General features: G+C 39.4%; 2 protein-coding genes and 1 long non-coding RNA gene across 3 annotated transcripts; 1 reads left to right on the top strand and 2 right to left on the bottom strand.

Moving 5' to 3' along the window:
- Positions 1-13,392: 13,392 nt before the first annotated feature.
- On the bottom strand, positions 13,393-32,771 carry dctn6 (dynactin subunit 6). Its single transcript, XM_073858757.1, has 6 exons — positions 32,642-32,771; positions 27,515-27,579; positions 19,641-19,746; positions 19,475-19,562; positions 19,338-19,386; positions 13,393-13,780 (listed from the first exon to the last, which is right to left on the bottom strand). The coding sequence occupies exons 1-6, from the start codon at positions 32,677-32,679 to the stop codon at positions 13,539-13,541; spliced, it is 588 nt and encodes a 195-aa protein (XP_073714858.1). The 5' UTR covers positions 32,680-32,771; the 3' UTR covers positions 13,393-13,538.
- A 1,835-nt stretch (positions 32,772-34,606) lies between these two features.
- On the bottom strand, positions 34,607-49,872 carry cldnd1a (claudin domain containing 1a). Its single transcript, XM_055214265.2, has 4 exons — positions 49,317-49,872; positions 36,244-36,351; positions 35,968-36,105; positions 34,607-35,796 (listed from the first exon to the last, which is right to left on the bottom strand). The coding sequence occupies exons 1-4, from the start codon at positions 49,606-49,608 to the stop codon at positions 35,576-35,578; spliced, it is 759 nt and encodes a 252-aa protein (XP_055070240.1). The 5' UTR covers positions 49,609-49,872; the 3' UTR covers positions 34,607-35,575.
- Positions 49,873-62,233: 12,361 nt separating this feature from the next.
- On the top strand, positions 62,234-63,819 carry LOC141353048 (uncharacterized). The gene is made up of 2 exons (XR_012360094.1): positions 62,234-63,039; positions 63,119-63,819. It is a non-coding gene; the product is annotated as an uncharacterized lncRNA (long non-coding RNA).
- The last annotated feature ends 8,270 nt before the right edge of the window (positions 63,820-72,089 follow it).

Raw genomic sequence — 72,089 nt, 5'->3', positions numbered from 1 at the left:
AAAAGGTAATATCTTATTTTTTTGTAATTATGAATCAAATAGAATATGGATTGTAGAATTTGGATGGACCTTTGATCATTCTATTTAACTCATGTTTATATTGACTTAATTCATTCGGTTACCAATGTTGTATCGGCCCATTTGGGCCGTTGTGTGGGTTCCGAACACATACTTGATCATACCAGAGGTTTTTGGCTAAAGCAATTTAACAATGCCACCTCCGCGATCTCCTGTTAAAAGGTTCCCATGTAGTCCATATAACTCTCTATATCAACTTAGTACAAAATTCAAACTATAACCAGAGGTTCAGGCATAGCACTGTTTAATTATAGCAGAAATAATGACCAGCGGTTATATCTTATCACTCTGATAGCCCACATACAGTACAACTACGTAACAACTTAGTTAAGGTTAAATAATCTATCATGCAATAACCAGATGTTCATGACTAAAGCAAATTAAAATGACCGCTCCATGCTTATGGACTCTTGTTAAAAGGTCCATGTTGTTTTACACATGAATTCAATAAAATTTTATTTTATTTATATAGCGCTTTTCACAATTTAATTGTTTCAAAGCAGCTTTACATTAATAGATGCAGTAAAAAACACAGAAAAATCTGAAAACATAAGCAGCAGAATACAGCGGTTAAGATTAACCATACTAGAGAGTGTAGTAAAAATGTAACATATGTAAGAGGGTGCTAAGTTAAGCCAATGTCAGCAGACTCCCCAGGAGTTGAAAAAAAACCCTAGGAGAAAAACCTTGTGAGAGAAAAATCCTAGGAGGGAAAAACCGTTGGGAGAGAGCCAGACATAACTAATATATATATATATATATATACACGGATAAGTAGATTAAATGGGAGCAGCTGGTGGTCGTTGGTCTGACATCGGCTGGGCATCACGTTCATGGAAGACCAGTAGATCAGTGGTGTGCTGGAACTATCTGTTAGTCCCATTTTCCTGGGGAATAAGGACAAAACAGGAAAAGAGGAACAAAATCCTATTAGCGTATAGGGCTGTTCACATGTAATGCAAGTGTCACACGTAATACAGAGCTCCACGATGATCAGAGGTTCAGGCATAGCACCTTCTAGTCGAATATAGATTTCAAATGTTAATTCAAGAGGACTTAAATGTTTTAAGAAAATGGTTTTCTCTGGATTCAGTCATTTGGTGGCTGTATACAGCTAACTTTTGTCAGGATTTGGAACCACCCTACACAGAAAAAACCCTAACCCTAACAAGAAAGCAAAAAAAAAAAAACGAACTCTTGGAGTCACGAACAAGCAACACACTATACATTATCCCACTATCTCTGGATAACTTATTATTCACTGCATGTTTGTGTTGTTTACATTATATGCACTTAAGCGATGATTACCAAACAAAACAGAAACAGTTTTAGGCCTCTCATTCCACTGTCTCTGTGTTTATTTACCCTCTTTGTAAGTCTTGCAATAGCACTCTGGAGTGAAGAGAGGCTATTTATTTCACTCGGAGTATGGTCTGTTATTTAACATGTACATGAACGAAGGCCTACAGTGGAATGTACCGCCTTGCAAAGTACAGTTTGACTTGTCCGTGTACACAGATGTTCGATGCATGCACATTGCCACAAAATGCAATGCATCTCCTGGGTTACATCCTACATTCTCATGTAGAGGCATGCACAACCTACGCATACAATGTATGTGGGGTTTTCAAAAGCGCGCTTCAAAAGGCAAAATGTCAATTGATTGGCCACTCCACTTCATCTGTCTTTATCAGGCCCGGATTGGCCATAGGGAGAACCGGGAGAATTCCTGGTGGGCCGGGCAGTTTTTCTGGCCACGAGGGCCGATGTTGTCATGTCACTGCGGGTTGAAGGTTGCTGTGCGTAGACTGCCAGCATGTATCCAGCCCCAGTCTGTAATTTGCGGGTGGGAGATGTCCCCGCCGCTTTATGCCCAAGTTGATTGTGTCCTGACCACTTATTGGAAGAATTCTTGCATTAGGGTTCATTACATCTAAAACGTGTGGAAAAGCGCTCACCTGTAAACACAAGTTTTGTTTCAGACACATCTATATTTGATTGCACTTGCCCTGCGTTTAAAAAAAAAAAACTAGAGCGCGACTTGATACAAACGGCCTCTAAAAGGAAAAGGATCTACAAATCGTATTAAAAAAATTTTAAGTCATAGATGTAACAATGAATTGTCTATAAATAGAGTAAAAAATCTATTTGATGCAAAAATCATTTTTATTTAAATCATTTATTTTTATCACGTTTATTGGAAAAAAGGGAGATTCATATGATGTTTTCTTAAGTAAAATGGTTTACCTCATTTTTTTTCATCTGTTTCCCTGCATAGGCTAATTGGTAAATCTTGCTTGTGTATTGTATATCAGGGGTCTACAAACTTTTTCAACCCAACAGATAATCTCAAGACCCACCATTGTTTTAAAATAGAAATATAGAGGGAAACACAAACACATTTGTAGTCGTTCAGTAGTCTTTAAATAAGTTTACTTGAATAATATTAAAATACTTTATAGTAAGGCTGCACGATTATAGTAAAAGTCATAATTGTTTAGGCTACTGTATTTGCATTGAATTGAAAATTATATACTTGAAAAATGCAATTAATTGCAAGGCTGCAGACAACAGTGCACTACTGCAGACTTACAGTGAGGAAAATAAGTATTTGAACACCTTGCTATTTTGCAAGTTCTCCCACTTAGAAATCATGGAGGGGTCTGAAATTGTCATCGTAGGTGCATGTCCACTGTGAGAGACATAATCTAAAAAAAAAAGCAGAAATCACAATGTATGATTTTTTTAACTATTTATTTGTATGATACAGCTGAGAACTTGCAAAATAGCAGGGTGTTCAAATACTTATTTTCCTCAGTGTATGTAAGCTACTGGGGATAAAATTATATTATTTTAGTAAGTCATGAACTAAAGTGGGCCGATCTAAGGCATGAAACTCCAGGGCTGAAAATGAGTCCCACTCTGCCCCTGGCCTTTATAGAAACCTTCTGATGTGCGCAGCAGGGTTATGTGAATGTTTGAGCGGCATAAAAACCGAGACCAACTAAGCAACATGATGTGAAAAGGCTGTGTGTCATCGTGCCCCAAATGACATAAAGCATAAAAACACAAACTTAACATTACAATGGGCGCCAGTGTTAATAGAGTGCTTTACTTCCTGTTTTCTTCAAAACAATTGCATCCTAATAAAGAAAACTTGGATCCATAAAAGTAAAGTATGAGTGCGTGCTGCTAGTAGGGAGTAATGAGGGGGGACAATCGCGCTCGGGCACAGTTCAAGGTAGCCTGTAATATTAGTGTGTTCTTAGGGGTGGTTTCCCAGACAGAGGATAATAATAATAGTAATAATAATAATAATAATAATAATAGTTTTATTTATAAGTACAAGGAAAACATATTAAAGGACATTATAAAACAACTTAAGCCAGGACTAGGTCTTAGGTTAATTAGGACACATTACTTTTGTGCATTTTGAGGCAAAACAAAGGGCACTGATATATTTTAAGATATGTCAGTGCAAGTTGTTTTCAGTTTGAACACATCTTACATTTATTTTAGTCTAGGACTAGTCTAAATTTGGTTGTGTAAAGTAAAACACAATCACTCATTTAAAAATCAACAGTCAGTTTCTAAAATTAATCTCAAATGTCGTATTTTTATGTGTTTTTAGAACAAAAGAGCATATTGTGGAATTTGCAAGAGACAACTTCTCACTTTGAGCACACGAATGCGTGTGTCATTTATTTTCAAAGGTAAACAACAGAAGGAACTCCAACAAGCGCTCATCAGCGTCATGCGTCATCACGCATTCTAAACATTTAAAGGGAACGCGATCCCTGAACAGTTATACAGAACTACTGTTAATAACAAAGGTGAATTATGACTTTCACATTCACTACACACGTCCCCCCAGAATTCACCATAACAGTCAACGGGGAGGTGGGCGTATCAACCGACCACAACGACTGCGCTGTAACGGAGGTCGAGGAGACCCCAATGCAGCCGGTATAACGTCATTACATGGAGGAGGGGCACAGAGTGTGGGAAACTTGGTTGGGACAGGAGCACGAGGCGGGGGCAGAGCCGGAGGCCGTCCACGTCGTGGGGGCTGGGCCAGGCCAATGGGCCTGTCCACATCCAAATGGGCTGGTTTAAGGCGGTCAATGGAGAGTCGCTCTGGTTTGCCACCCCTGTCCACCATAAAATGTTTGTCCCCTGTCTCCAGAACTCGGAATGGGCCCTCGTAGGGCGGGCGTAGTGGTCCCCTGTGGGCATCGTGGCGAATGAAAACATAGTCGGCTGTTTGAAGTCCTGCGGGGACGTGCGACCGTGGAAAACCGTGACGGGAAGTAGGGACAGGTGCAAAAAGCCTCGCATTATCCAGTAGATTAGACCGCTGGAGAGTAGCAAACCAGGGAACGGTGGTACTAGGGACGAAATCCCCTGGCACTCGCAGCGGCTGTCCGTAAACAACTTCCGCGGATGAGGACTGAAGGTCCTCCTTTGGTGCAGTCCTGATGCCCAGCAGCACCCAAGGGAGCTTGTCGACCCAGTTGCTGTCTTTGAGGCTGGCACGCAGGGCAGCCTTCATTGACCTATGAAAACGTTCACAGAGCCTGTTAGCCTGCGGGTGATATGCAGTCGTGCGGTGGAGTTTCACTCCAAGGTTCTGTGCGACAGCGTCCCAAAGCTCAGACGTGAACTGCGCACCTCTGTCAGAAGAAATGTCTGAAGGGACACCGAAACGAGCAATCCAGGTGCCAATAAAGGCCCGTGTCATCTCGACGGACGCCGCTGATGTCAGCGGCACAGCCTCAGGCCAGCGGGTGGTCCTGTCCACCATGGTTAACAGATACGTGAAACCTTGAGAGGAGGGTAAAGGACCAACCAGGTCCACGTTTACGTGGTCAAAACGCCTCTCAGGCACCGGGAACAATTCTAACGGGGCTTTAGTGTGGCGGTGTACTTTGGCCCGTTGGCACTCAACACAGGTGTTAGCCCAGTCCCTAACGTCCTTCTTGAGGCCGCGCCAAACAAATTTTGCTGCAACAAGTCTCTGTGAAGCTTTCGCACCTGGGTGGGAGAGACCATGGATGGCATCGAACACTTGTCGTCTCCAGCCCGAGGGAACGATTGGCCGAGGACTACCTGTGGAGTTGTGCCGGCATCGCCAAAAACCATGTCCACAATCTGCAACCCAGTAGCCGAGGTTTTCAGATGTTGCACGTATGGGTCTGTGGTCTGAGTAGTGGCCATGCGGTTGTAATCCAATCCAAGATGGACTGCCCCTGCCACGGCTCGTGATAGGCAGTCCGCCACGTGATTGCTCTTACCGGCAACGTGCCGCAAGTCTGTAGTAAACTCGGAAATGTAAGACAGGTGCCGTTGCTGGCGGGCGGACCACGGCTCGGCCACCTTAGCCATGGCAAAAGTCAGCGGCTTGTGGTCCACAAAAGCAGTGAAGTGTCGGCCTTCTAGCAGGGAACGAAAGTGTCTAATGGCGAGGTAGAGACCCAACAGCTCCCGGTCGAAAGTGCTGTACTTCCGCTCACAAGGGCGCAGGTGACGGCTGAAGAAAGCCAACGGCTGCCAGGCCCCATCCACCCACTGCTCGTAGACAGCACCGACAGCATAATCTGAGGCATCCGAGGTGATAGCAATGGGGGCTGTAGGAGAGGGATGCGCCAGCATAGTGGCGTTCGCTAGTGCTGTTTTAGTGGCATCGAAAGCCATGACTCTGCTCTCAGTCCAGTCCACAGCGTGTTTGGGTTTACCTTTCAGGGCCTCATGTAAGGGCCCCATAATCTGAGCGGCACGAGGGATGAAACGATGATAAAAATTCACCATGCCGAGGAACTCCTGCAGGGATTTGACAGTAAGTGGGCGCGGGAACTGTACGATTGCCTCCACCTTTGATGGGAGAGGAACAGCTCCGTCCTTAGTGACTCTGTGTCCGAGGAAGTCAATGGTGGAGAGACCGAACTGGCACTTGGTAGGGTTGACAATTAGTCCATGGTGGCTAAGTCGCTCAAAAAGGGTTTGGAGGTGTACCAGGTGCTGAGACTTGGACGTGCTCGCTACCAGGATGTCATCCAAGTACACAAAAAGGAAAGGAAGGTCCCGCAAAACAGAGTCCATGAGGCGCTGGAAAGATTGGGCAGCATTTTTAAGGCCGAACGGCATGCGCAGAAATTCAAATAGTCCAAACGGCGTAATCACAGCTGTTTTGGGAATGTCCAGTGGGTGTACCGGCACCTGGTGATATCCCCGGACGAGGTCCACCTTGGAAAAGATCACCTTGCCAGCCAGGTGTGCTGAAAAATCTTGTATGTTCGGGACTGGGTATCGATCAGGTGCCGTTGCCTCGTTAAGCCGTCGGTAGTCGCCACACGGGCGCCAGCCGCCGCCAGGTTTGGGGACGATGTGGAGGGGTGATGCCCATGGGCTGTCGGATCTGCGTATTATGCCGAGGCGTTCCATGTTTGCAAACTCAGCCTTTGCAACAGCAAGCTTGGTCGGGTCAAGGCACCGAGCGCGGGCATAAACAGGTGGACCTGTAGTGGCGAGATGGTGCTCCACACCATGCTTCACAGTAGATGCAGAGAAAGTAGGCCGAGTGAGGGCTGGGAAACTGGCCAGTAGACGGTGGAAATCATCGGAAACTGAGAGCATGCTAGACAGTCGCATGGGGTCTGCCTCACTGAGCGTGCATGTATAAGAACAAAACGTGGCGGCATCAATCAGACGGCGGTTCTTAACATCCACCAACAGTCCATGTGCACACAAAAAATCAGCGCCGAGGAGGGGAAAAGCAACCTTTGCGGTAACAAAGTCCCAACCAAACTGCTGTTCCCCGAAACACAATTCGACATACCTTGTTCCATATGTGCGGATGGGGCTGCCATTGGCAGCTGCCATAGGGGGACCGTGGCTGTCGGTCACCATGTCCAAACGGGATGCGGGCAGAACGCTCCTTTGTGCTCCCGTGTCGCACAGAAAACGGCGTCCGGAGATGCTATCGCGGATGAAAAGCAGCCTGCCTACTCGGCCGACACTCATGGCCACTACTGAGCGCCGGCCCTGGCATTTCCCGAAACACTGAAACTGCATGGTGGACGGCATTTGTTGGCCTTGGCTCCAAACTTTGCATGATAGAAACACAATCCTGATGGCTGCTGGGTGCCAGAAAACTGCTGCCGACGAGAAGTGGACGCAGCAATGAATGTGGAGTTGTCCCGTGTCACCGAAGAGATATGCGCGGGAAAAAACGCGGACGCACAATGTCCCTGACTCGCCAGAAAAAATTTATCAGCCTCGTCAGCTAGTTTACGACAGTCAGTGATTGTGGTGTTGGCTAAAGCAGCTCTTACTTGGGAAGGCAGCTGGCGCAGGAAAAGCTGGATGAAAAGAAAATCAGGTTTGTGTTCGCCCAAAAGATCCAGCATACGGTCCATGAGCTCGGACGGTTTGCTGTCACCCAGTCCTTGAAGTGAGAAAAGCCTGCTGGCTCTCTCAGCGTCTGACAGTTCAAACGTTTTCAACAGGTGGGTTTTAAGTGCTGTAAACTTCTCATTTTCGGGAGGATTTGTAAGAAGGCTCACCACCCTGGATGCTGTTGAATTTCCGAGAGCTGACACAACGTAGTAATATTTTGTTGTATCCGCGGTGATCTCACGCAGCGCGAACTGCGCTTCAGTCTAAGCGAACCATGCCGATGCTGACGATTCCCAGAATTCGGGGAGTTTGAGGGCGACAGCGTTCGTGGTCATGATCGCGTCGTGTCTCTGGATACATCCAGCAGACTAATATCGGGGTCACCAGTGTGGAATTTGCAAGAGACAACTTCTCACTTTGAGCACACGAATGCGTGTGTCATTTATTTTCAAAGGTAAACAACAGAAGGAACTCCAACAAGCGCTCATCAGCGTCATGCGTCATCACGTCATGAACACACAAACGTGGAGACGTGGACAGCTATCACTGCAGTGCCTTCGAAGCAATTGAGGGTAAGGTGTTCTGCTCCGGGGCACCACGCAGTGATTTCCTGCAGGCCTCCAGAATCAAACTCTCTAACCATTAGGCCACAAATGTCTCCTTGTTGACAAATGTTAACACACTTCTAAAAGTTACCTGCAAATAGTTAATTCAGCATTTGTGCTCAGGTGTCTTATCAGCAATGATCTTGGCAGAAGGTGAATATTATGTGCCTGTAGTATCTCACTATCTTCTCTCAACATCTCTTTACATTTCAAGCTATTACAGATAAAGCAAAGGGTTTTTAGTGTGACTGGAACCTTGTTCACTTCACACCATGACTGCAGGTCCAAGCCCTCATATGCAGATCTAATCTTATACTAAAAAACTCTGGGAGCTCCAAGCTGAACATCTGCACAGTGTTATGTGTGTATGTGTAGTTTATTACTTTAATGATTTAATGACGAAACAGGACTTTACTCAGTGTAACCTAATATAGTTGTCACATATAGTCGCATATTTATCACAAATAAACAAAAAAAAATGTAATTTCACAATCGCTTAAATTTCACAATCAAATAAACCGTAACACCCCAGAGACGGACATAATAGTAATAATATAAGAACCTAGACAAGACTTGACAGTAAAGGAAACTGCACTCAACTAGATTTGACTTGAGCTAACGTCAACTCACATAAAGACAATGAACCAGGACATACCAGCAAACAGTAGGGATGTGCCTGAAGCCGTATACATGGCTTCTAAACAAATAACAAATTCATCTGAATAACAGGAAAATATTCGGCAGACACAATCACGTGTGCTGCATTATAAACCTCTAGAATAATAGGTTATGTGTGTGAAGTGAATGAGTGTAACGTACATGAATGAAGCAACATGTATGAAATTCATCTCTTATTAAGAAATACAAGCTATTTCTGGAGTTATCAATTCATTTAAAAATCCAAAAAATGCTGATAACATTAGACTGTTACAGTAAAAAAATATTTACCCTTTTCGTTATTTTTTTTATTTTGTGTTCAAATTGAGGAAAGCTTTATTTTCATTTTGCCAGGGTTCTGCCCTATAGGTAAATATAAAAAATAAGTAAGTAAATACATACACACACACACAAACACACACATATATATATACACATACATACATACATACATACATACATACATACATATATATACACACATATATATACATATATATATATATATACAGTCTTGTTCAAAATAATAGCAGTACAATGTGACTAACCAGAATAATCAAGGTTTTTAGTATATTTTTTATTGCTACGTGGCAAACAAGTTACCAGTAGGTTCAGTAGATTCTCAGAAAACAAACAAGACCCAGCATTCATGATATGCACGCTCTTAAGGCTGTGCAATTGGGCAATTAGTTGAAAGGGGTGTGTTCAAAAAATAGCAGTGTCTACCTTTGACTGTACAAAATCAAAACTATTTTGTACAAACATTTTTTTTTCTGGGATTTAGCAATCCTGTGAATCACTAAACTAATATTTAGTTGTATGACCACAGTTTTTTAAAACTGCTTGACATCTGTGTGGCATGGAGTCAACCAACTTGTGGCACCTCTCAGCTGTTATTCCACTCCATGATTCTTTAACAACATTCCACAATTCATTCACATTTCTTGGTTTTGCTTCAGAAACAGCATTTTTGATATCACCCCACAAGTTCTCAATTGGATTAAGGTCTGGAGATTGGGCTGGCCACTCCATAACATTAATTTTGTTGGTTTGTTGCCCGTTTACTAGTGTGTTTTGGGTCATTGTCTTGTTGAAACAACCATTTCAAGGGCATGTCCTCTTTTTGGCATAGGGCAACATGACCTCTTCAAGTATTTTAACATATGCAAACTGATCCATGATCCCTGGTATGCGATAAATAGGCCCAACACCATAGTAGGAGAAACATGCCCATATCATGATGCTTGCACCTCCATGCTTCACTGTCTTCACTGTGTACTGTGGCTTGAATTCAGAGTTTGGGGGTCGACTCACAAACTGCCTGTGGCCCTTGGACCCAAAAAGAACAATTTTACTCTCATCAGTCCACAAAGTGTTCCTCCATTTCTCTTTAGGCCAGTTGATGTGTTCTTTGGCAAATTGTAACCTCTTCTGCACATGCCTTTTTTTAACAGAGGGACTTTGCGGGGGATTCTTGAAAATAGATTAGCTTCACACAGACGTCTTCTAACTGTCACAGTACTTACAGGTAACTCCAGACTGTCTTTGATCATCCTGGAGGTGATCATTGATTGAGCCTTTGCCATTCTGGTTATTCTTCTATACATTTTGATGGTTGTCTTCCGTTTTCTTCCACGTCTCTCTGGTTTTGCTCTCCATTTTAAGGCATTGGAGATCATTTTAGATGAACAGCCTATCATTTTTTGCACCTCTTTATAGGTTTTCCCCTCTCCAATCAACTTTTTAATCAAAGTACGCTGTTCTTCTGAACAATGTCTTGAACGACCCATTTTCCTCAGCTTTCAAATGCATGTTCAACAAGTGTTGGCTTCATCCTTAAATAGGGGCCACCTGATTCACACCTGTTTCTTCACAAAATTGATGACCTCAGTGATTGAATGCCACACTGCTATTTTTTTGAACACACCCCCCTCAACTAATTCAACCAATTGCCCAACTGCACAGCCTTAAGAGCGTGCATATCATCAATGCTGGGTCTCATTTGTTTTCAGAGAATCTACTGAACCTACTGGTAACTTGTTTGCCACGTAGCAATAAAAATATACTAAAAACCTTGATTATTCTGGTTAGTCACATTGTACTGCTATTATTTTGAACAAGACTGTATATACATGTATATATATATATATATATATATATATATATATATATATATATATATATATATATGCCTGTTGTGACAAGATCTGCTGATTCTGAGACATCTGTAAGAATCAGCTTTTTCTTTTCTGCCAACACCTGACTCATACGGAGTTAAATATCTTTTCCTATTCTTCATTTATTTGATCTAAAAAAGACATAATTGCGATTTATAATTCAGTTAAGTGGATATTGGCTGCAGGTCCTTTTTTAAACAAACATTCAAACAAAGTTTTAAACTAAATCCTTAGTAAGAATTCTGTTCAAAGTCAGCAGCCGTTTCCAGTTAATATACAAGATCTTTTTATTTGAAATCACACAGTTGAGATAGTAAGGTGCATTTTGACAGTATACGCTGTATGCATACGTGACAACAATGTGGGATTCTTGTTAGTATAACATCCATGAGGTCAGGCCTGATGGGTCATAGTTTGTTTTTGATGAGGCCAGTTGCAGTTAGGAAAAAAAAGTTTTCTTGTGGTGTGAGGTTCTGGTCCTGATGGACCGCAGCAGTTTCAAAGCAGCAGGAGAGTGACGGCGGTGATTTAATGTACAGGTTCATGACAGGGAAACAAGTTCACAAAACTCTCTCTCAAAGTTTTATTTCTTTGTTTAATATCGTTCGAGAATGTCACTGGACTTTTATTGGTTCTTGAAAGCTTTTTTACACTCGTCCTCACTCCATAAAGCAAAGTGTGTGTTATCTTTGTTTGTTTGCCTCTTTGCCGGCTAACTTCCAGGTGACGTGCTTACCTTTTGGGAAGAGTTATGCACTGACACGTGGTTTCACCAACCAGATGTATTTACACTCGTTCAATTTCGTCTGAAATGCGCCCAGACCACCTCCTGAAATGGTTTGAGCAATCGGATAAATCTGTCTCGAAAACGTTTCAGAGGGCATTTACACCTGGTGGTTTTACGATTGGATAGCTATCCGATCAGAGAACACACATATACTGACCAGGGACCTCATTTATAAAGCATTTTTGACGTGGAAAGTACTTACCTCCACGTCAGGTTGCGACTTGACGTACGCACGTTTCCTTGTGGCAATATTGCAGGTAGGCATATTCGAAACTTTTACAGCGTCAACATCAAATGTATTAGAGCTTAGATCGGGACCAAAAAACCAAGCCCGACCCTACCAAAGCCCCTGCATGTTGTGTCAGAGCCCGGCCGACACATTAACTGTAATTATGAGCCTGAGACCAATTTAAACCGGACAATGCTTTAATAGTGCACCATGACGTTCTCAACTGCAATTCAGAGTTGTTTGAACTACAGAAATCTGTTCAGAATTATCTTAATGAACTAATCCAACAAGGACGAAGAATGTAAACTGCACTGTTTGTTTATTTAGAATGTGCATCATTGTTGCATGTTTTTGTTTCCAAAGAAAATGAACAAGAGACTAGGCCTAAAGAATGCCCTACTCTAAAATAATTTAACAAGGTTTTTGATAATATATTAAACACTTTTTAAATAATAATATTAGATATTTTAAAATGTAGGCCTATTCCGATGCAAAAAGGTGGCGCCCAAGCTATAGGTTCAGGAAACGATTTTCTAGTTCGTCATTTTTTTCAAAAATACCTAAAAATCTAGCAAAATTGTTTTGCGGTGTTTAATGCACATATAAATGTTACAGAACATATGCTTTATTGAATGAAAGTAAAAACTATCAAATTAAATAATTAAAACGACATGAAAGGAACTAAATTTTAAAGCCTCGGTGTACAATAAGGGACATGCGACATTTAAGAGTGGTGGGTATTTCAAAAATTAATACAAATTATTCCCATGCATCGATTTTAATGTTCAACATCTGTAAATCCAAATGAATCCATATGGAATATAATCCGACAGTTTAAGATACGATCTTTGATTTTTAAAGTTGAAAATATCTCATTTTTACACCGCCGCGCAGGAGGCATGGCAAATTGAAACAAAACGTACAGGACACATATTACGTTTACGTGTAAAACTATGTTTAAATGAAACCCGTGAATTGAAAGGTCCACTAATAATCGTCGAGTGATGTCAATAAAGTTTCCATGTTAGAATTTAGAAATATTAAAAACTTAAGCAAACGACAACAAATATGTTTTCTTACCACTCTCCATTGTAGCAGGGAAATAATTTGACCTTTGATAATTTCATATTTATATGCTGATGAATTAAACTAGGGGCGTTTACAAGGCGGAGTTCTAAGAACATTCAGCTGCGCACAATTTCAAGATCATTTGTGATTTATAAACTGCACATCTGGAAAAGAGGCGTACGCTCCTTTTCTATGAATTACACGTACGATCATTTCAGAAATGGTCTTAGATTAAATGTAGGATAGTTCTTATGTCCACTTTTATAAATGAAGCCCCAGGTGTAAAAAGCCCCTAAGTTACTTACATCACACATTTTCACATTTAGCTGAAAAGTTGTTTTTGTTTAATTTAACATTTTATTTGTCATAATGCCAAAAACAACAAAAACATGTCGATAAGATGTTTTAAAATATTTATGATTTGTTATCAATAAGTTACAGGTCAACCTACAAAGCAAAAACAAACTTAAATGCAATAGAGAATAAGCTACAAGCAAAATTATTACATTAGTGCGTTTTAGATTTCCTTGCATGTCATTTTCTCAGCTTCTGGACGGAGTGGAATTTCCTTTTACAGTTTTCTTGAGATGATGATAATTGGGTAAAATCTTCATCAGGAAATCCAGCTGTAGCGTCTGCGGCTGCGGTCTCTCGGTCTGCACCCGTCTCAGACACTCCGTGCCGTAGATCACAGTGTTTTCAGGTATAACCTCACATGTGTTCACCTGACAGCATGAGCCCACAATACAGCCACTGGTGAGCATCACGTTCCTGCCAACTTCAGCTGAACACACAACAGAGTCAATATCACACACTATTTTATATTGAAATGCTGTCATTATATCGATTTTATTTATGTTTTTGTTTGAAATGTAATATTTTTATTAGAGGTTTTCATATTCCAATAGTGTTGATGGTTTACCACCACAGCGTTTTGGTTGCATGTGTGTTTAATGACAATTGGTTGGAGGACGAAAAATATCTGAAGAAAAACAGGCAGTAATTATGAAGCGAGGTGTGCGTTATGTAAAAAGACGATACAGCTGGGGACCATGGGCCACATAACGCTCAATTCAAACATGAAAGCAGAGAAGCACAAGAAGTATGTTTCGTCGCAGGCAAGTAGTTTGCGCATTAGTATCTTCTCATCTTCTTCTTTTGAACCTAGCAATTTGACCTCTTAGACTCCCACAAGGCCATCCACTTCATCAAGCAATGCCTTCAGCAGCTTTGCGACTGTAGCTACCCCTAATGCAGAAATACTGGTGGTATTTCAAACTGTAAGCCACCACAACTCATACAACTCAAATGAGGACATCCTCCTAGTTTTTCAAGAAATGTTCCCTGACTCAGAGTATGCGAGTACAGTCACATCCACAAAACCTCATACTTAGCACGATTTGGTGTTGCCCCGTACCTGAAGAAGGAACTAATTAATGTTCAATGAGTCCATGAACACAACAACAAAAACTAAACAGATGGACTTGCACGTCAGACATTGGTCAACTGACATGACCGGCACCCCGGTGATTTTAAAAATTCAAGTGATTTTAAAAATTTAACCGCAAAAGCAGCTAAGGTGAGTCGTTTTCTGTACCCACAGATGCATGTGCGGTTGAATGTGTCCGGTCCAATTCCAATCAGACGTCATGATCCCTATGCCCTTTAAAGATCACTTTCAAACTTTAGAGAGAGTTATGCTACTGTGTCTCATATATTAGTCCATTAACATACATTTGGTGTATAAAGCAATGAAAACAATGTGATGTTTTCATGTGGAGGGACTGTTTATGCTACGCCATTTGGAATTCGCCCCTGTCTGAGTGATCTCCACAGTCTTCATTATCAATTAAAACATTTGTTTATGTTTGTGTGTGTGCACCTGGTAATTATCACATTGTGGGGAACATTGTGACCAGTATTTTTGTCACCTTGTGGGGACATTTTGAGGTCCCAATAAGGAAACAAGCTTATAAATCAGAATAATGTTTATTGAAAATCTAAGGTAGCAGAAAGTTTTCTGTGATGGTTGGGGTTTGGGGAAGGGAATGGCAGTTTGTACGATATAAAATGCATTAAGTCTATGGAATGTTCCCACAAAACATGGAAACCAGAATGTGTGCGTGCGTGTGCTTGTAGAGAGAGGCAAGTTCTGAGAAGGGCTTAAGACTATGTGAGGGACAGAAATGTTGTAGATTTGACAAACTATGAATTTGTTTTTTCTGTCAGGGGCCAAGGGCTAAGCGAGCTTGGTGTGCTGCAGTTTAAAAAAAGAGTGCCAGGGTGCGCTTTCAAAAATATGCAAGGCGGCACTGGACAAGTGCCCTCTAAAATATGCCACTATCCATAACATAACGTGTGTGTGGTGGACCCAAGGAAAGTGTATTCCAGCCCTGACGAATGCATGCAAAAACTGAAGCGCCTCATTGAGAAGTTTGTGCTGGACAAATAAGTGACAGGGATATCTTCTGGTAAAGTATAGAAATAAGAATAGAATGGCACTCACTGTTTTTCACACTTCCTACCATTTGTATCAGTCAAGACCAAAACGTATAACCCGTAACATAAAAGCTTAGAACTTATATCCCACAACATGTATTCCCATTTCTGTGTACATATTTGATACTATTCAAATGATGAGATAGAGGTAATGTTATGTCGTCTACAATTTAAACAGGCCGTTCCACAAAAAAAACCTACACTTGTTTTTTTTTTTTAATAGGACAGGTTGGCATGACTTGAGCTGCAGAACCCAGGCATTTTTCTTAGTAAAAAATATTAGTCATGAAAAGGAATTAACAGAAAATCAAATGTATCAGTGTGGATTGGGCTCTTTAAAAGAACACGACTTTGCATTTTATGTTATGTTGTTCATTTTTTTATTGATACTGGCTCTCCTTTGTGTATTTTACAGGTGATGTGATTTCTCAACAGTTTGAGAAGGCCTTTTCCAATGAGGCCAAATCGCTGGAATTTGCAAACTTCCAGCCCTCGGTGTCCAGGGTTGACACATTCCTGTCTCAGCATCTCAGTTCCTACTCTGATTTGTGGAACTTCTGCAAGAAGTTACTATTCCTCTCACATGGACAAGCTGAAGTGGAGCGGGGCTTCTCCATAAACAAAGAAGAGGAGACATGCAACATGTCTGAGTAGACTGATGTTATTCAAAGGATCATCTGTGATCAAGTTAACGTTTGTGGGGGATGACACAAGTGGGCACACTTGGAAGAGGAAAAAAGGAAGAGAGAGACAGAAGAAAACTCCTCAAAGAATTGGATTCTGTGATCAATGTGGTCATTTTACTACCACTTGAACTTTCAGCTTGCTCTGCCATTCTATCTGCATCATTCTCCAAAGATGTGCAAAATTTTTTAATTGATTTTTTTCTTTTGCTTTAGCTCTTTTAGATCCTATTCAAAATACATTCTTTTCTTTGAGACGAGCTAAAGAACTAATTGAGTTGGATGCAAAAATTGAAAATAAGATTGTAAAATTGACACAACTGTCACAAGGGCTTTGAGATGGAGAACTTAAGTTGGTTAACGTACCTTTGGTGATTTATTTGAAATTTGAATTATTTTCTGAATGTCACTGTCCTAAAAAATCGGGGCTAGAAAATCAGTTTCGTTTTTGTTTGATCAGCCCTGTGACTTTATATAAGTTCAAATGCAAAGACATTTCCCTATTATTTATCATCCTATGTAAGCATGATTGTTTTCATGCTTTTCTGTTTGGATACTGTTATACAGGGGTGTACGATATAATGATATTTGATCGTGAACGATTAAAATGTTTTGTCGATCCACTTTTTCGGAAACATTGTTATATCGTGATTCGTGCCTACATCAAGTATGCAACAAAGTGCAAGTACGGGACACCGAGGAGCATGCTACACGAAGTTACAGGCTCATATACTTCGCTTGTGAGTTCAGTAGGATTTAGCGAGTTACCAGCAGGCTTGTATACTTTGCTCGCGAGTAAGATTTAGCAAGCAATGCAGTGATAATGGATGAAAACACGAAGGAGTTAATAATCGTTAATATGGAAATGGTTTGGATTTTCCCCAATAGACACGAGGAAACAACAGTTATTTGCGAATTCTGCAATTATAAGATTCACACCTCAGATGCTAACACACCCGAAAGAATATGCCTTCAGTCAAATTGTGAAGGGACACCACACGAGTGCTTCAGGTAGGCCAACAACTACACAGCCAGAAGCTACAAGCTTAAAAAAACAACATTAAGGAAGGAAGCATTTGATAAAGGAACTCCATATGACAGGACAAGTAAGCCCTGGAAAGATGTGACAGGCGCAGTGACATTTTACCTTGCCAAGGATATAGTTCCCATAAAATGTGTGTAAAATAAGGGCTTCAAAAGGCTGCTCAAATCATAGATCCACGTTACGAGATACGCAGGCAGAAATATTTTTCAGGCACTGCTATTTCATGTCTGTATTCTGAATGCCGCAGCAAGATGGAAAGCAAAATTTAAAATGTTAGGTTTATTGCTACAACAGCTGATTTGTGGTCTAGCCGCACTTCAGAACCTTATTTAAGTTTGAGCATTCACTATATTCATGACTGGAAGTTGTGCAGTGTATGTCTAGAAACAACATACTTCCCACAAGATCACACGGGTGAGCTTATATAGCACAAGGCCTCAGGGAAGCGCTCGAATGTTGAGGACTGAAAGAAGTGAACATGACCTGTATGACTACAGACAGTGGAAGTAACATGGTGAGGGCTTTGGAGCTCAACAGTTGTACTTGTCTGCAGTGTTTTGGCCACAAACTTCACCTAGTGCATTATTAAATCCATGCATTTTTTTATAGGAAAAAGTGCCAAAGACCCCCGTGTTGAACACATGACATCTGTCTGCAAGAAAGTCGTCAGTACTGTAGCTTTTCTTTCACTTAGCTGAAACTACCTCAACAGAAACTCATCATTAAGTCTCCAACACAATGGGTTTCCAGACTCAACATAATTGAGAGAGTTCTTGAACAGGAAAAAGCCATTTCTCAGGTCCTGAAGGCAGACAGGAAGACGATACATTTGGTGCCCTCATGGCAAGACATTGACGTGATGGAGTCTGTGAAAAAGACATTGAATCCTCTGAAAGGCTTTACTGGTGAGGACTGTGTGAGTGTATCTTATGTAAAACCAGTGCTTGAACTATTGAAAGTCAACATCTTGAGTCTGAATGATGATGACCTGCTGGATATGGCTTCGCTTGTCGATCCCAGGTTTAAAACCCAGTACACTGACAGAGACAAGATGGAGAGAATACAAGTCAGAGCGGTTTCTGAGCTTTGCTGACCAAACAGAATCCAGCTGCTGCAGCATCTACTACTTGCCTAACCCATTATCTCTGCTCCTTCAACTTTATATTGTGCCTATATTTTGGATTCTATTTATTAAAAGCATTTTATTTGTGTATTGTTTTTGATAGTTTCACTCTCATCTGAATATTGGAGTAAACATCAGGAGTTTTGAAAACTAGACCCTGCCTCCAGTCTTTATTTGGATGGAGTTTGGTTTGCTGCTAAATTCTGTTCACACATATTGAAACACACAAGGAGAGCAGTACGAACACTTTTTAGGGATATTTCTTTTGAGGAAAAGTAGTGAAAGTCAAAGGTGAAGCAACATCTCAAAATGTGATACATAAATTAGAACTTTCAGCAATAACGCGTTAACATCTCAGATTAATTCATTAGTCATTAGTGTGTTAAAATTATTTAGGGATGCATCGAAAAGAAAAATATTGGCCGAAGCCAAATAAAATGAAAAACTCAGCCAAATGCCGAACAATTTTTAATTACATTTTTTATTTTCCTAATTATTTTGCCATTTTCCTCACCACAAGTTACATTCAGAATGTTATTTTTACTCTATTTCACATTATTTAACAATGAACATTTTTCAATAAACATTCAAACAGTCATTATAGGGCCTTACACCTGTTAATTTCTCTGATCAGATAGACTTGTTTAAACTGTTCCAGTTACATTAAACCACACAAATGAGGTGTAACGATTAATCGATTCGTATCGATGCATCGATTATACAGGCGCCGATTCGATGCATCGATACGTCTGTCAGTCGTAAAATGCAAGTGGAGGGTAACAAAATCTAATAGAGGAAAAAAACATTAACCAATTAATATGCATTGTGTGTATTTATGTGCTCAGTGAAAGCTTTTGATGCAGTCTCCTCCATCTTTTCACACTGCTCTACCCTTCCAGATTATCACCGTTTAATACGCCTCTTTTTGGAACCCCTGGTGTGAAAAGCACTGCCGAAACAGTTTATAAAACTTTTAGGAACCAGTTCTCACCTTTTGATTCAATTACGTTGTTGTCCCCAATTTTCAATGCCTGAGACACTGAATAAAAAAAAGAAATGACAAATGTAAGTTGCATTTGGCAGAAATAAGCTTCATGTTGTTCTAGGGGTCTGATAAAATGGAGACACAGAGCCAACTTCAAAGACATTATTGATACCAATGGTCATGGGTTTGGGTTCCACAGTATCGCTGTCGGGCAGGATGTTCTCAGGATAGCTGCACATAAGCGTTTGTTTATTTCATATACACATGAAACAGAGACACAATAGACTTAACTTGAATAAGATGCCTTACCTATTAATGATCAATGCCTGCTCCTCGATTAGATTTCCCTCTCCAATCACAATGGGTCCAGCCTCCGCAATGATGCGAGCTTTCGGGTGAACGACCGTTCTTGCTCCTGAAATGTTAAAATAATATGGGGTTGTGGTTCTGTCAGGCTACTGATGAAAATACTTAAATATTGTGTTATTTTGTGAACAGTCATACACTGTAAGCCTTAATGTTGGTACTTAATCAAGTAATGATGACTAAACATTACTTAAAATTCTACTTTTTGGAACCAGAACTTAATCTTACTTTGTTTAACTTAGAATCTTACAAAACCAATAAACTTAAATTGCAATTATCAAAATTATAAAAAATAATTAAAGCTGCAAGCAGCGATGGAAGGGCCCTTGCACGCATGTGCACCACCACTCTATGGCCTTAGTAAAGCAGTGAACCAGGGGGATTTAAATTTAAGTGGGTAAATATAGGTTGATATTCAAAGGAAGTTTGATGTGCCACACCTCCTGTGTGCAGCAGGTGGCGCTATGATTGTAACTGATTGTTGTTAAATTGATGTGTTCAGGCCAGGACTCTTGTCAAACTTATGAAGTCTGTGACAGGTCAGACATTGTATGTCTGAGTTACAACAGCTTTCTCATGGTGAAACATCAAACTTTGCCAGGCCGCCACGGACACGCCCCTTTAATGAAGTGTTAAGATCTTCACAATTTAGCATTCTGAAGTCCTTAAGTTCAGATTGACCAAATATGATGATGATCTGAATAAATTTTTATGAGCAGTAAATCACAGTGTAAAACATGCCATTTCCTGCTGCCAGCAGGTGGCACTATAACTTTTACTGAATATTTTCATGTTGATGTGTTCAGGTAAGGACACGTATCAAACGTGTGAAGCGTGGGTCAGATTGGACATTTAAAGCCTGAGTTAGAACCACTTCCTGTTTCATTGCGAAACACAGAAATTTGGCAGGCCGCCATGGTATCACCCTCCATTGAAATGTCAAGATTAGCATTGCAAATGCCTTTAGATGACACAGACCAAATATGATGATGATCTGATTAAATGTCTATGAGGAGTTCGTTAAAGTTTGAAGCCCAGAAATTGCAAAAATTGCACTCAAACTACAGAGAAAATTAAAAATGCCGACTTCCTGTGGGGTTTAGAGCTTGGCTCCAATAGACTTTGTAGGTCCTGGGGTGATACATGATCCTAACGCATTTCGTATCTGTACGTTTACCGTAGCGAGGGGGCTGCTCTTTTGAATTTTTGTAGGTGGCGCTATAGAGCCATTTTTACACCCTCAGTTCTGAAGCCTATTTCAAATGGAAATTTTTGAAACATATGACAGGTGTGCAACATTTCATGACTTTTTGAGCTTGGTGAGGCTGTCAAAAATGCTATTCATTTAACGATAATTGGCAAGGCCGCCACGGACACATAAACAAAAACATTTGTTTATGTCTCAAGTGTGTGTATAGATTACAGTCAGAAACCAGTCTGTGCTTATTTGTTCTTAAAGAGACAGTAACCTCAATTAACCTACTTAAGTCTGTGTCATTAATGTTAATCAAACAACCCAAGAAGAGAAAATAATTTCTGTAGCTAAAAAAATATAATAATATTTAATTTATACAATAAAGACAGTGTTATGATTTACTTAATTTGATTTCTGTACCTAATGCTAATTTCAGACCTTACTTAAATGTGCCACTTTGTTCTCTTTTATAAATGTTTGAAATTTCTTTATGTTATTACATTTTTCCCACCCCTTTTTGCTGATCCGAAAAATAATCCAATCCGTGTCTCATACATTTTAATGTGATCCAAACCATGAGTTTTGTGATCCGTCACACCCCTAGTAAATTATTACTAAGGGTGTCACGATTTCGATTTTAAATCGAAATCGATCGAAATTAAGTCACAGCTCCGAACTTCGAAATAAAAAATGGGATCGTCGATGCTGCCACGCCCCCATTTCACGTCTGGTCGGCTTGGCAAGCGAGGAAAAAAAACTCTCAGAGATGCCTTTAAAAACATCTGAAAGCGATCATATTTTAAACACGAGGGATGTAAGTTATTGCTACAACTCCTTGAAATGCATATCATAAAAAGGATTACGTGATCTGACTTTGGACAGAGCGCAGCTCTCTGCACGTGCGCGATAGTGAGGGAGGCGCAAAGATGCAGCGGGTTATATTTTAAACAAAAGGATAGTTTGCCTCAGCTTGCATGAAACGCATAAAACTGAACAAATACATAAGGATTACTACTTTAGTTTATGTTCAGACTTCGGACAGATGCGAGAGCGCATGCACACGTGAGACAGAGAGAAGCGCAGCTGCTTATGATGCTGGATTTATTTCAGATGCTATGAGTCCAAGACACGCGCATTAAGTCCATGTGCATTAAGTCCATGTTAGAGATGCGCGGATGGACTATTATTTCATCCGCAACCGCATAACAAAACTCATCATCCGTCCACCATCCATCCGCACCGTTTCTGACCAGTTTTCAAAACCGCACCCGCCCGCCATCCGCTGACTGGGCGATGCAAGACGCTGCTGATGACAGCCGCGAGACTAGAAAGCTCTAGAATATCAGCAGTGAACTCCGTCTTCGATCGGCGCACATGGGACAAAAACAAATAAATAAATAGCCTAAATTAAATGCACAAATTACATAGCCTGCACTGGTGTCATCCTGATTTACCACTTTGTAAAACGTATTCCAGGCAACCCTTTTCTGACATTCTATTTCCTTTGTTTTTAATTCTCATTTTTGAGTTTGCCACGTTCCTCCTTCGCTGGCGTTGATAAGAGCTGTGTCAAAATGCATCCTCAACGAATGGATCCTTAACAGCCGAGGATATCCCAAACAATTAAAAGCTTTATTAAATAAAAGTGTGTATTTATTAGAAAACTTTTTCTTGTCACTGTTTTAGTATTATAAGTTATGTTTTGTGTTAATATTATTCTGTTTATGTTGCGTATATTTCTAGGTTGATTATTTGATATGCTGTTGAATAGATTAATCTACATCAATGTGTCATATGTTCTAAAATAAATTAATATTTTCTGATTACATATTTATTTTAATAAGTCAGAAATGTCTCCGCTGTTTTCTGCTGACAGGCGCGGTGGGCGCTACTGGGGGCGTGTGCAGCAGGTGACGCAAATTGTGGGTCCTCAGAAGGCTAGACCGTCTCATTTCAGTTCTCTTCTTGAACTTCTGTGGCTGCCACTATGAAAGGCAGAGAGGTCGCATGCTTAGAAGGACACAGCTAATAACAAGCAGTCGACCGAATTTAATAAAAAAAAAAATTTGTCACGTCATCCGCCCGATCTGTGTGTGCAAGAAGCAATCCTCTCTCTACAAGCTCTCGCGTTAAGTGAAGCCCACAAACCCCCATGCGAGTTGTGCAATGTGCATGTTAATGTTAAAGTATTATAATAATAATAATAATAATAAATAATGGCATACAATTTTTGTCTAAATTATATGCCATATAAAAAATATGTAAAAATCGAGAATCGGATCGAATCGTGTCCTTAGAATCGAAAATGTAATCGAATCGAGGATTTGGAGAATCGTGACACCCCTAATTATTACACATTGATAGTCGTTTTCGGCCTTGGTTTCCTCTTTTTTCCGTATTTGGCCAAGAATTTTCATTTCGGTTCATCCGTAATATTAATGAAAAAAAATCAGGAAAATATACCGCACACCTACCATGACATGGCGACATACATACCTACACACGCACTATATATATTTATATTATTATTATTTATATAAAATGAAATATACTTGAAATACAAAATTTATCGAACTGAGTGGCCAATCGTCAATCTGCGTGGGCAAGTGCCACCCTGACCGTTATGCAGCCTAGCCGCAGCATCAGACCGAACAAAATCAGTCACTTTGTGCATTTAAAGGTAAATATATCAATGTGGTGCATTTTGAGAGTAAAAATAAGTGACTAGATCTATGAGGAATTGTATGTTCTTGTAAAGGTGTCAGTTCAGGCGGCCCGCCTAAGCTTGGAAACCCTACAGCCTTAACCAGGTAGTCAAAAAAAAAAAAAAATTCACTGCACAAAAGGCCGTCAAGTGCATCTTGGAGAATAGCACGTACGCGCTTCACATCGCGAGCAGGGCCGCGCGCCACACGATTGAATTGAAAAAAGACGTGGTCCGGACCGACACTGTCTGGAGGATAACTAACCAGTTTATAAGGATAAAAAAAATGTTGGTTCCGACCCTGTCAATTTATGTGCGACCCAAATTTATTTTATGAGCTTGGGGAATAAATACACATTAAATAAATACACAAATAAAAAACTTTGAGGCGAATAATTTACGTTTTAGTACAGCACCGTTTTTGTAAAGCACGCGATGCAACGTCCTCCAGCAATAACAAACAAGGCAGCTACACGCTCGTTAACACAATCGTTCACACATCATTGTCGTTACTTACAAAGTCACTCGTAACTTTTGGTGTGCATTCGAGATGCTGTTTCGTGCACAGAAACGTAATCTTTTGCCCCCGCCGAAAGTTGTAGAGACCAAAAAAGACGAGCTGAACAATGGCATGGGCTTTTCTCTTCCAGAGAGCACAAACCAAGGCTAATTTTTGCTGACAGTAAGTGAATTATAATATTTGAATGTATGGTATTATGACATTTGTTAAAGAGTTCCACTTTTATACTTTAGCCACAGGCTCACGCAAGATATTTTTCATATCATACAGTGTTTCCCACACATCAGTTAGACTAAGGGCCAATCCCATTTCTCTGTCTTACCCCTTCCCCTTCACCTACCACTTCGTCTTACCCCTAGCCCTTGTCCCTCAAAACCAAGTGTTAAGCGCTAGGGGTGAAAACATACCCCTATGAAATGAGACACCTTAATATTTACGGTTACGTCATCAGTGAATCAGCCGCCGAGTTTCTTCTGGCGTCCCTGTGTGATACAAGACGGTATACGTAAAGCACGTACCGATGTCTCCAAAGCAAGTAGTGTTATGCACTGATATCAAACGAAATTCGCTGCTAAAGTTAATGGAATTTAGTTAAAACTGTAAACAAGAATGCAGTACATTCATGGCTAGTTAGAGAAATACGGGAATGTTGTGCAAATCAGCAAATACGGGAATGTTGTGCAAATCAGCAACGTAACGTTAGCGTAGCAAACTAGCGAAATTTTAAAACATTTAAATTAAGAACATAATTCAAATATATATGAACAGGACTGTGCAGAGCACAAAACAAGACGTTAGTAATTTTTAAATTAATTATTAAGCCGAAAATACTTACATTTATGGGACTCTCTGGACGCTCTGGCCGTTATTTTTGCCGGTTGCGCAGTGTATTCTGGGTACCCCTTGGTTTCAAGTAAGCTTGCGGAAATTCTTGGTTTTAAGGGTTATCTACCACTTGCCCTTAGCCCTACCCCTTGATCAAAACGAGAATTGGGATAGCCCTTACTCTCACGTGAACGTGCAAAACTAAGGGGTAGGGGTAAGGGGAAGGGGTAAGACAGAAAAATGGGATTGGCCCTAATTCTAGTTAGACAGATTCAACACCGGCCCTTTCTCCCTCTCTCTCTCTCACACACACACACCCGAAGGGAATGATGTGTTTCCATTCATTAAGGGGCATACTCACCAAATGCAAGTTCAACGATTTGCGCAAGTAGATTACATACAAAGTTAATACAAAAACACAATCAGACGTGTCCTCGCAAATGACGTGAATTGGGCTGTGCAATTGCCGCGAAAACATGTGCTTTCCCTTTAAACGAGAGAGAGAGAGAGAGAGAGAGAGAGAGAGAGAGAGAGAGAGAGAGAGAGAGAGAGAGACAGAGAGAGAGAGAGAGAGAGAGAGAGAAGAATGGTACCCACGTCGAGAAACCTTTATAGAAGACTAGAAACGTGTTAAGGACTAAAGTATGTATGTCAATCGTCTAATTACAGTATGTTAACTGGATAACACTGGATATAACTCATTTTATTTTAGTTACACAAATCAAACGTTGATCGATTGATACTCATCTTTGATAGATGAATACTATTCCACCATCTCATCTTTAAATTATTTGCAGAATAACTATACTCCAAGTAGTATTAGAAGCAAAGGGAAAACTGTTGACCATTAGATTCAGGCATAATACTTTTTTTATTGTGCCACCCTAAGATTTGTACTGGCCCCTTTGTGCCCCCCCCCCCATGAAAACAATCCTGGGGGCACCACTGACACACACACTCCATTAAAAAGAGATAATCCGTGGAGACGTGGCTCTGCGCTGCATGAGACAAAGACGCAATATAGCCAAAGTCACCTCAAATATATCCGCTATTCAATTTAGATATTTAACTATTTCCTACCTATCCCTTGCTGCCACTGGAAATAAAATGTAAAAAATAAAATAAATTCCCTACCGACAACCAACCAGAACCAAACTTTTATTTTTATGCCTAAAACATCTCAAAGAATAGCGTGGATGCGCTTCACACGTCGAGCGTGCACGCGCACCACACGGCCGAAATGAGATAAAGACGTGGTCCGTCATGTCTGGAGAATAGCCAGTTGAAAAAACATGTGTTCGTGAGAACTGTAAGAGGACTTATGTTTTGGGTTTATTTAAGACTGTTATTGTATTAGTCTATAGTTCTTGCAAATTTAAAGTAAGTTAGCTGGTGATTTTGTTGTTTGAGCAACCTGCTAGCTAGGTTTCATGTGCATGTTGATTCAATATAATTGTTGAGCGCTCTTGCTCACTTTATTTATGTGCATTATTTACATGCTACAGTAGTTACACTGCTTTAAGATAATGTCATTAATAGTGGGAAATAATCAGTTTGTTTTTTACAATTTTTGCGCCATCTATCATCGTTCACCTGACGTTCTACAATCTGCTTTAGTTTGTGTTTATTAACCCTTTAGTTTCACTTCATCATGCAGCTATTCCCGTTAGGGGCAAAAACATTTAATTTATTAATAATCTAGTATGTGTTCATTTTCTGTCATAGTTTCTTCAAAATTAAGTTTTATTTGAGTGTTTTAAATAAAAATATTTTAACTTTCATCATGACGCCTACGCCCTGTCTCTTTGATTGCCACGCCCCCTTCCCAGCCCACTTTCCCAACTCTACCACCTTAACTAACACATTTTCTGCAGAAAACCCTGAATATGTATGATAATAATAATAATAATAATAATATTATTATTATTATTATTAAGGCACACAAGCCACATACACAACTTGATAAATGAGATTTAGGGTTACCTCCCGATCAGGATTCGGATACATATGCAGGGCTTAAATTGGGCCATCTCACTTTGCTTCGCGCCAGTGTACGCGCTGCGCTGGTGCGTGTGAACTGACCAGAAGCGAATAATGAAGTGTTTTCATTAATAGGCTTCACACTCGTGCATGCGATGCACCCATGACAAAACCAGGTTTTTACAGCTCATTTAAACAATACATTGATCGCTTTTGTCACCATGTGCTCAGTTAATCTACATCAGTACGCAGCTCCGCGTCTCACTCACAACCTCAAGAACGCGCATTCGCGCAGGATCATGACATTACACATTAGAGAGAGAGAGAGAGAGAGAGAGAGAGAGAGAGAGAGAGAGAGAGAGAGAGAGAGAGAGAGAGAGAGAGAGAGAGAGAGAGAGAGAGAGAGAGAGAGAGAGAGAGAGAGACTGACTGCTGACCAGCTTAGGGAATCTCTATGGGGTATCTTATGCATAGAATTAGTCAAGGAGGTTGAGTCTTATAAGTTCCTTCAAAGTTTGATGTTCAACAATTACATATAGTGTGTCAGAGTAGAAAGTGAAGTAAGTTCAAGAAGGATGTGAAGCCCCATTTACCGATTGTGACGTCTCCTCTGATTTCACTCTCCACACACACCACAGCACCTGCTGCAATCTTCACACTGAAAGAAAAAGAAAACAACACACATCAACAATAAACAAATACACGTCTTTATATTAAAGCCAAAGGGTGGGTTGCACCAACAAGTATTAAATTAAGTAGAGTTTAGAGCTAATCTAGAGTTTGTTGATCTCAGTTTAAATTTAATTTGAGTTGTGTTGCACCACTTAAATTTAAACACAGATTAACAAGTTATAAATTAAAACTTTAACCTGTATTACAACCTTCACCTGCAATTTATTTTGTCCGCAATGATGAATTTTTCAGTGTAATTAACCATCATAAGCCCCTTTTTTCCTGTATACGTTAGAGTTCGTTGGGGGTAAAAATGACCCCAGAAATTAAAAGAGTGATTACAAAAAATATATACATTTTTAATGATAAAAATAATTTCATATTTTTTTTGTTTACTTCCCATCTATACAATAATGTGGTGTTATGAAGATATGAAGAAACTTTTGTTCCTGTTAACCACTCAATTCATCAACTACAACATTAGCTTGCCTGTAAAATATCTATTTTTTATGAAAAATACACATAAATTATGATCTAAATTTGATTTAAATTGTTTTTAGATATTGATCTAGATGTTATGTGTTGAATTTGACCATTTAGTGTTTAGAAAAAAAAAAGAACTACAGTTTAGGAAATAAATAATTTTGACCATCAGATGCCCATAGAGACCCATTCATTTTACTGGATGTTTTTATTTATTTATTTTTAACAGGGACCATACAAGCAAACATAGTTACAATACAAAGCCTGTAACTGATGCGCAGCATATAGAGTTTATAGCTAGAGCTAATTTTCATCTCCTGTCCCTGGTTGGGCATTTCTAAGAACATTTAAAACAGATAACATTTCTTCAACACACATACACAAACACACACACACACACAAAACACAATAAATGAAAAATTAGCACAAATTTGGTTTGCCTTTAGCCACAACTTAACCCCTGAAGTAAACTGTTTCAAGTCAGAAATTGCCTTAATATCAGATGGTAATGCATTCCATAGTTTACAGCCCTTAACTGAAAAGGCAGACTGTGCAAAGCCTGTCCTACAGTATTGCACAGTTATGATTTGAGCTGCTTCTGGTAACTCTTTGGCTATTCTGTATTTGAATAAATGTACTAAGTGACTCAGGTGCTAAATTATTAATACACTTAAAATTAATTTAAGGAAACATAAATTACCAAAACTTTCAAAGCTTAACAAGTTATATTTCTCGAGTATGTAACAGTGGTGGTGGCGAATTGGCTTTTTATCCATAATTTTTACTGCTCGATTGTAAAGTGAACTCATGCGTTTTATTGCAGATGGAGCTGCTTGCGCCCAAACTGTCATGCAGTATGAAATATGAGAGAAGACCATAGCATGCATGTGGCCAACTGCTCGACATCATTACATTTGTGAATTTATGTCTTCGTCTTTTTGTGTGTGTAAGTTTTACTGTGTCTGTTTGTGTGTGTGTGTGTGTGTGTGTGATTGAGCATGTCTTTTCTATATTGCATTTGTGCTCTAGTACCAGGCCTACCTTTCTGAGTCAAAATTTTTAGATTTATTCTGGATGCATTGATTTTTTTGATGAACAACAAGAAAAAAAATGATTTTTTTTGCATTTCCCATTCATTTCAATTGGGGTAATTTTTACCCCCAAAGGGCCTCTTTTGGTAATTTTTTACACCTTAAAAACAGCGTTATTTAAAAAAAGAACACACACACACACACACACACACGTTAACACCTTACTGTTATTGTTACTAAACAAGCTGCGCGCGCATGAAACCTGATCGCCGAACACAGAGGGGCGGGACGGCACATTTTCTGCCTTTTCGGCAGCTGCAACTGGAATGTTTCTTCAGGCTCCGGCGTGAATATAAATGACAGGGACTTCAGCCGCGTTTTCATCACTGCGTGTCAAAAAAGCCAATTTAAGTCCGTATTTTTTCTCTTCTTAAGTTCGGTAAAAACACATGATGGGCTTAAAATTTTGTTTAAGAATCTGTTTTATAATAATAATAATCTCTCTTTCAGCGCGCCTATGTGTGTGTGCGCTGCGCAACAGCCGATTTGAATCTGACAGAGTTCTACACTGTATATTGAAAAATCCCACACAAACATTACAGCGTAAATACTAGGTTTAAGATTGATTTTATATATAACAGATACTCTAGATACATTTAGATGGTAATGTTTTAATGTTTTGCTTTAGTGTTTTAATGTCAGAAAATCATTGAAATGTGGGCAAAATGAAGAGAAAGGCAGCAGATAGCATCCTTATTCAGAAAGAGTAGCAAGAAGCAGCCAAATGAATCTTAGTAAAATGCATTTCAGCGGCCTACAAAATTCACATGATTTTCTGGTCTCTATTGTTTTTTCAGCAATAGGAGATATGAATTCTGGTTTCAAAGTAAATTTCAAAAGTTTTATTGATTAAATAGTTTAAAAAAACATGAGGTTGAATTATGACTATAAATTGTATGTTAATCTCAATTCATTTGAATTAAAATTAAAGTATTGTAGCAATTGTATGTTATACATCATTGTAATTAACACACCTATAATACTTAATAGTATTTTAAGGTTGGATGATAGAGATTTTATGTGCCACCCCAGAGTAACTGCTGGCCCCTGCCTGGCCACCCCTATGAAAAATCCCTTGCTCCGCCACTGATTAGCAAAACACAAAGAAATAAATTATACTATAAATCTTTAACCGGACAAGTGACTTTAGTTTATGGACAAGTGAAACATAAATGTACTTGTCCGAAGGACAAGTTCCTCAAAAAGTTAATGTCAAGCCCTGCTATTGTATTGATTAATGGAGCAATGTGGCAGGAAATATTGTTGAAAAGGGATAGAAAATAATTTTTTTGTCCACCGGCCACTGTGACTGATGGATTACAAAATCTACCAGCCACTCAATGTTTTTACCAGCCACTTTCTTGTTTTTAACCGACAATGTGTAACTGCATGTGAAAATTAATACATATTCCCATCCTCTGATGGCTGCTTCCAGCAGGATAATGCACCATTTCACAAAGCTCGAATCATTTCAAATTGGTTTCTTGAACATGACAATGAGTTCACTGTACTAAAATGGCCTCCACAGTCGCCAGATCTCAACCCAATATGGCATCTTTGGGATGTGGTGGAACAGGAGCTTTGTGCCCTCGATGTGCATCCCACAAATCTCCATCAACTGCAAGATGCTATCCTATCAATATGGGCCAACATTTCTAAAGAATGCTTTCAGCACCTTGTTGAATCAATGTCACATAGAATTAAGGCAGTTCTGAAGGCGAAAGGGGGTCACACACAGTATTAGTATGGTGTTCCTAAAAATCCTTTAGGTGAGTGTATTTAAACATATATCAGTGACATTAACCGCCTGGTAACCGGCCCATGTATATTTAACACACCAGTTTATCAATTTTAACAGTTATTAACCCTAACAGAAAAGAGAAACACATTTTAACTCAACATTCAACAAAGAACATCCAGCATAAATAAACAGTCAACATTCAGCAACCGATCTTAAAAAACAAATATTACATTAACATAACATTGAATATAAACACCCTGCAGCTATCATCAGGGGCATATTTTTCGTATGTTGCTTAAAACATCCAAGATAAAACGAGACATCCAAGATAATATCATCATGCTCATCATCATGATTAGTATAGCTGGATTCAATTGTTTGAGATTATTGTGCATTTGTGCATTGCATGAAAAGGCAATACACATTTATAGTAGAAACACTGAAACGCTGTGATTGGCCGGCTGTTACAATAGCCAAGACACGCCCATTTTTAACCCCTGTGGTGCACGAGCTATTGATGTAAGGTTATTGTGAACTTTTTATAATGCTGAATTTGTAAGCAGCTAAAGCTATTTGTACATTAAATCACCCTACATTATGTTACATATTCTGTGAAAAATATAAATATATTTATATCTTTAATATTCATAATCATGATTGCAATCAAACTTTGATGCTCCTTAAGTACTTTAAGTCTTTTTTAAAAACAGTTAAATTGCTGTTTTCTCTGTTTATAACAGCAACCTAAAAAGCCGAATAAAAAACTTCATGTGATGTCTCTAAACTGATTGATTGTAAAGATCATCTCTGGATTCAGCAGCTCTTTCTTAAAACCACAGCCAATGCAACACTTTCATTGTTGATAAATGAACTTGAAATTAATTCTCATTTTTGTTTGTAATTTATTATAAGATTGTGTTTTCCCCTCTTTGGTGCAGTTGTAGATAATACACCAACACTTTCAGCAGTTCCCAATGTGGTAAATGAGGTATGTGCAGTGAATGAATGTAAATGTTATTATTATATTATAAAGTCCAACTGTTTCTGATTATTTATTATATTGTTTTTTTTATTGTAGATCACATCTAGTAGTGCTGGTTAAAGATAAATAAGTGCTGTTTTTATAAAGGAAAGTTAAAATAAATGTAAAATTGAATGTGGTCATAAGCATGTTTGTCTTAATTGTCATTCGTTTAAGAATAATAAATCAAAATAATGTTGCAGGTCCTCAAAAATAAGTTGCAGAAGTAAGCTACAGAAAAAATATATATTTTTATATTATATATAGTTTAAATAACAACGCTAAAAGATTCAATCTATTTTTTTTATTACGTGTTGAATTGCGCTCGTATAATCGAGAATACATGACTGCGTCAGACTTTTCGTATCACCTCCGCTTAAAAAGGTGCAATCTAATGAAATAAATCTGCTCGCGAGCAGGTTCAAGCTTGAGCACACGTTGCTATGACAGCAAGTCCATGATGAGCTTCGAAGACCCAAATAATCCAAGATCAAGCCAACAATCAAATCCATCTAGTGAGTTAGCGACGTACAAAGAATATGTCCCTGGATTATTTCACATAAAGCCAAGCGTGTTGTGGGTGTGACCGTTTGAAGATGCATTCTGGAGCAATGAAACAGTGTTGTATAATCAACGCTCTTACAACTTTATATACTGAGTTGTTTTCAACTTGATATGGATGAAATAGAGGTTATAAATGTGACGATTTTACCTTTTCTGCCCGCTTTGTTTTGCACTCGTATCCGCCATGTTAGCTCGAGCGATGTCGTCATGAGCGATTGATGATGCCTGATCGTCCTTCTTCTTCTTCTGTAATTTTTATTGGCGGTTGACAGCCAACATGGTGCATTACCGCCACCAACTGTTGGGTGGGTGTGGAGCATCAATGTGGGTTAGACGTTTAACTATAGCAGTTGTCCTATTCTTAGTCTTGTATTGCCATCTGTTCCTTTGGATTCCTGCCCTGTTTAATATTGACAAATACTTGTATTTGAATATTGTAAAAGTGTCTCCCAGTGTCTGATATGTCCCAATATTCCTGCCATAGTTTTAGTGTGTGACTTTTAATAATGGTTTTAATTTCTGCTTTAAATATGAACACTTAGATTAGATGATGAGATTTTCTTTTTTACTGTATTCTTCTGTGGCTTTTTGTGTTTGTAATTTTTATTTTTACTTTATACTGTTGGCAGCAATATTGTTTGTTATCTTGCATAAATGTCCTGTTTTAAATACTGTAAAGTCTTTACTGCAGCAATTCTGTCTCTGTCTACTTTTCCGTCTTGAATTTCTGCAGCAAAACAAACATAATGCATGCATTTACTAAACCCAACCAAACAAAAATAAACAGACTTCAAAAGAAACTGCAGTGCAAAACTCTATATCAGTACAATATATACTGTCTATTGTATAAGGACAGACTGGCACATAAAATAATGCAGTTTTTGTTTTTCCATCTGATGTTAATTTTTTTATGACATTGTGTTATGATTGACTAAATGTTTCTGTTGGAAGAGAAGATGGGTTGGTGATTTTGTATAACTAGTTGATTCTGTGCATGTTTACAGTGTTTTGTTAAACAGTGTAAGAGTTTAGTTAGCAATGTGTTACTTTAAGCATGAAATTAACGATTTTGCCAGTTGTGTTGTGGTCCGTTAAGAGTTTTAAAAAATTGTTAAAAGTATTGAAAAGTCTGTCAAAGCAATTGTAAAAAAAACTGTATTGGTGCTGTCTTACTCTGCCATGCATGAAAGCACACAGCTTGTGTATCCTGTGTATTAGACCTGCCAATGTTAAAAAGAAAATACTTATGCCTGCCCTAACTACATGCAAGTTTTAGTCTCAGACGTGCACTACGCCTAGACCAGGGGTGGGGAACCCTGGTCCTGGAGGGCCACTGTCTGGCAGAGTTTAGTTCCAACCCTAAAAAAATACATAAAAACACCTGAAAAATCAAATTCAAGTCTTCAGGATTACTTGGAAATGAAATTCAGGTGTTTGATTAGGGTTGGAACGAAACTCTGCAGGGCAGCGGCCCTCCGGAACCCAGGCTTTCACACTCCTGGCCTAGACGGTGCAACAAGTGTCAATTCTATGTCTGTCGTAAAACGCACTTTACGTCCAGACTAGTCTTACGACCGGGTTTACGCCCAGCTGGTGCAACCGGCCCTAGCTCATTAGTGTTTTAAAGGACACACCCAAAACAGCACATTTTATCATCTATAAAGTGGCAATTTTTACATGTTATAATAAATTATCTGTGGGGTATTTTGAGCTAGAACTTCAAATACGTACTCTAGGGACATCAAAGATTTATTTGACATCTTTAAAAAGTCTCCTTTAAATTTTAGATATTTCCCAGAAGGCGAAAAAATTTACATCAATCATCCTGTTCAGAAGTTCAAATAACTTACCCCTGGCTGTTATGTGTTGTGTTGTCTTCTTGTTGCCTCTCAGTTGTTCACAGCGTAAAAATATGAACCCTTACATATGTTCACTGTTGCAAAAGGGGTTGAATATGAAGAAAAGGGATTTTGATTTGGGTTATTGTATAAGTGTAGTGTATAAGTCTATTATTGTTATAAAACTTCGTTAGTTTTTTGGCCTATATGTAAAGTTGTGTTGTGTGAAATGTATTTATTAATTTGTAGTCTACTAAATAAAAAGCAAACTGCAATTTGTATGTGCTCACTTTATTTTTTTCAATTATTAACATTCTGCCAGGTATGCAAACTTATGATGATAACTGTAAATGTAAAGCTAATATTATCAATCAACACTCTAAAAATGGCTGGATTATTTTTGACCCATAATCTATAAAACTGGACAGAAAACATGTGTTGTGTGTTGTGTCCAATATTTACCCATTATGGGCCAAAAATAACTCGGCCACTTTTTAGAGTAAATAAATAAAAATGACAATAAATATCAGAAATATAGTAATAATAAATAAGTTACATTTTGTACAAAGTTATAAAGAGCATTATCACAACTAATTAATTTACAAACCGTGAGTAATTGATAAAATATCACTTTACTTTAAAACACTCAAAAGGAAAATAATTTAAGTTTTATGTTGACCCACAGGAGAAAAGTGCTCAAGCACATAAAGCAAACACAAGCAGTGTGAACATTCTGATAAACATTCAATTTTGTGTTAGTCAAGATTAAAGAATTATTTCTTCTTTTTACATAAACTGTTTTGATCTGATGGGCAAGACCACATGCAGATGATCAGATTACAGTAAAACTGATCCAGGGTCCAGCTTCAATACTTATCAACAACCAATAAAGAGTAAAAAATTCAAATCAAATTGATGTTCAACACTGCCACCCTCATAAATCACATTCTTAACAAGTATTTTGTCCTGTTTCTCAGTAATTCAAAAAATTATCTAAAAGATATATAACCCTAACAAAGTGTTGCTCCCCACTATCCCCAAAGATAGTTAATGATGGACCCTAACTCAACACTGATCTCTTAATACACACACACACACACACACCTCTGATTTGACAGCTCATTTTATCCTGATATCCTTTTATCAAAAGTTCAAGAATCCATAACCAATTAGAATAAAAAATGTCAGGATCAAGATCACAATCCATACAGATATCTTCTGAGATCGAGCACATGTCTGATGTATTATGCTACTCTGTATGCAGTCATGCGGTAGTAGGTTTGACCGTGGCTGCGAGCGGCCCACACCAGCAGTGCAGCTGCCATCATGTGCAGAGGAGACGCGATGAGCGCCAGATACAGCGACCAGCCCAGAGTCCCATCCACGTGATCAGGAAACACAGAGACGCGGTGCAGCAGATCTACTCCAGCCAGAAAACAACACACGGTAGCTAAAGAACACAGACCTGAAAAACATGATCAAAATTCATCTAATCATGTCAAAAGCTCCACCATCATGACTGACATGAATTAAAACAGAATAAAGTAGAAATCAGTAAAAGAGTGCTGCGCGAGCGCGCACACACACACACACACAAACACATTTGTTCTGCCAGGGCACAAACAGCATCTTTTACCTGCCAGCAGGTGCAACAACCCGATGAAGAGCACAGGAGTGAGGCTGCCACACAGACACGCACAGAAACCCAACAGACCGCCCAGAACCACCAGACCCAAAGAGACCAGCGGCAGCAGAAACTGACACCTCCAAAGATCTAACAAACAAACATTAACACAGAGACACGAGGAAATAGCAAAACAGGTATCAAAAAAGTGTTTGCGTGTTTGTATTGTATTTGTTTGCGTACACACTCACGTTTGTGTGTGTGTGTGGGGGGGGGGGTGTTACTCACAAGTTCGTATTGTGTCTTCTCCACTGTTGTGATTTCCCGGTTCTTTGTATTTTGGTGTGAATTGTTGTGAGAGAGTAAAACTTGCACACTCCAGAACCATCTTTGGATCTAAAATCACAAAGAAAAAGAATGACTGTATATAAACTTATTTATATATATATTTATGAGCACATCTAGTAAAGTAAATAGGGTAAGGTTGCACCAGCCATCTGTAATTATCTCTGGACCAGTGACTGGGGCTAAGAAACAGTTCTGGACTTTCTCCCAAATAGGCCCATCATCCGGCCACTCGCCCCTAGCCGTGAGACACAACAGACACAAGGATGTCCTAATACTATACCACAATCTGTCAGACTATCAGACAGACTATCAGACAGGGTTATTTAATATTTTGTCAATGTCATATTAAACTTTGATGTATAATAAGGCTGTGAAATAATGAAAATGGCGAGGCCCTATTAATTTTGTCTGTAAAGCTTTTACAAACAACCACCAGGTCAATTCCACAATACTAAACACAAATATGAAAGACATGGAAAAACTGGACTCTGATGAAAGACCGACAGAAAGTGCAAGCTAGGATTTTTTGGTTAAACTAATATTTGGTCAATTATTTAGCCCCCTTTCTTGTATATTAATAATAATAATAATAATAATAATAATAGATTTTATTTATAAAGCGCTTTTCATTCCAAAGAATCTCAAAGTGCTACAATGCAAATAAAGTGCAACAATTAAGTGCTACAATTAAAAATGAGAACCACAATGCAAATAATAGAATAACATAGAAAATCAACACAAAAAACCCTTTCTAATATAGGTAGGTCTTCAGATCTGCTTTAAAAGAGTTCTGTACTGCTCTCAGTTCAATGGGGAGGTTGTTCCAAAGCTGAGGCGCAGCTGAGCAGAAAGCTCTGTCCCCCATGGTACGGAGTAGCCTGACTACGTCAGACTTCGTACTTCCGCTAAATTTCATTACGCTTCTGTACTCAGTCTGAGATACCTCCCATTCAAACCATTTTCCTCCGGTCTCAAAACGACCGTCCAATCCACGAACAGAGGGCGGGCTGAGACCCGTGACGTAGACGCTAAACGCCGAATCACGGTTGTAGTTTGTTGTGGACATGGAGATACAGAAAGCTATTTGCTCTGTTGTGGAGAACCGGCACTTGCCAACTTAAACCCGAACAAAAAAAGTGTTTGTTAAATATTTGAATGGAGATTATGTTGTTGCCCTACTCCCGACAAGTTTTTGGAAAAGTTTAATTGATCAACTTTACCGATCGTCAGCGAGAAACTGTGTGCAGCACAGCTTGACGTGCACAACGATCGAGAAATCATGGAAGGGAATTATATTGTTCACAGTTAATGGTGGAGGACGCGTGGGCAAGCATTCTTTGGTGACATTCCTGATTAACCAGAAAATAAGGTAGGAAGATTTAATTTACATATGGTTAGGGTTGTCTGGTGGAAGAGTTTGAGAGGGGCGTTCCTCCCGTTAGACGTGAGTGGAAAGACATCGTAAGGATAGTGTTCAACTAGCTCTGGCATGATTTACTTTACATAATCTGCAAAAGTCGTTCATAGCCATGTTAACTCTGGTATTTCGCTCGATGGGTTTATACATGTATTTTACAGCAGAGATTCGATGCGGCTGATCCGGCGCATAAAGCACACCATATCCAAATGTTATGTGTGATTGGCTTACGTTTAGACCAATGATTTTAAACTTCAGACAAGCCCCTCCCATGAGAAGGAAAACGATTGTCAATTATGCCCAGCCAGACTCTGTCTATGAAGCGAAGCAAAATAGCAGAGGATGGTATTACCAGGCTAGGTACGGAGCCTAGCACATTTAGATTGGTAGCAATGCATGCCTGATATTTTCACGTTTAATTCAATACCTTAGTCTTCATTCTAGCAGAAAATGTGAGCTCACTACAACCTCTCATATACAATAAAGTCAGTAAAAGAAATGAAAACCAATGCAATACGACGAATGTCCACCCTCAGACTGTTTTTAAATGGGGTTGGATAAATATTTTTTGCTTTTGTGTGTGTGTGTGATTTTGGTTAGATGACAGTTGTAGGTTACAGTTTGACAAGAGTTTACAGTTTGACAAAAGCACAATGTTTTGTTTTATTGCGACTGTACACAAATATAAGCAGACACTTTGCAGTTTGAATTATGTCCCATATGAACAAAATGACGGAGTAGCCTATGTATTGTTTTTACATTTCCACTGTTCAATTGCGCCCGCGCCTCTCTCTCTCTCTCTCTCTCACACACACACACACACACACACACACACACACACACACACACACACACATCACGTCTCTCTCTAACAGTAGTTGGGCATTACGTTAATTTTCACGCAAGTTTTCTTTATTTTTATATTGTGTATATTATATTATAATGTGTCCTGCTACTACTGGCACTTATCTTGCTGATGTGAAGTTAACTCTGTCTGTCCCTGATGATGACCAGGCTGTGGATGCTCAAGCTCGCAAATTCAGGCTCGCGAATTTCCGGGAATCCGTGGACCTATCACGGCTAGTAGGCCGACTCTTCTTCCTCATTTTTTTTACACGTAGCAGCATTTAAGCGATTGTATTAGTGCCCCTGCTGTTGGCTGATCATATGCGTTATTAGACTTTTTTTGGCGACGCCCCTCCGTTGAACGGCCGTTCTGGACTTTTCCAGAATGCACAGATTGCCTATCCATCCCTGCTCTGGACATATCGTCTGTGATAATGAATGCAATATTGAACAGCTTGTCAGGAAACTATGTCTTTGTGTAGTAAATGTCGTTCCATCTAAAACAAGGTGGTCCTTATAATGAGTCTTTTTTGTGAAATGTTCAACTCACACCCCCTAAATGTGTTAGGATATCAATAAAAACACACTGTGCAAAATTTTTAATTGTTGCTAAAATATCTAGAGGTTGCTCAAAGACTTTGAATATTTCCGAAATCACATATTTTTGCAAAAACTGTACCATTTAAAAACACACAACACACAAAGCTTGCTTTTCGAGGGTAACTTTGTTCCAGTTTTTTGAGTCTCTTCTGATTTGAGTAACCATATAGCAGACTTGCTTCAGCCAATAGGTGTGTTCGACTTCATGCGGCGCTGCGTAGACCGATCGGCGGCAGACCTGAAGCAGTGCATTCAGGTTAGTATTTTTGTCCGACTTCAGCTGGCGCTGCAGGCACGTGACTGTGTCATATGGTTTTTAAGTACCGCGAGAGCGTTTCGGGAGTAGCCGGCTAGCTCAGCCGGTGCAGCTTCTCCAGAGCGGCTGCCCGGAGTTGTGATGACGTAACAGCTTTACGTGATTGGTCGCCTCATTGATGACAACGATCACGTGTGTTTTAATAGACGGTGGGCCGAGGCTCCGTATCTGCTTTACTTTTCGAAATGGATGATCCCCATGGAGGGAGAACCTGAATTTGTAAAGTTTGGACGGTTGTTTTATTCTCAACGATATGAAAAGTGTTGCCACTCGCATTTATTGCACATTTTCCCCCGAAATGATAAAATGTCCCCGTAAATATGCAGGCAAACGCGGATGCCTACTATATCAGTCGAACCAATAGAGCGGCAAGATACTGACATAGGATTATTATTAACCAATCATGTGGGTTAGTAGAACAGCTGTTACACGGATTCAGACACGAGCTGCAGCGGAATTGGCCATCGCCAAGGACATTCTTTGTGTGATTGTAAGTATTCATTTGATTTAATTGACATCTATTTAAAATGTTTGTTGTGTACACTGGTTTGTTCAAACGTATGTATGCGTCTCGTTAGTGTCGTTTTACATAGATGTAGACTAACGTTAACCGTTCAGTACAACAACGAGGTTCCGTGCAGATTAACTTTTGCCGCCGATCGGTCATACACAAAATATGTATATGTGTCGTCTTCATTTCTCTTACATCTCCGTTTAAGAGAGACACACCCCAGCCGAATGTTCTAGTAATATTTCATAAAGTTTGCGCCCACTGCGCTTTAAAATGACCGGTGGGCAAGCCACACTTCGACAGCTGCTTGGGTGTGTAGACAACTAGAGCAGCGAAAATTTACATTTTGATATAATTTATGCTTTTCACAGTATTATAGTTTTTATAAGCTGCAATGTTCACTCCCTCTGTTTCTTCCACAGTTTTTAAAAAAAGTAAATTTAGCTTTGACAGTCAAAGTTCACGTTGTTAACAGCCTCTCCTCAATGACTGTTTTGCCGAAGTGCTTGTAACGTTACCCATTTGCATATGTGTGTTAATGTTCTTGTGTTTTTGTGTGGTAAGGTACCGGGTATAATCTCGATAGCACCCTTACGAAAATTAACCATGGTTTTATTGTGGTAAAAGTGTAGTAACCAATGTATTTTGTTATATTGATTACTATCAGCAAAACTATATGTTTTTACTACACTAACCACGATTTAACTATGGTTTTTGAAAACCATAGTTGTCAAAACAATAGTTATTTTGTGGTTACCATGGTTTTACTACAGTAACCATTTTTGTAACTGTAGAAAAACAATGGTTAATTTTTGTAAGGGCAGGTGAAGTGATGCCTTGTTTTATACTGTTAATTTTATTTTAACCCCTTTACTGCTGTTTTTCTGAACCTTATACTTCTCATGTTTGCAGATAATGCATTGTACTGGAAGCAGGTGTGGGGCCTGCTTGGATGTGTAAAAACTATGGGCTTAAGACCTCAGAGCCTGTGTTTTTACTGGCGTTGCCTCACCATCCTCTGCCTCTACCACTAAAAAAGTGCAAAACAATAGGTTTAGGTTCTGCACATCACTGATTGAAGAAAAATGATTTGTAACTTTCAGCAGTGAAAAACTCATGCTACATATATTGTTTCCACCTGTTCCCTTAACATGGGTAATAAACCAGTTTCACATCGTTTAGGGGTTTCATTTATAAAACTGTGCGTAGGATCCTTACTAAAAGTCTACGTACACACAAAAGCCAAAAATGGCATACACCAAAAAAATATTAAGACCTATAAAACAAAGAACTGTTCCCTTTATAAATCACAGATCACCTGCAAGTGTTCATACATGAATCATCCTCAGGTCCCACCCTGCAAGCCCATCTCTCATTAAGTTTTTTCTTTTATAGATCACAACCTTTGTGTGGGAACTGGTGTGCGCGCATTTCCAGCCCCGTTTTGTGCGTGCGCCGGTTCCCACACAGATGTTGTGATCTATACAGAACCGAACTTGGTGGGAGAGTGGGCTTGCGGGGTGGGACCTGGGAGTGATTCGTGTGTGAGCAGTTGCGGGTGATCTGTGATTTGTAGGGGGAACAGTGCTTTGTTTTGTTTTAATATTTTTTGGCGTATGCCATTTTTGGCTTTTGTGCGTACGTAGACCTCTAGCAAGGATTTATAAATGAGACCCCAGGTGTCTGGTTTTGTTGATAATAACAATGCCAATCATGCCATAATTGAAAAGGTAAATTTTGTAGGTTGTTTTTATTATATTACTGTTAATACACTGCATCTACATTTGTACTACTCTTATACTTTTACTACACTGCACATGTGTATGTTTATACACTGTATATGTTGCCACCCCCCAGCGATTTTCTATGTAACTGTTATAATAATCTTAAACCATTTGTCTTTGATGCATTTTTGCTCTGCTATTTAAAGGCTACTGCTAAAACATTGGATATTTAGTTTATACTACTGTAAACCATGCTACTTTCTTAACTGCATGTCTATACAATATACTACCAACCTTCCTTTGCAGTTTCTTCAATAAAAACTTCCTCTCTTCTCCTTTGTGCGCTTTTTATCTTTAGGCTATATTAAGTACAACATTAGTACATGAAAATAGAGCACTTTAAGTGGATTATAGAATTGTACTCTTAACTTGAGCTTACTGTACACATACAGTATTGCAGAACATTTAATGATGAAAGGGCAATAATAATGAAATGCATCTCTATTACATTTTATATATTTCAGGAAGCCTCTAGTACTTTTCTTAATTTCAGGTAACTAAAGCTTCTGGTTGCAAAGCTGTTGGAGTTTTTTACTGAATCAATAATAATTTAGCACGAATTTGGCTTTATTCCCCAATATTAGCTTTCATTGTCTTTGATCAACGGCAATGATTTCGTCCAGGAATCAAAAATTCAAAAATGAGTTATATCTACCGCATTCATTGGATCTTGCTCATCTAACTTCCACTCCGTTAAATCCATGTTAGTAATGAACTTGCTAGCAGCGGGATAACATCACCAGAAACAACTTCTCGTTTATTTTTGATTGCCTGGTAGGATGCATTGTGTGAACGAATTCATTAGGCGCTGCAAAAAAACGACAAGTGGATGACATCAGAGTAACGCGAGAGCGATTTGAAATCAGCCTCCTTCGCAAGATTTCTCGCGGTACCCTGATGTCATCTGCGTGTCGGTTTTGTGGCGCTACGTAAAGTTGAAAGCACACTTAAAAACTCGAAGGAAGCAACTCGACAGAACTGCCATGCGCCTCGTCCATTTATTGAATATAGCAGGACAATTTATTTCTTACTTCTCAGCGTGAGAAATACAAGGTGTGGCATTTGAACTGACTGAAATGCGTGTGTCTCACGGTCAATGCTTGAGACTTGAGACCCTGTGTATATAAATAGGGTTACTGACTAAAAAATAGTGCCTAAACACGACCCAATAACACGACCCTCGTGTTTAATCCAACCACGTTACTTAATGCTTAAATCCTGATTTATAGCTAAACGCTTCTGACAATATCACCATATATTTACATTTAAGAGCTGATATAACATTACGAGGTGATTTTGGCTACCTTACCTGTGTGTCTCATGCAGTGCAGAGCTTTACCGTTGCTCTTCTCGTCTTGTTGTGTTATAAGCGCTTTTAAAAGTAAAAGTATTATTGTAGATCGCATTTATATAAAATATGTGAGAATGAACACTGCCAACTGTTAATTCCTTCCCCAACGTGCCATGATGTGTGAGGTGCTACATGACGCAGGATGAGAGAGAGAGAAAGCACGCGCACACGCTGAGCGCTCGAAACAATGAATAAAGCCGTTTTAATACTAAAATATTACAATTATAACACTACAAATACATATAGAAAATGTATGGAATATAACAATGTATGGGAAACACTGGATGATGAGTCTGACATGAAATTTAAGACCTTCTTAGTGGAAATTCCAGATTTTAAGACATTTTAACTTAAGACCTTAAAAATCTAAAATTTTATTTAAGACGTTTTAAGACTTTTTAAGGACCCGCGGGGACCCTGGCCATCGTTTACTAAAGCTGTTTGTGAACAAGGCATGGCTGCACCCACACGGGAGCGATCTGCTTGCAGCAAGAGGCAGCGTCACTGATAAATCGGTCGACCACTAATATAAGATCTTTACTAGAGCCCGACCGATTTATCGTTTTGCCGATTTTATCGGCCGATATGAGCATGTCGCAGATATATCTGTATCGGCGTATAAGCCGCAGATATGCGCCGATATGAACGTTTGTTACAGAACACATTAAATGCATTTGAAAGATGTAAGTACTTGTTTGTCCAGCAGAGTGCGCCATACTGGTTGCTAATGGCGACCCAGATCACTCACTGTAGTGACACCAGCCAATCCCCCACCCCCTTCACTTCAGTCAGTCAGTCTCTCAGTTCAGGTGGCTGCAGTCACGCAGTGTCTTCTTCACAACATTTTTACACCTGGTATTAAGACGCGCTTTGGTCGATTGGATTATAAATGGACAAGAGAGACGCATTCCCGCTTACATTTGGTGTTTTTAATCCGTCTCTTTGTCGACTTGTGAGTTAAAACGCAAGCGGGAGAAATGACGCGAGACGGAGAAATGACACGTTTAAACTACGCGCAGCCGTGCACTTAACACTATATGAGATTACTGCTGCTTGTGTTGTTAGTTAACACGCCCATTTCAGAGCAATTGATTCAATAAGCTCGCGCAACTCTACACCCTTGCTAAATAAAAGAGGCGGAGCGAAGACGCATTAGTTTTATTAAAGTCTAAAGTTTGCACGGAACCCTGGGTTTGTGTTATAAAAACGTTGTGCACAAGCACAACATTAAACATAGCGTACATTAGTATGTGCTCCGTCAAGCATTGTCTTCGTAACTGTGAGTGGCTAACTAATTTGTGAAGTACACAACTTACTGTAAAGCTAATATTAATCAATGACTTCATAAGTTTCTCTTTATAACGTTATTCTCGTCAAAACTGCAAATGATGCAAGTTTTATGTATTTTGTTCTCTTTGTGTTTTAAAGTTATTTATAATAAGTCAAGTTTACTTTTTAGTGCACTGATATCCAACTAATTTTGGATAATAAAGTTTATTGTTAACTTCTTGCCTATAGTGCATATCTTTGTCACATCAATATAAGTGTTGGATCACCACATTTGTGAGTGATCACCACATTTGTGAGTGATCATTGCTTTGCATTGTATTTATTCATAGTATATTATGTTAAAGTATATAGTGTATTCTATGTACAGTACTTTAGTATAATATACTGTAGTATATACTGAACTATAATGTACACATAAAGAATATCGGCCGATATATCGTTATCGGTCTTTTTTTACTCCCTAATATCTGTATCGGCATCGGCCCGAAAAAACGCATATCGGTCGGGCTCTAATCTTTACCTTATCACACTGTGCGACGTGGATAGTTTAAACTCGGGTACGACAAGCATGTAGACTGTACCATGATGACATGGAAGCTTTACACAAATTAATACATACCTATCTTTTTTCAACACATCGTGAATGTGTTAGCATTTAGCTTAGCCCCATTCATTCCTTAGGCTCCAGACAGGGATGAAATTAGAAGGCACCAAACACTTCTATGTGTTCCCTATTTAAAGGTTCCCCATTTAAAGGTCCCGTTCTTTCTGTGTTTTTGAAGCTTTGATTGTGTTTACGGTGCGCAATATAACATGTGTTCATGTTTCACATGTAAAAAACACATTTTTCGCACAATTTACTTATCTGTATAGCGCTGTTTTCACCGTCCTAAAAAATGTTTCCGATTATTTTGATGGTTCTACATATTGTCTTATCAGATTTTCCCTTGTTGTGAGGTGTGTTAAGAGTGTCCGAACCTGATCGAAAGAATGTTGGAGCCCTTCTATCGTAAATATTAAACTTAATCCGAAATCATGATGTGTGTGGGGAACGCAGAGGACAAACATGCACACGCTTGAGATTATCATGTGAAACGAAACAATATCCAATCAGAAAGCGAGATGATGGAAGACGGAAGCAGTCATGATGGAGCACAAAGTGAAGTTGATGCAAAGTACTTGTACAGACCTGTTGTTCCCACTGTCTCCACGACTTCACCCAAACCCTTTTCATTTATTCCTTGAATATTCTGTGAAAATCATTCCAAACACAATCATTGAAATTTCTTCCTGCATATCGTCCGCCATGCTTATTCTGAAGTCTTGCAAGATTTTCTGTGTTCACAGTCGAGACTCTGATTGAAATCTGTTTGTGTGTGGTGTGCTGTTTTCGACACATAATGGCACACCACAAACTATAGGAGCAAAACGGTTAAATCATGTTTGTGGTCTATCACATTTTGAAAATCTTATAAGATGTTAAAAATCTTTTGGTGTGTACCCAGCATTAGTTTGCAGCACTTAGACCTCAGACGCAGTAACATCATCCTGAAGACGCAGTAACATCATCCTGACTTCTCCCCATCTCTCTCAAACTTCCATCAATAGCCGTGTTTGCACTATCGGGCTTCAAGCGGGCGTGCCAGTGCCTGCCGGGGCCTGTGGCGTTTGCATTGTCACTTCCGGGGCATGATCGTGCTTCACTGGTGCTTCGTTGGGGCTTAAGGCCCGGCTTTTCTGGCCCGCCGAATTCCTTGGGCCAGAGCGGGCTTCTCGGGGCTATGGGAGTGGTAAAGGTCAAAGGCGGAGTTTATCTGAGTCTCTGGCAAGATGCGCATCCATCTGTCTGCAGATTTAAAACTTTAAAAATAATCGGGATCACCAGTAATTTACTGTTTAACGGAAGATGTCTGCTATGTTTGTACTTCGGACTGAAGAAAATGATCTGCATATGTAAAAAACAAAGACGCGTTACAACGCCGAACTCGCCACGCTTAGGATCCGGCGCACACCGCTACCGGTTCGGGAGAAGTTTATAAAGTTTCGGGCACAGAACAAAGTGTTTAAAGTGCAACAGTGCTGAGAAATTAAAGATGTGTGTTGAATCATCATTTCATCGTCCATGTATTAAAGAAGCGATCACTCGAGTCACGATGGTATCTACAGTCAATGAGTTAACATGCTACATTACGTTTGCATACAAAACACTTAAAATACAATACAAATAACCATTGCATATAAGTGTCTTACTTGGGTGTTTATTGTGTTATATTGTCATCTCTGTTGAATTTTTTAGTCAGCACTTAGAAAAAGTAACCATGGTTTTATTATATTAGTCATCATAGCCATGCTTTCTGATATTTTGGAGACTAATTTAACACTTATATGAATGTAGCAAACTTTATATGTCGGTATACTGTAACTGTTATGTGTATTTACAAACCTTTTATACAAAACATCACATGTGCTGCCTTATTCTTTTGTGTCCGTTTTACAGAAAAAATGCCAACGTAAAGCTTTCAGTTTGTCATCCAGGAGTTTTTATTTTGTATATGAGAGATGACACAGCAACAGATGCAAGAGCAGGAGATGAAACGAAGATGATGATGATGAGATGACAGGAGCCATGGATGTTAAAATCCGTCCGGAGGAGATGTCTTTAAATACACCTGTTTGTGCACTGATATAAACTTCATATGTAAATAAAGTACCGCGCTATTATTACTACGACTGCTTGTCAGTTTACTGAAAATGATTGCTTAATAATCACATCTGAAACACAGAAATGGTAAGATGCAACAAAATGGTAAATATAACCATCATTAACTTAACCACTGTAACATAGCTTTTTAAATACTTGTGTATATTCAGAGTTGATTCTTAACGAGTAAATTTTCTAATGATTTCTCAAACGTTTTGATTTTTGAGATTTTCAGTCCTATTCAGCTATTCGAGGCAGTTCTTTATAGACAAAAGTATTTATTGATTGACACATTATTGAAATAGCTATTAGACAGTTACCTTGCGTTTCATGTGATTAACGTTTTCATGATTAAAGATTAGGGCTCACGATAAATCGCATGTGTTTGTCACGCACATCTCGTCAGTAATGCCGGTTTCCTTGATTAGTATTAAATCGCCATCAGCTGTTTTCAGATGGAGCAGCTTTAACTGCACAGAGCCGTAGTTCACTGACAATCGGGGCAATTTCGCATTAATTATCGCTGACATATCGCCTGCGATATGTATGCGATATGGCCCAGCTTGTCAGGGAACTACGGCTCTGTGCAGTTAATGTCGCGCCATCTGAAAGCAGCTGTTGGCGATTTAATACTAATCAAGGAACCGGCATTACTGACGTGATGTGCGTGGTATATCACACCTCTCATAATGTGTAAGTATGTTTACATCGCCATACAACTATAATTACAAACTTAACGTTACATATTTAGACACACGTGCATAGCTTAAAATAAGATTATTTTACATGTAAAACTAGGACTCGTTATATTCTTTAAAATATTGTGTATATAGTATAATGGCACATTAGGTAGATGAATGCTTTATATGTAATTATCCTACTTCATAAAGTTTACTGCTTATTGATCTGATATTGTCTCGTCGTGAGATCGCTCGTGTGCAGCCAACATAAACTTCTAGAATAACACAGCGGATAGAACAAACATCTCCATCTTCTCATCTTGGCTTTCACCGTGCAAACAGCCGCCTCAGTTTGTTGTATGATGATGCGATCTCACTCCCGTCTCCTGTCAGATTGAAGTGACTTTCTTACGGTAAAACAGGCGGAGTTGTGTGACGTTACATCCAGGTAGGCGTATTAAGGGCGGGGTTTTCTGAAGCGCTGCGGTGCTATTGGCTTGACAATGCAAACGCGTCGTGATTTTGGCTACACAGCTGGAGGTCTGAGGCTATTGGCACCGTGAAGCCTGTTTGAACTTAGCCCTGGCTCGCACAGGCCAGATAGTGCAAAAGCGGCTAATATTACTGCACCCGAGTTCTAAGTATTTATAAAGAGTGCAACCTTTATAAAAAATATACAACCTTTGCGTGGGAACTTGCCTACGCACGTTTCCAGCCCCATTTTGTGCAAGGTTAGTTGCCAGTTCTTACGCAAAGGTAGTGATCTATAAAAAACAAACTTTATGGGAGAATGGGCTTGCAGGTTGGGATCTGAGGATGATTCATGTACGCACACTTGCGCGTAATCTGTGATTTATAAAGGGAACGTTGCTTTGTTTTGTAGTCGCAATATTTTGTGTCATATGGCATTTTTGGCTTTTGTGCATGCATAGACTTTTAGTAAGGATCCATGCACAGTTTTATAAATGAGACCTGGACAGTACAAAAGAAATATTTAGTGTTGAGAGCCCTGATTGACCTTTTGCAAAGACCAGCCCCTGATGACTAACATCAGCTAAAGCACTCCCACGGTGCTAAAAAAAACATTATCGTAAAAAAAGCATGATAAAGCAAATTACAGGGGTGAAAAATACCTTAAAATGGTTTACAGAGATTTGGTAGGTCACAAAAAGTATTGGAGTAAAGTTTATGACGGGAACATTTCAATTAATTAGTATTTGATGAATAAATGAATGTCATAATGTCATCAAATTATTTGTTTTTATTAATATAACATGTTTTTTAAATATACAATATAATATGCCATGAAATGTGAATGATATTTTTGTGGGCGTCTTCTGTAAATCTTTGCAAAAGTGTATTTGACTTTAACCCAACCATATACATCATGTTTTGGATTAGTAACATTATAACTTACCCAGTGTGTGACTGACTATACTGTATACTACAGTGCACTTCTCTGGGTTGACTACTAAGGAAAAATAAGGCCAAAAACGATGCTAATAGAAGCTCTGTACCTGGATCTCTGTACCAGTGCGCATCAGTCGGAGTATGAATGCATCTCCACCATAGTCCGAGCGTTCCGTTCATGCGGAACATCGCGTCGCTCACCGTTTTCTCATCAAATTCTCCATCCAGAAACTCGCCCTGCAGCGCGCGCAGCTCCGTGGCGTTGGGCTCCGTGCGCACAGAGGGGCTCGTGTACCGGTACCAGTGAGGCGAACCCACCGACACCGACAGATACACGGACGCCAGCGCACTTAAAACACCGGCAATGACCAGAGCCGTTGCGTGTCTGTTATCCACCATAATTCCTCGGTGTTTATGTAAAAAAAAAAAACTGAAGTAGAGCTCCTGTTTGTCTTGTTGGTGTTTCGTGTCCTATTTTCCGCCCATCTGTTTCACGCCATCTGTCAGTCTGAGAAGAAATAAGCGACGAATAACAGTAACACACAATCCAGCGTTTATTGAAGCCTGGCTGTTATAATCACGTGTTAATCCCTGAAAATGCGAAGTCTGTTGGACGCATCCATCTGCGATGCTGTATGTCTGGCTGCAGCAGGTGTTCATGGGTAATGTAGTTTCCTTCAAGAATTTTTTTTTCAAAAACCCCAAAGCTCAAAATGTATCACTTGACTAGACAGAGCAGACATTCCCATTTACAAACATACCTGGATTGTAAAAAGTTATGATATTTTTAATATTAGAAATCAGAGGTAACAGTCATGTATGGATGTCAATAAGCTGTCTGACTGAAAATGCTGCTTATTCACGTTTTTGCTTGTAACTTTCTCATTTCATCAGATATTTGCATGAAATTTTAAAAAACGGTAGAATTTTCCCTGCTAAAAAACAATAAAACCATTACAGAAAATTATAATAGTTTTATAGGTTTTATTGGGAATTTTATAGGGAATGTTAATGTACGTCACCGCAGTGTTGCATTATGGGACGTGGGCGCCATGTTTAGAGGCATCGCCGACCACTTAGCCATTTAATTGTGCGTGTGTTCAGTTAAAAACTAGGTAAAATTGAAGAAGAACGGAAGAAATCGAGAAGTTGAAAGAAAAAGAGAAGGGACCCTATCGGGAGAAACTAAATGCTACTGCCAAAAAACTTTATTTGGACAAATAAACAACATAGATCCATGATTTAGCAGCCCAAGACTGGATTACGGATCCAGACGCACTACCTCCGCTTACTTATCTGGCCAATTACCTTGTTTTTGCAGGACTTTATTTACACTTTGCAGGAGTTTAAGAGCTATAAATCCCTTCAAACTTATAGTAAGATGACACTTCTTCTTTTGAAGTCTTATGACGGTTGGCAAACCAGCTATTTACTGACAATGTGTTAATACCTATGTATCTTAATGATTCTATAAAAGACTTTCTACGTTGTATTCTGTGCGATGAATCAACACATGTTCATAAGATGGCACTTCTGTTTTGGCCAAGTTATTAAAACAAACAAAATGCTAAATATTTAGCTAACGTTATGTTATTTAAAAACTCACAAGCAGTGGGTTTGAGCAGTTGCATTTAATAAAAAAATATTTGTTACAATCGTCAAAATGGTCTAAATATTTATTTTTATTACTCATGTGGTTAGGGTGATCAGATATGAATGAATGAATGAATCAATCAATCAATAACTTACATTTACAAGTTAGTTTGACAGTGTTAGCATAAAAAGAAGACAATTTAAGTGGTTCTGCTTTTATTAATCACAAATTACTGAATGACTGAAAATGCAGCAAACACTCTCGCTGATGCAGGGATTTTTTTGAAAAGTAACTTAGACGTTTTTCTCCTAATTGCAGCAGGCAAACCACGCGATCCGGCGTCTTTTCGTCAGCTCCTGCACCGGCTTCCCTTGTTTTTTCCACGGATAAAAGCTGAAAAAACGTATTCCGTTGTCCAGTTTCCTCCCTGAACGATCGCGTGACCTGCTTGATCGAGCAGTACTGACCAAACATATCGAAGTTTATTAAAATTTCGACAGAAAATACAAAAACAACCTCCAACACATGAACTCAAATACAGTGGGACAGGATCCTGCAAATATGGCGAATTACCCATAATGCAACACCGCGTGACGTCAACTCCACATTCCCTATTGGTTCTAATGGAATTCGGCCCAAAACACACTACAGTGTAGTGGTTTTAACGGTAAAAGCTAATGGTTCCTATTGGTATTTTAATGGAAACCATTAGAATTTTCTGTAATGTTTTATTGATTTTTTTTCAGCAGGGTTGTTAGTTCTTTCAAATGAAGTCATGAACATTTACTGCTTTAGTTGGAAGCTCAAACGCTTCCAGTGGTTCTTCTTCACATATTTATTGTAGTATTTAGTAAAAAAATACTACAACCATGCGGCGAGAATTGGATATTGCATAACACGCATCTTAAAGTAATAAGCCAGATGAAACCTAGAAGTTCGACCCAAAAATTCGGCGCTCGTGCCCGCAATGTCAGCATTGCTTTACTTATACACAAGCCGAGCTACCAAAGAGTTCCAAGGTAAATAAGTTAAGATAAAATAAGTTAAAATAAAAACATAAAACCATCTCGAGATTAAAGTGATTATTGTAGAAAAGGAAGAATTATAGCAGCCTCTGCTGGACACTAGCTCTCCTGGTATCAGAAACACTCATATAGATGCACCGCTCACGTGCTGGTCACGGAAATTTCCACAACGATCATGCATCAGTCGCGTGAGCGAGTGGCCAATCAGAGCGCAGTATCGATCTGAGGATGCTGAGGAGAACTTTAGTTTCGTAAGATGTAAAGTGTTTATTGTTTGTCCTAAGTTCATCCAATGTTGTGTGCGCCTGTAACTAAAAAACACACACACACATCCTCACACATAGACAAACATGCAAGAGATGATAATTCACCTGTATTCATGCAACCTTTATTGGATATTAAAGTTTTCAACTGGGGTTCCTGACTGTGTTCGTACCGACACTCCATAGCGACAATAAAATCCACCTAAAACCAGTCCATCTTCACTACATAAATGGTCCTTCGAGCCAGATGGTATCGTTACCATGGGAACCCCAGAACCCAATACTTCAAAGTCCGCTCCAGCTTCATGCCAACGCCCTCGCAGAACAGTACAAAGGCCGGTTTACCTGGTTACATGGTCAGCTATCCTGGAAATCCATCCAAGCAGATTGTTAGACCTAAAGAAATGCCATTAGTGACTTCTATCCTCATTTCCCCTCAAGTACTTGGAACAGCTGGCTCATCGGATGAGCTTATGATGCAGATTGTGGAAATTACAAGGCAGCAAAGCGAGACTGCTAGGCACCAGGCAGAGCTCTTGGAAAAGGTCCTGCTACACAGCACTCCTCGAGCCTGTCCTCAGTGGGCATCATCACGGCATCAGACACCTTGTGCCCGTATCCTGCAATCAGTGGAGAAGGGATATCTGAAATCTGATGTTAGCCTTAGTGATGTTGACTCAAACCCTTTTTCCTGGCCACAACCTGCTAAACCCCAACCCACATTCGTTGAGGAGCTGTCACAAGTATGAACGAAAACCCACATCAGAGATTCTCATCTTCAGTCACCACCTCCTGTGAGCAGAGAAAATACTCTGTCATCACATCAGTATGCTTCACCATGCTACAGTGCTCCTTTAGACCCAGCCAGAAGTCAATTATCAGGTGAACCAGAGCCTTGGAATAAACCATTACCGCCACTCCCTGAACAAAGACTAAGCCGAACCACCCAGCTTTCATATAACCAAGGTCCATCTGCTGAGATTTGCCCAGACCATAGCCAAATAATTCCAGAGACTGTGCCAATGCCACAATTTTCAAACCACATTACATCTCAGCTCAGGACTGATGCAATGCTTTATTATCCTCAGCAGTGTTGGTCAGGTTACTTGGAAATAGTAATTAGTTACTGATTACTTCCCTAAGAAAGTAATCCCGTTACTTTACTGATTACTTATTTTCAAAAGTAATTAGTTACTTTACTTGTTACTTTACTAATTACTTTTCAAAAACATGATGCACAACCTGAATATGCTACAGTATAAAGCAACAGGGCCCGGTTCTATAAAGCACCGTAAGTGTAATTTTCCTTCTTTAAGTTCACCCTTATATTTCCCTTAAACTTAAGGGTGTTGCAAAAAATTTTTTTTTTACATTTTATAACAACAAACCTGGGTCATTGTCGTGAAACATTTAACGATTACCCTTACCTAAGAGAACCATTTAAGGGATTATACTGCATGCAACACCCTTAAATTATTCTCTTACAGTAGGTAAGGGGAATTTACCCCTTAAGTGTCATACTTAAGGGAAAACTTAAGATGCTTTATGCAACCGGGCCAAGACCTTTCAGCCTAATTCTATTCTTTCTGCATATTCCATCATCTAAAATTGAATCAAATTAAACATTCTCTGTTTTTACCTCTCAACACGCACTTATTCGTGGGCGTGATGGCTTCGTTTTTTTAACGCTGCTAACAATATCTATATAGCCTACTGTCTACAAACATTATTTTAAAGGGGCCATGCCACAAGACTTTTTTAAGATGTCAAATAAATCTTTGGTGTCCCCAGAGCACATATGTGAAGTTTTAGCTCAAAATACCATAAAGATAATTTATTATAGCATGTTATAAAATGGTTAGTTCCAATCCTTGATTCTGATTGGTCAATAGGTGTGCTTTATTCACGATAAAACACTGCTATGACCGCTTCACCCAACGGTTCTATTTAATATCACTGCGCCCTTAGCAACACCCTTAGCAACACATAAACATATAATGAGACAAAGTCTGAGAACAGTTTGTTGTTTTTATTTGAGCTTTCATGTTGTTGTTCGCAGTCAGGGACTATTTTTTCTAGCGGAAGGAATGCTTTTATTGATTTAACTTCATGAAAGTTGCACAAATATTTTTTTTACTTTAATATTGGGTGGTAATCGTTTTATAAAAGCAACAAGGTACTCGAGGCAAGTGCTGTATCGTGAATAAGTAACGACTGAAGGGCGTTGTTAGGCACGACGCGAAGCACAGCCTCTCGTACCTTATTGCTTACTTAAAATTGCCACTTTGTAGGTGTGTGCAAAAATGTGCTGTTTTGGGTGTGTCCTTTAAAAGGCAAATGAGCTGATGAAATTCAAACACTGATCACAATGATGGTGGTTTGTTGCAATTATAACTGAATTGTGCTTTTCTCTGCACTGAATGGTTGTGCTGTGGCTGGACAGTGCAGATTAAGGGGTGGTATTATAATAAGAGCTCCTTAAGACATCATAAGGAGAGCCAAATTTCAACTACCTATTTTTTCATGTGCTTGTAGAAAATGGTTTACCAAAACTAAGTTACTGGGTTGTTCTTTTCACATTTTCTAGGTTGATAGAAGCACTGGGGACCCAATCATAGCACTTAAACATGGAAAAAGTCTGATTTTCAAGCCATGGCCCCTTTAATAATATTAAATTAACATTATTATACATAGTTTAAAAGGTCGACGGGTTTAGCATCAGTGTATGGTCTCTGTTTTGAGATACAGATGCTCTAGCATGATAAATGTAGTATTTTGTCCAGATGACAACATGCAGAATATAAACGGGACTTCTTACCTTGGTGTTAATAAAACGATGGTGAATCGAATCCAGTCTGTTTCAGATGTGTGAATAACCCATGAAATCAGTCTAATAGAATTCATCAAATGTCAGCTTGTCCACAAATGCGTATAATCCATGAAATATAGATATATAGTCTGTTGTTTTACATCAGATTTCGTGTGAACGTGTATGAGATGGAGCCACAGCGGTCATGTCAGCTGGGGGTTCTGGGATTTTTTCAGTAAGTTTCACATTCCTGTGCCGGCTTGCTAGGTGTTTGCTCAGATTTGAGGTGGAATTTTTCGCTGTGGATAAAAGTTTTATTCCAATTGTACAGCGGATGCTGATGTTTTTGTCACCTTTAACTGGGTTAAACTCAAAGTAATGTCAGTACTTCCAAGCATTAAACGCTGCATAGTCTTCTTTTCTTCCGCGCTCCATGTTGTCTTTTCACGTTCAACACTACACTGACTGACGGCGCGGCGCTCATACGTCATTGTTACTCGACTCGCGTCACGACATGAGAGTCTCACGAAACAAAATCAAGATTAAAAAATAAAGCAGTAACGCAGCCTGCTTATGGGGAAGTAACAGTAATCTAATTACTGTTTTAGCAATTGTAACCCCTTACTTTACTTTATCGTTACTTGAAAAAAGTAATCGGATTACATCACTGATCCTCAGCTTCCACCCTATGGGTTCCCAGGAGTAGAGGGCCCCACTTTTCCAGATTTTACTAAAAAGGACAGAGCTCAGTATGTGGAACTTCGTATGGCTTTGGATAATTTGCTCCACCCCCAACTATCAGAGCATTATAAGAACTCCATATTACTGAAGCATGCAAAGGTGCCTAATGGTCACAGACTAGTGTGAGCACATGCAGAATCCACTATGCCTTACATTAATGCCCTGCAAGCCCTGGATAGAAGGTATGGCCGGCCCTATCAGTTTGTGCTTAGGGAAATTGAGACCCTAGAGAACTTACCACCTATCCGTCCTGGTGATGAGCAGGCATTCAACGAATTCTCCCTCATAGTCCAAGCTATAGTCAACATGCTCAAAGCCCTTAAAGGAGACGGAGTAGAGGAGCTACACAGTGGGTCAAATGTGAAACGTCTGTTGAATCGTCTGCCTCGTTCACAACAAACCCAATTCAGGCGGCACCACCTTAAGCGAAACCCAGATAAAACAAAGTTCTCTCTACTTGAATTCGCAGATTGGCTGCAGCTTGAAGCCAACTGTATGAAATTCGACCCAACGGATGGTGTGAAGGCCACAAAACCAGATCAGCGGACCGTAATCCGGGGCCAAGGTCAGCAAACCACCATAATGCATGGCATAGAACCCAAAGCATAATTCAGTGTTACACATTCTGCAAAGCCCAAAGCTGTCTGTCCATATTGCAGTATGGAACATTACTTCAGTCAATGCACCACATTCATAGCATTAACCAAGGAGCAAAAGGTCAGCTGGATAAAAGATAACAAACGTTGCTGGAGATGTGCATGTACCCACATGGCTAAAGACTGTGATTTCACCAATGAAAGCAGTAGCCTCTATAACTCAGAGACTCTGTACTTAGATCAACCCCTCTGTGGTGGAAAATTGTTCCTGAAAGTTGTTAAAGTCACTCTCCATCATCAGAGCAAGACTTTGGACACCTTTGCTGTTCTTGATGACGGCTCAGAGGGCACCATCCTGCTCAACACAGCTGTCCAACAACTCGGTCTAAAAGGCAGACCAGAACAGCTAAACTTAAGGACAGTACACCAAGACATCAGGACCTCAAATACAGACACCTCAAAGGAATACCTATTCCAACTCGGGTCAAAGCTCACCCCCTACTGCTTATTGGATCAGATCACACTGACCTTATCACCCCAATTGAACCTGTATGACTAGGTCCACCTGGAGGTCCAGCAGCTATCAAAACTCGTCTTGGCTGGTCTTTGCAAGGCCCATCCAAACATCTGCAGGATCAACTCCCAGTGTCCCAGTGTCTGTTTACATTTGTAAGTTCTTCATTTGCAGATCTGTACTGCCAAGTCGAAAGATTATGGCAAATGGACATTCTCCCCTACCACAACGAAAAAACAGTAGTAAGATCACAACAAGACCAACAGGCACTGAACATGCTAGAGACTCAGACGATACGAATGAAAGTGGTTGGAATTGACAGATACGCTACCCTGCAAGCAAGCCTATGATGGCCCCATACAGGCCTACTTAGGGCTTGCCTTAGGGCCCCTAGCTGGCTGCTAGAGCAGGGCCCCTGAGATTTTGCTCATCGGCAAAATGTTGGCCCCTTAGCACTGGCCCTGCATGGGCAGCCCTCACTTAGCCCACAAAAAGCCCCCACAGGCCCTGCACGGGCAATCCTAACATGTCCCACAGAAAGCCCTCACCAAGCCCACACAGGCCCTACACAGGCAGCCCTTACATGGCCCACAGCAAGCCCTCACTAGGCTCATACAGGCCCTACACAGGCAGCCCTCACATGGCCAACAGACACCCCTCACTAGGGCCATACAGGCCCTGCATGGGCAGCCCTTATTTATCCCCAAGGAAGCCCTTACAAGGCCCACACAGGCTCTGCAAGGGCGACCCTCATTTAGCCCCCATAAAGACTACACTAGGCCCACATAGGGCCTGTACTATTAATCTACAACAATACATCTTTTACACCATAAATACTTTCTGGCTGCTACAACTTCAGTATTAGAGAAAAAAAGGATTATACATCTGAAATGGATTTAGGCACCACATAACTAATGTTTGTATTGTCAAAGATGTACAGCAGTCAGAGGAATTTCAAGCAAATGGATTTATTAAACACAAAACAAGAAACTTTTAATTTAAATCAACACCCTGAAAAGGTAAATTTATGCAAATAAAAAACAGAACAAAAAATAAAGCTTTGCAAATGGATACTTTTGAAAAAAAAAAACATTTTCAGCAGAGGCCACTTTCCCCCCCAAGGTCTCAACTCAGCTGATGGTGGTAGCGCTCCTTACGTCCACCTGCTCTGTCTCTTGAATTACGCAACCAGACCTTAATTTCATCCTCAACTTCGGAATCAAGAGGACTTGGCTGAAAGGAGCATTTTTTTACAGCCCCTGAAAAACAAATGGGCCTATATGAAACACCACTATGTGCGGAATGTAATTCATATATGCTACTTCTCATATCTCATGCTAGTAGCTTACCTGTTACAACCCTCCTTAGCCTTAGGTTATTAAAAGGTCTTTTTTGATTTGTGCCACTACAGTTCAACTGAGTGGCTAGAGAATGGCCAATCAATGTTGATAATATTCTTCTTGTTGCAACTTGGACACTACACCCACCAATGGTTCCGAGATAGGCAGTCTAACATGAAGAAAAAAAACTAAAATTACAAAGTGATTTGCATTTGGAAAAATATAGTTTCAGTACAAACATTTTTCTTTTTTTAAATCTGACTACATAATTCTCAAATTAACTTAGATATCAAAGATTTGACTGTAAAAACAGAAATCAAACAACATATATGTGTTGCTTGGCAGAAAGTCAGTTGCAGTTGCACTGCTGCCAGTTTGGGGACTTTGTCATTGTGTTCTCTTACATTTCAAATAAATTTTTGGGGGGTGACTTCTTGTCAAATGCAAATGACATTTTTATGCGAAACTTTGTTGAGAAGCTGCAGTGCTTAGAACAGCATCACTAGTTGATCAATATGACAATGGGTCAATTTCCAGGCAAGGGACTGAAAGTAAAAGTGACAAGCTTTGTCAAGTATGCAACACAATGTGATTCCTGCATTTAACATATCCCAGTGAGTCGTGAACACACACCCACAGCAGTGGGCAGCTATCCCAGCACCTGGGGAGCAATTAAGTGCCTTGCTCAAAGTTGCAACTTGTTTGCCGTGAGACTCGAAATGCAGACTGCAGATAAACTATATGGACACTATTACACCCACAAGAACACTCTTGTGGATGAATGAGCTTAAAATTCCACTGACCCCCCCCATAATCTTGTACAATTCCTTTTCAGAAGAGTGGATGTTGTTGCAACTGCAAAGGGGTCAATGGATATAATTTTTTAATAGCATGCCATTTATGTGTAACAAATAGTACTTTGGTCCATATAGTGTATGTTAGAGCCGGAAGCTCTGTCAATACTAAATACTTGAAATACTAAAAAGTATTTCCAGTCTTGAGAAGAGATATCGTTGACAAACCAAATCATTCCGGCATTGATGATCTTCCATTTTTGCACCAAAATATCCATGTCCTGGTAGCTTTGAATGGGTAATATGATGTCATCAGGCAATGTGATGTCTTTTGTGCTTGATCGTGAGATTCTTGATACAGTTCTCTCTAGCATGGTCAGTCTGTCCTTTATCTCCTCTAATGTAGTGACTATATATCTCTCAATTCCTGAAAAAGAAAAAAAAACAATTGAAACTGAACACAAACATTGTTTTAGCAGATTAACAAAATAAAGTGTTACAATGTGCACAAACAGTGTGCCCCTAGATTTCTGTATTGTACAGCATTTTGGCTACGTTCAGACTGCAGACCAAAATGACCCAAATCCGAACAGCCCAAGTTCTTTTCGATTTGGGGTAAAACAAAAGCCACAGACAGCATTACAGATAAACTCCAAATATTATTGTGTCATGTAATGCCTAGCGTAATAAAAAATAAATTAATATTAACAGTGGGTTGTTCTCTCAGGAAGAACCAATACTCAATAAATACCCATTATTACAAGATGTAACATTAAAGGGATACTCAATAATTTTGTCATATTAAACTATGTTATTAGCTTAACTAAGAAGAGTTGATACATCCCTCTATCATCTTAGTGCATGCACTTAAGTGCTGTGGTGCATGGCAACACTTTGGAAGCACTTAGCTTTGCCCAGTTCATTCAATGGTACCAAACAGACATGAAGTTAGAAATGACCAAACACATCACCGTTTTCCCTATTTAAAACAAGTAGTTATACGACTAAATATGGTGGCACAATCTAAAACGTGGGGCTTTTCAAAGCGGGTTATAAAGGGTAACTATAATGTATTGCAGAATAGCACTTTTGGGATTACTTCGACTCTGCGCAGTAAAACTCTACCTCTCATTATGAGAGGGACAAGGGAAGCGGATTTTTCAGGTGTGACTTTTTACTGCGCCGAGTCAGGTTTTATTTTGTGCCACCATACTTGGTCATATAACTACTCGTTTTAAATAGGGAAACGTTGATGTGTTTGGTCATTTCTAACTTCATCTATGTTTGGTACCATTGAATGAACTGGGCTAAGCTAAGTGCTATCAAAGTGTCGCTGCACGCCACAGCGATTAAGTGCACGCACTAAGATCATAGAGGTATTTATCAAAGTTAAGGTAATAACATAGTTTAATATGGCAAAACGATGGATTATCCCCTTAAAAAATGCCTTTGCTTCTTGAGGCTAGAGAGGTGTAACTAAATTTTTACAGCCTACTAAACATACCTGCTGATAGAGGCACTTTCGTTGCAAAAAACTGAAAAACATGGACAAAATGTTTTCATGGCTGGCAAGTTATACTGTAGTATAGACCCCGAAGCCGCCGCCAGGCGCCGCCATTTGCGCCATTTAGAAGTTCAGCCGCTATCAGCCAATAATTTCCTAAGCCAAATTGAGCCGCCAGCTGATAAAAGTTTGGCTCAGCCGGCTAGAATGATTTGCAATCAAATAATAATTCTATCACATAGAGACATACACACACGGAATATAAACAATACACGAGATCCATTTTCCGATTGGTTTCATAACAGCACAGTCTTGTGTTCGCTCGTTGCTACAATACACAGAGGGGTTGCAACCTGCATACGTCATCAAGCCTGGTTTATTTAAGTTAACTGAGCATTACATTCGCAAGCCATACGCATATTACAACAATTTACGACTAACTTATAATAAGAATAAACTTTATAATTGTTGATATTTTGAAATAAGACAGTGTTGATGACGTAGGCAGGGTAAAAATGCGACCTCCGGAGGCAGTCTTCGGATTGGTAAATTAAAATTGCTTGTTTTCCCTACAGAAGAAGCGATGCATTAGTAATGTGCGCGTCACAACAATGCATTTCAAAAATAGACTGTGTTATTTTTATTTTTGACCAATGCGCGCGACCAGCATCCACACAGGAAAAAGCTGCGGGTAAAATAACGTTTGTATGTCTGTTTCCGGGTGCTGTATGCAGCATGTTTATTTTTACTTTAATTTTGTATTGGAACTGCCATTTGGAATCGGTGAAGTCAAATATAGACGCGTTTCTTATAAGAAGTCCGCGGCTTTATAACATTGACTAAAGTGGTCGCAATCAGGTCCGGTAGCGCCGTCACGCATATTTCTGCGAATGAGAGCAAGTAAAAGCAACAGAAAGTTTCTTTCTATCGGTCTCCCATGCTGCTTGAACCTCAGAAGTAAAGAGACTTTTAAAAAGCTTGCCAGTAAATCCATATCACACCAGCAATGACAAGGTAAGCTAACGTTGCTATGGTTACAGTCCAGATACATAATAGATTGCTAGGCTATTGCTATGCTATCTACCGTTTTATTACAAACAGCAACCAAAACTACAACGTAAAATTAGTGTAGACTTTTAAACATCAATGTTAAAAGTTTTTACCAACCTTTGGGAACCTATAATCATTCATTCATTCAACCCAGTGCATGCCAGGTTTGTGCTGTGGCTCTGAATTAAAAGTGAATTAAAGAATAGAAATGAAAAGAGGTTGTGTGTTTTGCCATGTTATTAGTCTATAAGTAGCATTATAGTGGGCTCAAGTTCTATTGTGTTTGGTTATGTGTACCATAATTTACCAGACTTTTACCAGATCATTTGTCTATGTTTATAATTCTGACAGTGATTGTTATTGTATTTTGCCATAAGTCTTCACTGTGCCTATTCAAAGCTCGAGGGCAAACACATAACTTCTAGATTCATAAGCAGCAATAAACTACATTTTAACATTTTTTAATGCCTAGTCATACTTCTGTTCTTTTGATGAAAGTAACTCAAAAGTAATGTAACTCATTACAGTTTAGAGACAGTAATATTGTAATGTGACTAATTACTTTCAAATTACAGTAATTTGTAATATATAATGTATTACACTTTGTAAGTAATTTTCCCAACACTGTTAATCAGTATAACGTAGACATCTATAGACATGTGGCAGCTTCAGCCATTTGCAGCTATGAAAAGCTTGCAGCAGCCATTTAGGTTTCGGCTGAGCCGGCTAGCCAGCCAATAACTTCATCAGCCAGCCATTATTCTCAAAACAAACGGCTTCGGGGTCTAGTATGCGTTTGTTTCTTTCTGTGCGTGTCTGTAGTGATCTCAAATGCATGTTATAAATGACTCAAACTGTGATTTATTTTTAGATTGATAAGGACTTAATCAATAGCCGTAGTATGTGAAATAGTTAATAGTCATAATATTGCCCTTGCGATTCAGAATTGATATCAGACAGGTATTATAGTGTGTACCGCGCAATATCGTTACACCCCTACTATCGACCTGTTGCCTTAACCTCTATCATCACTTAATGTGTTGAGAGACTCATCAATATCAAGCAAACAGATCGACAGAGGATGCAGTCATCACAGCACCAGGGGAACACCCATGTAAGAAGGGTATTTGTGGATTTTAGGTGAGCTTTTAATACAGTTACTCCCCATATACTGGTTCTAAAGTTAAGCAACCTGGGCACATGAATATTGGATTTTCTCACTCAATAACAGAACCCAGAATGGCTGAAAGTGAATGATCTTGAATGAAATTGAATGACAAGCGCACCACAAGGTTCTTAGCCGCTCCTCTACTTCTTCTTCACCACCAGTGATTGCTCTTCCATTCATCCCACAAACACAGACAATATAGAGACTACAGGGAGCAGGTTCACCATTTCACAGAATGGTGTGCTCTGCTCTTACAACAATTTGGACATAAACATCAATAAAACAAAAAGGAAATTATTCTGGACTTCAGGAAATCAAAACGCACCGAGCACTCTGCCCTCTGCATACTTGGAGATAAGGGTAGAAAGCTTAAAAATTCTTGGACTGCACATCTCTGCTGACCTCACATGGTCTACACACGTCTCCCAACAGGTGGGAAAAGCACAACAGAGACTTTACTTCTTCAGGAAGTTAAAACACGCTGCTGACCAACTTCTATTGTTCGCCATAGAGAGCCTGCTAACCTACTCTAGCTGCACAGGAGGAATGAGCTGCAGCATCAAGATTATATTCTTGAAACAATGTGTGTTTCGTAAATATGTGTTTTCATTTTAAAGGTGAAGTATGTTGTATTATAATCTGCGTGACCCTGCCGTTGCCTTTTCTGATTATGTTTTTGGGTGTTCCAAATAAGCGATTATAGTCAGTGAAGTCCAATATAACTGATATCCCATGCTGAGGGAGTAGGGAGCAGTGAACACTGCTTAGGGAGAATGTCAATTGTAACGCACCTTGTGTGTGTGTGTGTGTGTGTCTGTTCAGTTTCTTCTTCTTCCTTTATTTCTTTAAGCCATTCCAGCATCTACGGTTATATTCATGGTGAGAACCTGTTAATCCTTACATAAGTTTTATTCAGACATAGGTTACACAGGTTGGGGAGGGACAATTTGGCATCTCCAATTTGCCTAACTTGCATGTTTTTGGCCTGTGGGAGGAAACCGGAGTAACCCACACTGACACAGGGAGAACATGCAAACTCCACATAGAAAGACCACCTGCCCTAGCTGGGGCTCAAACCGTGAACCTTCTTGCTGTGAGGCAAAGCGTCTGTTCAGTTTGATTAATTTTTATTTATATGGCATTTTCACAATTGTTTATTGTTACAAATCAGTTTTACATAAAATAGAAACAAATAAAACACAGAACAATCAAATCATGACAATTTTTTATACAGTTTAAAACACTGTAAGGGGGGATTCACATTTCGCGCCTTTTGCGTGTGCAGATATGTCATTTTCAATGTAGACAGGTGGCAAGCGTGCTCAAATAAAGTGTGACGCGTTCTTTTAGCAAGCTGAAAATACTTCAACTTTCCAGAATGCCATGTCGAAAGCGAGTTGGAAAGTAAGAGGAAGCGATGTTTTTGAGCCCCAAAGAAAGATTTGTTGGCTCAACCTAATAAAGTAAGCTACCCGGTTACCCCAAAAGTGCCAACTAACACAATCACAAACCAACTAGGCAACAGGACAAGGAATAAATGAAGAATTCAGATGCAAAACTGCTGTCAAAAATGAGATGATTGTAACCAAATGTTCTCGACACGTATACAGCTGCAGTCGTCATTAAATGACATAATAATAACAACCTGACTGAAGCTGAGACAGCAGACTATAGAGAAAAGAGACATACAGACAGAAAAATAACATGAAGCATTAGCATCTTATATCGAAATCGTATATCGTTATCGGTCAATATGGATGTTTTATTTCGAGATCACATTTTTCCCACATCACCCAGCCCTACATTGAACACTGTGCCATGTAACAATTACTTGTGTTTAAATAACATGTTTTCCTGCTTCTGGTCATCCTATTTCGTAATGCAACCCTACAATCTCTTAAGTGATTTTAATTCTAGAACCACACGACTAGTAATATGCAGCGTGTGTGTGTGTGTGTGTGTGTGTGTGTGTGTGTGTGTGTGTGTAGTCTCTGTATTTTGTGTATTTTTCTGTGTGAATTTTATAAATTCCCCTTATAAATTGAAAAAAATGAAATGCTTTTTTCCAGCTATATTTTTAGAATATCTCCAAAGAATGTCCTCCAAATGGCACATTTTGGAGCAATGCGTAAGAAACATAATTTAAATTTGATATATATCTTATTCTAGGTCTTTGTGTTATCTGAATGCTATAATCCATGTTTTTAGCATGTGCCCTGGCATCTAATGATGAAGAGTGTGAATCTGATGAAGCATTAAATTAAATATTCTTCTTCTTCTGAAATGGATCGCATTTTTGAGGGACTAAACATACCCGAAAACTCATGAAAATTTGCACACGCGTCAGAATTGGCGAAAATTTACATGTAGTATAGGTGTCAAAAGTGGGCGTGTAAAAATGGCTCGATAGCGCCACCTGTAAAATTTCAAGAGAACAGCCCCCCCCACTACCAAAAATGTACAGATACGAAATTTGGTAGGGTACCTTCAAAAAAGTCTCTTGGAGCTAAGCTCTAAACCCCACAGGAAGTCGGCCATTTTGAATTTTCTCTGTCATTTTTTGACATTTCCAAGCGTCGCACTTTAACAAACTCCTCATAGAGATTTTATCAGATCGTCATCATATTTGGTCAATCTCATCTAAAGGCCTTTGCGATGTTAAATTGCAGTTAGGGTTAGGGTTAGGTTAGGTGTGTCCGTGGCGGCCTGACAAAGTTCAGCATTTTCGCCATGAAACAGGAAGTTGTTATAACCAAGGCATACAATGTCCAATCTGACACACACTTCACACATTTGATAAGAGTCTTGGCCTGAACACATTTCAATGCCAATATTCAGCTTCATTCATAGCGCCACCTAGAGGTAGCAGGAAATGCCATGTTTTACGCTGTGGTTTACTGCTCTTAGAGATTTAATAAAATCATCATCATATTTGGTCAGACTGATTTTAAGTCCTTTGCGATGATAAATTGCGAAGATCTTGACTTTTCGTTGAAGGGCGTGCCGGTGGCGGCCTGGCAAAGTGTGACGTTTCGCCATGAAAAAGGAAGCTGTTGTAATTCAGGCATACATTATCCGATCTGCCACCGACTTCACATGTTTGATAAGGGTCCCGGCCTGAACACATCAATATATCAATAATCAGGTGCAGTCATAGCGCCACCTGTTGCACACAGGCGGTGTGGCACATTTTTTGTCCTTTGAATATCCACCTATATTTACCCACTTTAATTCATATCCCCCTGGTTCACTGCTTAACTAATGCCATAGGGTGGCGGTGCACATGTGTGCGAGGACCCTTCCATCGCTGCTTGCAGCTTTAATTCATTATTTATTTTTCAAATACAGTCAGTAAGTAAAAAAGTTTAAAGATACTTTAATACTTTGAAAAATATGCTGTTCCAAATTATTAACTCTTTCGCCACCAGCATTTTTAAAAACAGTTGCCAGCCAGCTCCAGCATTTTTCATGATTTTCACAAAAGTTTAATGCTTTCCAGAAAACGTTCTTCTTTAACTTCTTACACTCTGAGGCTATTTTGGGGATTTTTGCCTGGATTTGGCCTACCCAATTTCAAAAGCTTCCCATACCCACATGCAGAGGTGCACATACAAAAGTTTGGTATCATTTTACAGAAAACCCTTTGAAATTACATAAAACACTGTTAAAAGTGCTCAACATGGTTGTATGTGTTGTCAGTCCTCTAATAAACACAAAAATAATTAGGCGCTTTTTGATGTTTTTTTTTCTAAAGTCTGTATTTAAAAGTGTATAACTCTGGCCCTGAGTGGTAACGAAACCTGCAGACAGTTTTGTTTGATTCCAGCTATTGCCAGCTTACAGATGAAAAAGGAATTTTTTCTCTATCATAATAAATGCAAAAGTTATTTTACTCCAACTGATGGGAGGAATAATACCCTTTTTGTATTTAATTTCGGCCTAAAAATATTTGAAGTGCTCCCATAACCACATACAGTGGAATAAATGCAATATCTTTATATCATTTTAAAGAAAACCCTTTGAAGTTACATAAAAAGCTGCTGTTTGTGACAAATAGTGTTATTTATGTTGTTTTTCATATGATAAAACACCAAATTGTCTTTTTTATGTTGTAAATACTGTCTTTGATAGTGTATAACTCTGGTTCTGGGTGCTGTAGCAGACTGCAGACAGTTCTGGTTGTTAGCAGCAGCAGGCAGTAAACACCCAAAAAAAGAATGAACTCTTTAGCATGTTGCATTCAAAAGATATTCTTAATTTACTGAAGGGTGAGAAAATAAATTTTTCATATACATATACATTTTTTGTTTTGCACATATAATAAATAGCAAGGGATTAATTATGCACACAACCAAAGAAAATGCTGTGAATGGACTCATTTTTTTGAGTAGGACCTAAGAGAAAAGATGGTGTATCATTTGTGGCTATCTGTGCTAACTGAGACAGTCCACACTCAAGTTTCCCATATGTTTACAAAAGACAATTTTTTTACCTAATTATTCATTCGACGATTGTTGGATATGTGATGAAAATAGAGCAAAAATAACGCTGTAGTCTTATTCCTGAGAGTGAGAGCTTTCATTTGATATAAGACTTGTCCATGTTTGTCATACTTGAAAAATATGAAATATGTGAATATTAAATCATATTAAAAAATTGTGGGGGGGTGATAGTGTAAATTAAGTGTAAATAACTTTCTTACAGTAAACATATCTCAAAGTGATGCATATCTGCAGAAAGTAGAGAGTCTAAGCCAGTGTTCCCCAAATCTTACCCTGGAGGGCCGGAGCACTACAGAGTTTAGGTCCAACCTTAATCAAACTTACCCACCTGTGATTTTCTAGTGATCATAAAGAACTTGACTAGATTGCTCAGGTGTGTTTGATTAGGGTTGGAGCTAAACTCTGCAGTGCTCTGGCCCTCCTCATTCCCCGCCAGCCTTTTTTGAAAAGCTAACCAGCATTTTTGTTGATTTTCACACAAGTAAAAAATAAATTCCAGGCTTTTTTTAAAGCAAAAGCTGAAATAATTAAATTTTTGTGAAGGAATTTTGTTTAGAGATCGGATTCAGAACGACTATCAAAACTTAAACGCAGTGTAAAATTATTACTTTTTTGCTTCAGTTTTTTTTAATAAATTGGGAACACTTTTAGTGGATATTCACGATATTACAGATTACGGAAACTCATCAGGAACACCTTTTCTCATGCAAATGTTTTCTCTTAATTGACGAGATAACTCTTTCCCCGCCATTGACGAGTTAAGTGTGATGCTGCTTTGCTTCATTAAAGGAACATTCTGACTTTTTGATTTTAGCTTGTACACGTAGGCTATCCCCTAGAGTAAGTCCATACATAACCCTTTTCATCTCTGTGCGTCCTGTAACACTGTCTAACGCACCCACCGCTAGCCTAGTTTAGCACAAAGACTGGAAGTAAATAACGTCAAAAAAATTTATATATTGTGATTTGTATTGTCACGGCGTGTAATTAACAAGGTTATGAGACACAGCTATCTTTTAACCGTATACATACTCGGAACTATATTCTCAGAAGGCGAGTAATTTGCTTGCAGCACCCAAGAAGCTCCGTGGTAAGGAGCAGGAAGTTTGCTCAGAGTTGCACTAATCACTTTGCCCAAGTAGCAGTGCTTCGTCTTCTGAGAATATAGTTCCCGGTATGTATACGGTTAAAAGATGGCTGTGTCTCATATGACCTTGTTATTTGTACACTCTGTGACTATACAAATCACAACATATAAATAGGAAAATGTTGGCCTTATTGGAAGCAGTATGCTAGCTGGAGCCATTTACTTCCAGTCTTTATGCTAAGCTAGGCTAGCAGTGGGTACATCAGATCATGTTACGGCACGCACGAAGATGTAAAGGGTATCTATGGTCTTATCTAACTCTGGGAGGTACGGTGAATAAGATAAAATCCCAAAAAGTTGTCGTGTTCCTTAAAACATAATGTAGTTTTTGTGTATGCATTTCTTGACATACCAGAAGATGGGAATTTTCAGTGCGCTTTGTTTGTTAGTCCTCTACTGATAAGTGACAGAAGCTATGGTTTAAGAGGAGTGGAATATGTTACTCATGCTGCCTCACAATAAACAAACAGTTGTCAATTCATTGTGGTATACTTTGTGTATTTACTTGGATAAATAATGCTACATGTTAAATATATAAAGCTGTAAATAGACCCCGTGATCAGTAATGTGTGACAGGTATTGGCCATTACTTCTTACAGCGATCAACTCCTTGATTCATCAGAAATGATAATGTGTGTGTGTGTGTGTGTTTCAGTTGGAGATCTGTCTCAGTGTGTGAGGGCTGGGAATGTCCTGATGAAATGTCATGTGACGGAAGACACATTGGGAATCTGATTACTCTAAATCCTAAATGTTTTTTGTGCTTTACGTTAGATGACCAAATTACTTTATCAAGAACATTTATTGTCTTTTGATAGATTATAGAAAACTATTTGAAATGAAACTTTATTGTATCAGTGCTGATTAAAGTTTTTATCCAGAGAATGTATTATGTGATTTATTGGAGAATATTGAATTGTATGCATTGTTTTACTGCTTACACATCAGTGGGTCATTTACCAGTCACTTCAAGCTTTATTTTTCTGGTCGTCGTGTATCAACTGCTTTTCGATAGAAGTAAACTAATAAGCTAATAAAACAACTTCAACTCAAATTAACATTTCATGTTTCAAATTCTACTTATTACATTTTTTTCGATTGCTAAACGACAGTGAGCACAACTTCAGCCGGTTGCTATCAAAAGTGCATTGTCTGTTTTTCGTAGCCACACTGGCCATAGCTAACCCTAACCTGTTTTAAAAGTGTACTTGTGCCTGAGCCAGCCTACAAGGCATTCAGTTCCCCTAACCTAACCCTAAGTTGTATAGGCCCCATTATCTTCACAACCCTAACCCTAACCCTTGATAACCCTAACCCTGCTAACCCTAACCCTAACCCTTGCTAACTCTAACCCTAACCCTGACCCTAACCTAACCCTAGGGTTAGGCTATAGGTATAGGGGGTAAATGCAGGATCAGTCAAATGACTGATCCTCAAATATCTCTTGATAGGAAGGTCGTAGAGACTTCAATCCAAGTTCAAACTGTTCCCTTTTTGATTGCGCTTCTTTTGGTACCACGCTCGACTTCCTGTGATAACCGGAAGTCTGTGTAAAACCGGAAATAAACATTAAAATGCTTATATCTCGAGAACGGAAGGTCATAGAGACACGGGGACAAGTGTGGCGTGTTCCTCGTAGTCGAATTATGTCAGACGGAAGTGTTCAGATTTACTGTACGTCGTTCCGTTCCTGAGATAGGTATAGGGGGTAAATGCAGGATCAGTCAAATGACTGATCCTCAAATATCTGTTGACCAGAAGGTCAGAGAGACCTGAAATTTGGTATACATACTAATTAGTGGGAGCTCTTTCGAATGAGCCCAGTTTCGGCTAGATTGCGCCACCAGCAGTCGAGATACGGAATTGCACATTATTTTCCTATGGGTTTATATATATAAATGCCATGTATATACACTATTTGGAGGTCGCCAGACACGATGGTGGTGTTTTTGAGTCGATGGAAATTGTTGTTTTTTCAGTATGGGTTGCCAAATTTTGTCACCAGGGACCAAGTTTTCTAGGCGTTTCGGGTGACGCTGATTCTCCTGGTATGATTTCTGGGAGAAGTATTTTTGAGTTTGGACTTGGTGTTTTTTTGTGATTTTTGAATGTTTTTTTGTGATTTTGAATGGTTTCTTATGCCCATTCCCCACGAACCTTGGGGTTAGGAAAGGGGATGGTGGGGGGATAAAAGAATGTGTGAAAAACGAGTGAAAAACGAGTGGGTTAGGGTGAAAAGGGTTGAAAATGACTGAGAAAGGCTATGCCTCTTCCCCACGAACCTTGGGGTTAGGAAAGGGGATGGTGGGGGGATAAAAGAACGAGTAAAAACGAGCAAAAACGAGTGTTAGGGTTAGGTTAGGTTAGGAGTTCAGGTTAGTCCAGAGACTGAACAAGTCCAGACTCGGTTTGCATGGGCCATCAGTCAACTGACCACTCCGAGCAATCCCATCAGCGCCCCCAGGAACAGAAAGGCCCCCACCCCACCGTCCCACTGTATGTATGGTTTGTTGTACCGTATGTCAAAAGGTATAAGAACATACCTGAGGTATCCATGTACGTAGAGAAACTGTGAGTTCCACATCCACAATCAACAGGTGAACAATTCTTTAATCATGTATAATTTTAATCTCATCAGTGTCTTGTGTTTGTAATTTTTTGTTTTAATATGAATTATTATATGTGTGTATATATACTGTGTATATAATGTGTGTGCCTCCTATGGGGTATTTTTAATATTTATGTTTAGGGTTAGGTTAGGTTAGGTTAGGGTTAGGGTTAGGTTAGGTTAGGTTAGGTTAGGTTAGGTTAGGTGAAGGCAAAAGGTTAGTTTTATGAAAGAAAGATTAAATAATCATTTTTGGACACTTAGGGTTAGGTTAGGGTTAGGGTTAGGTTAGGGTTAGGTTAGGTTAGGGTTAGGTTAGGAATTGGCTAAAAGCCAGGCCAAAGCCAGACCCAAGGTCCAACTCGGAAGCACTGACCATCGTTCAACTGGCCGCCTCAGGTAAGTCCCCATTATCATGCCAAAGGCCCAAAATAGTATGCACAAGCACTCACATAATTCTACATTTTGCAAAATAAATCCACATTTGGGGTTAGTGAGCTTAGGGCTGCTTTTAGCAGGGCTCGTGTGACGTTGGGGTTAGAGTTTGTGTTCAGGTGAGAGGATCTGTATGGATCTACTTCAATCACCGTCAACATTAAAGGACTCCAGATGGTGTTATGCTGGTGTTCGAGAGAAGGCTTTGGTTTGTTAGCCTGTCACGCGACGTTTCGACAGCTTTTTGTGTCTTCTTCAGGCGAGGCTTAATTTTTAAAATTTATTAAAGAGGACTCAACACCGTTCTTCTGGTGGAGACTGATTCAAAATGAGGCTCTACGCTGTTCAAAAGCTTCAGAAGGACCTTCAACATCGTCCAATGACAGAGATTGATACGAGACCGGTACTCTACACTGTTCTTCTGACATATGACCATAACACACCGCACCAAAGTGTGCCTCCATCTTATTTTAGACGTGAGATACCCTTTTATACATCCATCCTATGCTTACTTTCCACATTTCGGGCTGATAGGAGATTTCTAGGGTGGTCTTTAATGTCTATTTCTCAGTGGAAACCAGATCCAAAATAAATCCTCCATGTCCATCTTCGTGTTGAGAAACCTTCTTACTAGTTTTGATACCAGCGGAGGCTGATTTTAAATGAGTTCTCAACACTCCATGCGGTGGAGTTTATATACCACACATAAATATTTTTTTATTGTGTGTTTAACATTTTCTTTTAAATGTAAAACCCCTTTAATAATTTTACATCCACTTTTCCTCTGTCT

The sequence above is a fragment of the Misgurnus anguillicaudatus genome, chromosome 21 (assembly GCF_027580225.2).
Source record: "Misgurnus anguillicaudatus chromosome 21, ASM2758022v2, whole genome shotgun sequence".
Classification (NCBI taxonomy): Eukaryota; Metazoa; Chordata; class Actinopteri; order Cypriniformes; family Cobitidae; genus Misgurnus; species Misgurnus anguillicaudatus.
This window is presented reverse-complemented; position numbering and strand designations above follow the sequence as displayed.

Bases quoted from the DNA above. Each gene is read 5' to 3' on its own strand.
- dctn6 (XM_073858757.1), bottom strand. From the start codon at position 32,679: ATGGCGGATACGAGTGCAAAACAAAGCGGGCAGAAAAG. The intron at 19,747-27,514 runs GTAAATGGGGCT...TTAACATTTCAG, and splicing joins CAGAGGAGACGTCACAATCG to GAGCAAGAACGGTCGTTCAC. The intron at 19,563-19,640 runs GTAAGGCATCTT...GCTTATGTGCAG, and splicing joins CAGGCATTGATCATTAATAG to CTATCCTGAGAACATCCTGC.
- cldnd1a (XM_055214265.2), bottom strand. From the start codon at position 49,608: ATGGTGGATAACAGACACGCAACGGCTCTGGTCATTGCCGGTGTTTTA. The intron at 36,106-36,243 runs GTGAGTAACACC...TTTGTTTGTTAG, and splicing joins AGAAGACACAATACGAACTT to ATCTTTGGAGGTGTCAGTTT. The intron at 35,797-35,967 runs GTAAAAGATGCT...CATGTTTTTCAG, and splicing joins GTTGTTGCACCTGCTGGCAG to GTCTGTGTTCTTTAGCTACC.